We start from the raw sequence: 72089 nt of genomic DNA on the forward strand, positions 1-72089 counted from the left end.
CTCAAGAAATAGCATAAGAACTAATTTGATTCCTAAAAATCTGAGTTAGAGTCCTGGTTTTTCTACTTAGTATTTATTAGCTAAGTGATTTTCATCTCTGATTCTCAGTAAAATAGGGACAATAATGCCTACTTTTCAATGCAGCATTTACCTTTCTTCTGTATTTTAATGTTCAGATTAAAAATAGCAAAAAATCTTATTTATTGAACAAAAATACTACTCAAAAATAGCTGGACTACAAAAATGCTATAAATCTGTACCACCATCACTAGTACATGTACACATTTGAGTATGAGATAGACATGTATTAATATATGTAGTTCAGTTCAGTTCAGTTCAGTTCAGTCATTCAGTCGTGTCCAACTCTTTGTGACCCCATGAACCAAAGCACAACAGGCCTCCCTATCCATCACCAACTCTCGGAATCCACCCAAACCCATGTCCATCAAGTTGATGATACCATCCAACCATCTCATCCTCTGTTGTCCCCTTCTCCTCCTGCCCTCAACCTTTCCCAGCATCAGGGTCTTTTCACATGAGTCAGCTCTTCGCATCAAGTGGCCAAAGTATTGGAGTTTCAGCTTCAACATCAGTCCTTCCAATGAACACCCAGGACTGTTATCCTTTAGGATGGACTGGTTAGATCTCCTTGCAGTCTAAGGGACTCTCAAGAGTCTTCTCCAACACCACAGTTCAAAAGCATCAATTCTTCAGTGCTCAGCTTTCTTTATGATCCAACTCTCACATCCATACATGACCACTGGAAAAACCATAGCCTTGACTAGATGGAACTTTGTCAGCAGAGTAATGTCTCTGCTTTTTAATATGCTGTCTAGGCTGGTCATAACTTTCCTTCCAAGGAGTAAGCATCATTTAATTTCATGGCTGCAGTCACCATCTGCAGTGATTTTGGAGCCCCAGATAATAAAGTCTGACACTGTTTCTCCATCTATTTCCGATGAAGTGATGGGACCAGATGTCATGATCTTCGTTTTCTGAATGTTGAGCTTTAAGCCAACTTTTCCACTCTCCTCTTTCACTTTCATCAAGAGGCTTTTTAGTTCCTCTTCACCTTCTGCCATAAGGGTGGTGTCATCTGCATATCTGAGGTGATTGATATTTCTCCTGGCAATCTTGATTCCAGCTTGTGTTTCTTCCAGTCTAGCGTTTCTCATGATATACTCTGCATAGAAGTTCAATAAGCAGGGTGACAATATACAGCCTTGACGTACTCCTTTTCCTATTTGGAACCAGTCTGTTGTTCCATGTACAGTTCTAACTGTTGCTCCCTGACCTGCATACAGATTTCTAAAGAGGCAGGTTAGGTGGTCTGGTATTCCCATCTCTTTCAGAATTTTCCACAGTTTATTGTGATCCACACAGTCAAAGGCTTTGGCATAGTCAATAAAGCAGAAATAGATGTTTTTCTGGAACTCTCTTGCTTTTTCGATGATCCAGCAGATGTTGGCAATTTGATCTCTGGTTCCTCTGCCTTTTCTAAAACCAGCTTGAACATCAGGAAGTTCACGGTTCACGTATTGCTGAAGCCTGGCTTGGAGAATTTTGAGCATTACTTTACTAGCGTGTGAGATGAGTGCAATTGTGCGGTAGTTTGAGTGTTCTTTGGCATTGCCTTTCTTTGGGTTTGGCATGCAAAATGACCTTTTCCGGTCCTGTGGCCACTGCTGAGTTTTCCAAATTTGCTGGCATATTGAGTGCAGCACTTTCACAGCATCATCCTTTAGGATTTGAAATAGCTCAACTGGAATTCCAGAACCCCCACTAGCTTTGTTTATAGTGATGCTTCCGAAAGCCCACTTGACTTCACATTCTAGGGTATAGGTATATTCATTTATATATTATATGAACATATATAAAATGAATATATATGTTCACATATATGTATATTCATGAATATATGTATATTCATATGTATATGATAGGGACAGAATAAAGGGACAAAGTAGGTGATTAAATAATTAATCCCACTAGAAGATTGTAAATAGAAAAATATGGGAGACTCCTGTAAATTAACAATTACCCAAGATAGCAGGTTTTTAAAACACAGACCCAAGCAGTCTTGCTTAGCAGCAAAACCATGTGCCAAAGGAAGGTGACATGCCCCAAAAGAATAAAAATATATTGGCATGAGACTCACATATTGCCTAGTGAGCTCAGTAAGTTAGGACACACTCTCTGTAAACATAAAAACATAATTTTTTTTTTATAGTGGACCTAGCTTGACCATGTAGGGACACGAAAACTCCCCTGCTCAACCTGGAGGAGGAGCTGATGATGGAAGCATGAAGTCTATTCAAGAAAGACGAAGACCTTCTTCTCCCACTCTCCACTTTTCATTTGATTATAAAACTGTAGCCCAGTAAGTGTTCAGGGGATGGCATTTCTCACCTGCCCACTTGTAAACCTCACATGCATTCTATTCTAATAAATCACTTCTTATCTATCACTTTGTCTCTCGCTGAATTCTTTTCTACGCTGAGATATAAAGGACTATAGTACTGGGGCTCTTCAGCGCCCCCTGCCCAGATGACACCCAAAAGGGTTTCATATACATACATACATATCCACAGAATGATAATCAGTTGCATTGCATGGAGCATAATTTGCATTTTTATGGACAAGAATTATTTGCATTACTGTCATTTTTCTGCAGCTTTAGGGGTTGTAAAAATATCAGACAACAAAAGCTTGAAATAATTCAAATTTAGAAGCTAGTTTTAATTTCACTAAATTTAAATATTTCATAATATTTTCCTATACCTCGTGTTTTCTGAAGTAGAAGGCTATACTTGTCAATCCTTTATTTAAAAGGAGCCTTGAGTTAATTATTTTTTAAAAATATATGAATATAGAGCTTACTTAATGAGTTTTTGGATAGAATGTTTTCAGTTTAAAAGAGATTGAACAGAAAAGAATTTGAAGAAATTCATTATAGGAAGTTTTTTTAAGGTGATTTCATCTTCTATTCAAGTAAATATATGCTTCATAAGTACCTACCATGTGATTCAAAGAGGAGTAATAATGATACCTTGTGTCTTGTTGCTGTTGTTCAGTTGCTAAATCATGTCCAACTATTTGTGACCCCTTGGACTTCAGTATGCCAGGCTTCCCTGTCCTTCACCATCTCTGGGAGTTTACTCAAACTCATGTCCATTGAGTCAGTGATGCCATCCGACCATCTCATCCTCTGCTGCCCCCTACTCCTTTTGCCTTCAATCTTTCCCAGCACCAGGGTCTTTTCCAATGAGTTGACTCTTTGTATCAGATGGCCAAAGTATTGCAGGTTCAGCTTCAGCAGCAATTCTTTTAATGAATATTCAGAGTTGATTTCCTTTAGGATTGACTGGTTTGATCTCCCTGAAGTCCAAGGGACTCTCATATTGGCACCAGCAATGTTCCACTACCCACAGTGTTGGGTTTGGCCCCATGTTTGAGTAGAACCTTATGTCTGACACTTTATTTCTGGAAATCTGGATAATTCAGTCAAGAAAATAACTATATATGAGTTTCAATAATTCACATAGAACCCAGTTAAGTCCACTTTACTAGTGTAAATTGAAGGTATGTTCTTCTGTCCCTCCAGTTACTAGTTACTAGTTACATCTAGTCTCTGTGTTGTAGCCACGCGTTCCGGGAAACTAACTCACTCAGAAGGACAATGCAGATAGTGGAGAGCAGTTTATTACACCGGCGGGCTCAAGACAGAGTCTCCTCTTAGCCAAGGATCCCAATCAGTTTTTGTGAAAACCTTATATACCCTAAGTGTATGTGCCCAAACCCACCTCCCCAAATTCCCTGAAACTAGTCTGAGCAAAGGAAGAGAAAGATACAATCAGAGTTAACCCACGATTCATATGCCTTAAGCCTAGGTAGTTAACAGTGGACAATTATCAATAGGCCTGTGGTCATGCCCCAATAAGCATAATAGAATGTATGATTCTATTTGGTTACGCAGATAATTAGGGTATTTTAGGCAATGGAGAGTCTAGGTATGCGCCCTGGGGTTCTTCCATCTGGGGGGTCTGGTTTTCCAGTTGGTATGTCATTTCCATAGATACTGGGCATATATTTCAAAGTCCTCAGTCTGGCCCAAGATGGAGTCCTGTTTTCAAGATGGAGCCTGTTCTGTCTGTTTCCTCCTTCATCTGTATCCAAACTCCCCCTTGGTAGCTGATTGAAGAAAAACATGTACTTCTAAGAGCAAACAATAATTTTCCTAGAAAGGTGCATTCGGAATCCCTATTTTAGAAAGAGACATTAAAAAGTCTTTTCAAGAAATATATCCCTGGCTTGTTTAATGTTCTTTATTCTGACAAGGTATAAAACTGTGTTGAGAACCATGATTTTCTGGAGCAGTTTCTCAGACTAATCTGGGAAGTAGGCGTCTAGACAAGTCCTCAGTTTGGCTCAAATACAACTCTTTTCTATTAAAAAAAAATCTTTTCATTACTATAAAGAACTTAAAATCTTCGCCTCTCAATCTTCTTTTACTTAGAAAAAGACCTTTTACTTAGAAAAAGATCTTAGAAAAAAATTGCTGTTGTTGTTCAGTTGCTAAGTTGTGTCTGGCTCTTTGCTACCCCATGGATTGCAGCATGCCAGGGTGCTCTGTCCCCTCTGTCTTCTGGAGTTTGCTCACATTCATGTCCATTCAGTTGGTAACGCTATCTAATCATTTCACGGGCTTCCCTGGTGGCTCAACAGTAGAGAATCCACCTACAACGCAGGAGACTTGCAGAAGACACAGGTTTGATCCCTGGGTCAGGAAGATCCACTGGAGAAGGAAATGGCAACCCGCTCCAGTATTCTTGCCTGGAAAATCCCATGGACAGGAGTCTAAGCAATTGAACAACGAACAACAGTTTGCATAACTAAAAGTTACCGTCAAATGTGTTTTTCCCAAAACAAAAAACTCATTGTCCTCAAAGGTTAATTCAGGTTCTTGACTTAGAAAGCTCCTGGCAGGTGTTTTTTTCTAACTGAAGTCATCAAGATTTAATGATAAATAAGAATAATATAAGAAATGTTTTTCAGCATCAGCCGTCATATTACTACAAGACTGAACTGGGTCACTTATAAGAGTGTGTAGGGTTTTCACAAAACCGTGAGCTAAAGAGGTCCAAGTTGTGATTTTAAAATTCTTCTCTTTTTTTATGATTTTGTCTCCTCTTACTGGAAGTTATTCCTTCTCATTGTTTTTGATAGACTTGCCTCAAACCTTTTTTTCTTATAGTTTGTTGCCCATAAAGTTAGGATACTGCCATGGTCAGAGCTCATGAACTGGCCCAGAAGTATTCTATACAGGATTCCAGCAGACCTGATACTCCCTTCCCACAGCTAACAATATTGAGAAGTTCAGATGGAGGCAGTGGTCAAATGGTTCTCTTTGTGAGTGAATTTAGAAAGTGTGTGTGTGGTATGTAAATATGTACATCTGAATAGATATGGACTCACCAGTAGTACATAGCAGAGTTGGCAAACATTTGGCCCTATAAAGGGCCAAATAGTGAATATTTCAGGTTAGCAGGCCATAAAACCTCTCTTACCTCCTAGCTTAACTGAAACCAATTGGTGTCATTTCAGGGGCTCTGCAGACCTCTGGTACCATAGTCCTTTATGTCTCAGTGTAGAAAAGAATTCAGCAAGAGGCAAAGTGATAGATAAGAGTGACTTATTAGAATAGGACACTCCTGAGGTTTACAGGGCAGGTGAGAAATGCCACTTACTGCCATACACTTTTATAATCAAAAGAAAAGTGGAGAGGGGGAGAAGTTCTTTGTCTTTCTCGAGCAGGCTTCATGCTTGCATCATCAGCTCCTCCTCCAAGTTGAGCAGGGGAGTTTTCTTGTCCCTCATGTAGGGACAAGAATTATGGTTCACAAATTATTGTTTTTTCTTCTTCTTCTTTTTTTAAAATGTGTGCAGAGAGCACATCCTAGAGATCATGAACTTAGTGAGCTCCCTGGGCAGGATGTAGGTCTTATGCCACCATTGTTTTATTGTCTTGGGGCATGAGTCTTGGCTTCTGTTGCAGTTTTGTTGCTAAGCAAGCCTCTTTGGTTTTGTGATTAAACAAACCTGCTTCCTTGAGTAATCATTAATTTAAAGAGGTCTCCCATATTTTTAAAATCCCCTAGTGAGATTAACTGTTTAATCACCTACTTTGTCCATTTACTCTGTCCCTGTCATAACTACTCATTTTGTAATCATTGTAGTACAAAAGCAGTAATAGTAATAGACTGTATGTAAATAAGTGGACACAGCTGTTTTCCAATAAAACTTTATCTACAAAACATGCAACTGCCCCAAAGCTATTGTTTGCTGACCCCAATATAGTATAGTCTGGGTAAGAAATCAGAATACCAGGGGCCCCCTACTCTGCCTCTTACCAGCTGAGTGCATAAGTTAGTTCCCTCAACTGTGACTTGAAAGAGTGGTTTTGTAAACTCGAAAGCACTGTGCAGACATCTAAGATGGTATTCACCAAACCTTTCATTTATTCAACAAATATCTATCATATGCCCACTGTGTTTTAAGAACTCTCCTTGACTTTAGTAATGTGCATAAATCATCAATGTACAGCTCAGCAAAATTTTAAAGTGAATACATCCATGTATGCATCCCCTCCAGGTTGAAATACATGCATAATATATACAGAAATATTACCTTCACTAGTGTCTTCTCTCCAAAGGTTTAATAGCCTTTTGGATGCTCAAGTTGTTCTAGCTTCGGTTCTTTCCGATTGACTCCCATGTCTAATAAAAACTACTGACAAAATGAAAAAAAAAATCCTAGAACAACAAGGTGCTAGTAGATAAGGGTGAGTCACATAAACTTTGGCGGGGCTATTGATATTGAGCTGTTAGGTGACTGTCAGGTTGGGGTCACAGGGTAAGATGACAGCCTAGTAGGTGAGGGTGGGGTTTTCCCCTGAAGGGAATGGATGTCCAGAGAGTCATTCATTTTTGGGAAGTGGTTAGTTCTGGGCAGGAAATGAGTTGGCACTTTGGGTTGGGGGTGGTCACACTTTTCTCTGTCTCTCTCTGGGTCCAGGAAAAGTTGGGTTAGGATTCTCAGTCACGAAAAGGCCTGGATAATTCTGGTAGTGGGGAGTGAGATGTTGCCTGACTGCAGAGTGAGGCCTAGAGTGACTGATATCTTCAGGTTCATGGTTCTCCACTTAGCAATGACAGTGACCAAGAGGAGAAGCGGCCAGTTTCTAAAACAGCCAGAATGAAACATAAAGGTTCAGTGATATAGAGTAACAGGCTTCAAGAATCCAAAGTAGGGTGTGAATGGTGGAGGACCATGCCAAAATAATTTGGAAGCAAAAATCACTTTATTTTGTAGACATGGACAGGGGGCATGTACTCTGTTTAAGCCTTGTCTTATTAAGAAGACTACACGCTTGACGAGTGAAGCAAACACAGAATAGTACAGTTATGGTACAAGGTGATAAATGTTTTTGATGAAGATGAGATTACCAAGGCCCAGGTTGGAATGCCTAACTTAGCCTGGGCATGGTTCTTGAGAAATAACGCTTGGGTTGAGCTTGTATGAATGAGGTCAGCAAACCAAGATGAAAAGGAAGGGCACGGACCTTGTAGACAAAGAAATCGCAGGTGTGAAGCCAAGTGGCTTCATAGTAGAGCAGTGTCACTACAGTCCTTTGGGATGTGGTTCTCGAGTCAGACTTTGGGCATATACATCCTGACCTGCTTAAACCTGGACTTGCTGTTGCATTTTTTTGAGCCTCAGTCTCCTCATCTGTAACATGGGACTGGCAGTCTCTCATAAGATGGTGTGAGAATGTAAGAGTCTATAGCCTTTGAAGGCTTCAATACGACGTCCAGAACCTGGTAAAGAAGCATTCAGAAAGTGTTGTCAATTACATGCTGCTGCTGCTGCTGCTAAGTCGCTTCAGTCGTGTCCGACTCTGTGCCACCCTAGAGACAGCAGCCCACCAGGCTCCCCTGTCCCTGGGATTCTCCAGGCAAGAACACTGGAGGGGGTGGCCATTTCCTTCTCCAATGCATCAAAGTGAAAAGTGAAAGTGAAGTCGCTCAGTCGTGTCCGACTGTGACCCCATGGACTGCAGCCTACCAGGCTCCTCCGTCCACGGGATTTTCCAGGCAAGAGTACTGGAGTGGGGTGCCATTACCTTCTCCTGTCAATTACATAGATTCATATAATATTAAGCTAGGTGTGAACAAGGAGAATAGACAAATCAGGTCCAACTGAGACTGTGTTTTCAAGGGTAAGACTGTAACTTTGGCTGTAGAAATTAAGCCTCCTTCAGCATTTTCTTAATTTTCCTCATCTTGCTGGGTCAGCCCCATGACGGGTGCCCTTTCTTCCCTTGTCATCCTCCGTACCCAGTGCTGTGTGCATCAGGCCAGCTGGTACAAGGAAACTAACCATGAGAGCAGAAGGCAGAGTCAGGTCCCGGCAGTTCTGTCTCCAGTGCCCGTGCCCTTGGTAGAGGGAACGCAATGTTGAAATACTTGAGCTGGTTTTCCCTTGGAGCCTTCCAGTGGCAAGAAGAAGCTTCAATTCAGCATTTTCCTGCTTCAAACCAACTGCAATGATAGCCTCACCCATTGATTCCCTGTCTTGCTGCGGCTGAAATCTACTTTTCCGAGTGCTGGCTTTGTGCCAGACACAGATCTAGGTACTGGGGATTCAGAGAAGGATTCTTGCTTTCCAGATGCTCTATACTCAGTGGGGAAAAAGACACACCAACACCAGTAGTCCAGTGCTGCCATGAGGGAGACCAGGGAAGGGACCCCCAACACTCTGTCTCCAAGTATTCCTTTGGCTTATGCAGGCCAGTTTTCCCCGAAGCAGCAGTCCACAACATTTTAGGCACCAGGGACTGATTTCTTGAGAGACATTTTTCCATGGACGAGGGGTGGGAGGGAGGTTTGGGGATGATTCAAGTGCATCAGGTGTATTGTGGACTTTGAAAGACGCTTACTCCTTGGAGGAAAAGTTATGACCAACCTAGACAGCATACTCAAAAGCAGAAACATGACTTTGCCAACTAAGGTCCGTCTAGTCAAGGCTATGGTTTTTCCTGTGGTCATGTATGGATGTGAGAGTTGGACTGGGAAGAAGGCTGAGCGCTGAAGAATTGATGCTTTTGAACTGTGGTGCTGGAGAAGACTCTTGAGAGTCCCTTGGACTGCAAGGAGATCCAACCAGTCCATTCTGAAGGAGATCAGCCCTGGGATTTCCTTGGAAGGAATGATGCTAAAGCTGAAACTCCAGTACTTTGGCCACCTCATGCAAAGAGTTGACTCATTGGAAAAGACTCTGATGCTGGGAGGGATTGGGGGCAGGAGGAGAAGGGGACGACAGAGGATGAGATGGCTGGATGGCATCACTGACTCCATGGACGCGAGTCTGAGTGAACTCCGGGAGTTGGTGATGGACAGGGAGGCCTGGTGTGCTGCGATTCATGGGGTCGCAAAGAGTCGGACACGACTGAGCGACTGAACTGAACTGAACTGAATGCCGCTGCTGATCTGACAGGAGGTGCAGGTATGTAGCACCCCCCGGGTGTCTGTCTCACGGACACCTTTGCTGGTCAATGGCTAGTTTTTCTGGCCACAGATGAGAGATGGCTCCGGTGAGTTTGAGGAACCTTCATTCACCTTCATTCCCCTTAAGCATTTCCTCTCCCCACCGGCAGACGCCCCTGTGAATGTGAAATGCAATACAGTTCCTTCACGTTTCTGTGCTTTTCAAGCTTGTGGTGTGTTTGTTCTTCCACAGCCCTGGGAAGGATTATGCTTCTCATTTTTCAGCAGAAGAAATTTCAGTTTAAAGAGTGTTTGTAACTCATGAAGCTCCTCATGTCAATGATTGCCTGGCTCAGGATTCAAACTCAGGTTCTAAGCTGTCCTTTCTCACCTGCTGACCTCAGACTTGTTTTCTGTGTTTCCTGGCCACAGGGAAAGTACGGTACATCCCCGTCTCTCTACCATGGCCCGAGCTTTCGACATATTGGCCAGAACTCTGTCCTAGCTCTTGCCTAAGATTCTCAGGGGAGACAGCTGGGCCAGAAAAGCAAATGTGAAAAACTCAGTGATAGTCATTTCAAATAAATACCGTCATAGTGACTTAATGATGCCCTTGGCAGTGTCCAGACCTTCACATTTGTCTATACAGCAGAAGGGAAGGAAGAGTTAATTTCCCAAAATCAATTTGGGGGAAACTGGGAAGCATAATGGGTTCAGAGTATTCTCCACTTACCAGGGAAAGTCATGGAAACCAGTATTGCTCCAACCATTAGGTGCCTGTGAATCTCTTTTGGATCTTATTAAAATGCACATTTTGTTTTAATACGTCTGGTTGAGTGTGAAAGTCTGCATTTTAGTAACTATCTTGTGATGCTGAGGTTGCTAGTCCCAGGGCACAATATGGATACCATGGATTTAAACCACTGACTTTTAAACTTAGTTTACATTGTGGGAGCTCAATCCTGGGGCCTGGGGCCTAACCCTAGAGATTTTAATTTAACAGATATGAGATGTGGCTTGGGCATGAGGAGTTTAAGAAGTCTTTCGTTTGGCTCTAAGGTGCACTAAAATTTGATTTAAACTCTCTAGGGAGAGTGTCACCAGCTATGACAGGATTCCAATAGCATATAGTCTTATAGAGATAGTAAGAGAATAGCAAGAAGAGATAAGCAAGCCTTCCTCAGTGATCAGTGCAAAGAAATAGAGGAAAGCAATAGAATGGGAAAGACTAGAGATCTCTTCAAGAAAATTAGAGATAACAAGGGAACATTTCATGCAAAGATGGGTACAATAAAGGACAGAGATGGTATGGACCTAACAGAAGCCAAAGATATTAAGAAGAGGTGGCAAGAATACACAGAAGAACTGTACAAAAAAGATCTTCATGACCCAGATAACCACGGTGGTGTGATCACTCACCTAGAGCCAGACATCCTGGAATGCTAAGTCAAGTGGGCCTTACGAAGCATAACTACAAACAAAGCTGGTGGAGGTGATGGAATTCCAGCTGAGCTATTTCAAGTCCTAAAAGATGATACTGTGAAAGTCCTTCACTCAATATGCCAGCAAATTTGGAAAACTCAGCCGTGGCCACAGGACTGGAAAAGGTCAGTTTTCATTCCAATCCCAAAGAAAGGCAGTGCCCCAAATTTTCAAACTACCACACAATTGCGTCCATCTCACATGCTGGCAAAGTAATGCTTAAAATTCTCCAAGCCAGGCTTCAACAGTATGTGAACTGTGAACCTCCAGATGTTCAAGCTGGTTTTAGAAAAGGCAGAGGAACCAGAGATCAAATTGCCAACATCCACTGGATCATTGAAAAAGCAAGAGAGTTCCAGAAAAACATCTACTTCTGCTTAATTGACTATGCCAAAGCCTTTAATAAACTGTGGAAAATTCTTCAAGAGATGGGAATACCAGGCCACCTTGCCTGCCTTCTGAGACATCTGTATGCAGGTCAAGAAGCAACAGTGAGAACTGGACGTGGAACAGCAGACGGGTTCCAAATTGGGAAAGGAGTATATATTGTCATCCTGCTTATTTAACTTATACGCAGAGTACATCATGTGAAATGCCAGGCTAGATGAAGCACAAGCTGGAACCAACATTTCTGGGAGAAATATCAATAACCTCAGATATGCAGATGACACCACCCTTATGGCAGAAAGCAATGAAAAACTAAAGAGCCTCTTGATGAAAGTGAAAGAGGAGAGTGAAAAAGTTGGCTTAAAAGTTAACATTCAGAAAACTAAGATCATGGCATGTGGTCCCATCACTTCATGGCAACTAGATGGGGAAATAATGGAAACAGTGACAGACTTTATTTTGGGGAGCTCCAAAATCATTGGCAGGTGGTGATTGCAGCCGTGAAATTAAAAGACACTTGCTCCTTGGAAGAAAAACTATAACGGACCCAGAGAGCATATTAAGAAGCAGAGACATTACTTTGCTGACAAACATCCCTCTAGTCAAAGCTATGGCTTTTCCAGTGGTAATGTATGGATGTGAGAGCTGGACTATAAAGAGCGCTGAGTGCTGAAGAATTGATGGTTTTGAACTGTGGTACTGGAGAAGACTCTTGAGAGTCTCTTGGACAGCAAGGAGATCCAACCAGTCCATACTAAAGGAAATCAGTCCTGAATATTCACTGGAAGGACTGATGCTGAAGCTGAAACTCCAATACTTTGACCACCTGATGCAAAGAACTGACTCATTGTACAAGACCCCAATGCTGGGAAAGATTGAAGGTGGGAGAAGAAGGGGACAACAGAGGATGAGATGGTTGGATGGCATCACCGACTCCATGGACATGAGTTTGAGCAAGCTCTGGGAGTTGGTGATGGACAGGGAAGCCTGGCATGCTGCAGTCCATGGGGTTGCAAAGAGTCGGACACGACTGAGCAACTGAACTGAACTGAACTGAACTGAAGAGATGGATTATATAGCAAATATTACACCTGACTTATAGAAAAGGTTTAATGAAATAAGTCAAGGTTTGTCTTTTTCCAAGTTCTCTAATGGCAGGGGTGGATTTTGTCTTTTGAAAATTTGCCCTCTCTCTAATCAGCATTCTCGACCCTCTTGAGTGCTATATAACATTCGTAAGAGAGAAGATGGCTTTCAATCTTTTTAATTTTTTTTTTTGGTGGCTTATTTGGTATTTTTTCTCTAGAATAGGGCCCACATTCAAAGAGATTTTCTTTGGTTACTTATTTAAGAAATATTGCTATGGAACAGCTGTCTGATATATCAGGAACTGTGCTAGACTGTGAGGACTGAACACTGAATAAGACTGACGGGGTCCCTGCCGTTGAGGACTTCGGATGTTGGAGAGGAGCTCTAGGGAAAACCAGGGGTGGACAGTAAAGTGTCATGCAGTTAGGGATGGGGCAAGAACGAGAGTAGACAGCCCGGGATTAGGTGAGGCCAGAAGAGCCGGAAGGACTTTGTTGAGCTCAGAACAATGATAGGAGTTAATCAAGTAAAAGGGAGTGAAATGAGCATTCCAGGAAGAAGGGAAAAACATATGGAAATACTTGGTGGGAAGGCTGAACACAGAAGGTTTGAGGAATTGGGAGAAGTTCAGTGTCATTTGAGTGGAGGACGTAGGAGGTGGGAGGTGAGTATAAAAGTGTGGCACTGAAGAGAAAGGACGGCTCTAGAGAGAGACAGGGAGAAGGCAATGGCACCCCACTCCAGCACTCTTGCCTGGAAAATCCTGTGGACGGAGGAGCCTGGTGGGCTGCAGTCCATGGGGTCGCTAGGAGTTGGACACGACTGAGCGACTTCACATTCACTTTTCACTTTGATGCACTGGAGAAGGAAATGGCCACCCCCTCCAGTGTTCTTGCCTGGAGAATCCCAGGGACGGGGGAGCCTGGTGGGCTGCTGTCTCTAGGGTCGCACAGAGTCGGACACGACTGAAGCGACTTAGCAGCAGCAGCAGCAGAGAAAGACAGAGCTGGTTTGGAAAGCTTGGATTCTAGGTAGGCTGGGCTCATAGCAGCTGGTGCATGGATGTTGTGAAGTGAGTGTTCACAAGCCAGGGCTTGGATCCCAACTCTGCCACCCCTGGCCTGTGTGATGTTGACCACACCACTGTGTCTCGGAGTCTCAATGTCACTGTTGCCTGCAGTGTGGGGGTAATAATGCCTCCCTCCTAGGGCCGATTTGAGGATTGAATGAGTGAGTGCATGACAAGTGTATAACATATAAGAGCTTGATAAATGATAATTATTGCTGTCAGTTCCAAGAACAATGGAAAGCTGTTATGTCTGGAGGTGTAATTTGTAAAGAGTGAGACAGGGAGGTGAGTTAGGAGGGGAAGGGAATAGTGCACATGAGCTGGAACCAGAGGACCCACAGATATTGGACAGATATTGATTGGATGGCAGGTAGGAAACAAGGGTCATGGGAGTCTCGGGTAGTCCTTGGAATTTGGACATGGGGCTGGTGACAAGTGTGGCATGTGTATCACGAGGTCGGTGGCATACATGTTGAGTTTGTATCCATCAGGGATCAGTTGCAGGGAGCAGACTTCAGTCCAGCTTGTCTGGCAGGAAGGCACTTATCCCAGTGTATTAAATGGCTTCCCAGGTGGTGCTAGGGGTACAGAGCCTGCCTGTCAATGCAGGAGACTTAAGAGATGTGGGTTCGATCCCTGGATCAGGAAGATCCCCTGGAGGAGGTCATGGCAACCCACTCCAGTATTCTTGCCTGGCGAATTCCATGGACAGAGGAGCCTGGTGGGCTACAGTCCATTTGGTCGCAAAGAGTTGGACATGACTGAAGCAACTTAGCGTTCATGCATTAAATGGCTTATGGATTGTCAAGGGCTGAGGAAGCAGAATCCAGGTTGAGCTCTCAGGAGCAACCTCTAAGGCTGCTCCTAGGAACTGAGCCTCTGTGGTCCCTGCTGTCTCTTCAACAGTCTTTCAGTCATGAAGTTGCCCCCTCTACAGCCACAACATCACCATTTCAAACAGGAAACCACCCCCAGTAAGGAAGCCACCAGTACAGCCAGCTCTAGAACCAACGTGAATCTGCAACAGACCATGTCAGCAGAATGCATGCTCCTCTCCTTACAGCCAGGCTCGCCACACCTGCGAAGCTGGACACTGGAACCCCGGCAGACCCCTGCAGCTATAAGATAACCACAGCCCTCCACAGCTGTGCGTGCTGAGTGAGTGGATGAACATTCCAAAACCTAAGACCAAACCATTCTAAAGCCTGAGCTGCAAGGGAATAAGGAAAGTCTGTTTTTAACTTTCCCACCTGTGGGGCAGGGAAAAGCAAGCTTGAACAGCTTTGTGGAATGTGACTCACGAGAACATTATAAAATCAATTCAGGTGATCACAAGATTATTTCCTTAGTCACAAATAAGGGTAAGTTTACTTAATGAAATGTTTGTCTTTGGGGGGTGTGTGTGTGTTGTTTCTATGTACACACATACATGCAGTTGTTTGCAAAGGAAGGTTTTTTTTTTTCCCCCTGGGTCATGGTAAAAAAGTGAAACAAAGCTTGAGAGCCACTGCGCTAGTCATTGAGTTCAGCCTTCCACTGCAAGGTCTCAGAGAGATCTAGAGCGCAATAGCTACTGTATTGGACTGGATTTTCAGAAAAGAACCAAACTGAATGTAGAGATGATGCAGTCATTGGCAAGAAAATGTCATTTGAAGGCAAGGGGGTTGGTTTAGTCACCCAGAGAGACAGTGTGGAGTGTGAAGCGAAAAGGGACTTGAGCCCAAGGAACATGGACGTTTGGTCTCGGGAGAAATTTCCTTCTGGTGTTGTGCTTACCCCTCTTGCAGACTGGATTTTTCATTCAATCTCCAGAAAGAGAACCAGGTCCGGGGGAGCCCTGGAGTGCTTTGGCAAGACGTTCCAAGCACACGCTAACTAGAGCTGATTTTGCAGTAGCCTGGCAGAGCTGTGGCACACAGGCTGGCACATGGCCTGGGGCCTGACACCACACTGGCACTCCGGACTTTGTGTGGGATGGTAGTACAGAGCAGAGAGGTTCTTAGGAAATACAGAAATGGCTCTTTAGATTTCAAGGCTCCAGCTTGTGAGTTGTGACCACAGAGGAGTCTAAACCCTCACTGGTGAAGGCGAACTTAGTAGCTTTAGGGTACTGTTTCTAATTTTTAAAGAGAACTCTTTTGCTATATTGAAAAATGGCAACAAAGGATGGGAACTAGGCAGGAAGATCCTTACTGCAGCAAGATCAGAAGGCAAGCTACATCCTTATCCATAGGAGAATGAGCATACTCTGATGTATTCAAACAATGAAATGGTATAATAGCACTTAGATGAATGAGCTATTAATAGAGCTCTGTGTGTTAGCTTAGATAAATCTCAGAACCTTAATGTTATATGAAATTTCAAGTCACAAAATGCCATATAAAGTAGGATATCATTTATTGAAAATTTAAAAAACACACAGACTTGTACTATATATTTCTATGGGAAAACAAATATAAAACTATATAAGTGAAAGTATTAGTCACTCATTTCAGTCACGTCCAACTCTTTGTGACCCCATGGACTATAGCCCCCCCAAGCTCCTCTGTCCATGGAATTCTGCAGGCAAGAATACTGGAGTGGGTAGCCATTCCCTTCTCCAGGGAATCTTCCTGACCCAGGAATCGAACCCAGGTCTCCTGCAGAATAGCAGGTGGATTCTTTACCATCTGAGCCACCAAGTGAAGGGGACATGACTCCCAGGCTGTAGGGGAGGGCACAGGGATGTGAACAGAGTGGGGAGGCTTCAGCTCTACCTGTATTTTTTATTGTTTAAAAGAAGCAGAAGCAAATATAGTAAAATATTAATAGTTATTAAATATTGGTGAGTCATGGGAGAAATACTACTCTGTTCTTTTCATAATTAAAAATAAATACAAAAATATATAAATTTTGCAGTGCCCAGAGCAATAATCAGGCTTCTTCCCCTGACCCCAGGTTAAGCAGGTGTCCTGTAAAACAATTATTAGGGGAAAGTGTATATACACACACATACACATATGCATATATAGAGTATACATATATGTACATGCATACAAACATACCTACTCACACACACATATATATACACTCACCTATCTATGTAACCTCAAATAAAACAAAAAACTTTTAATTTTTTTACTGCAAAATATTATTCGTATCATGTATTTCTTCATTTTCTGAGAGATGAAACATTTACATCATGGGACCCTAAACTTTTTCCATGATTTGACCATGTACAAAAGTCTACAGACCACCCGTCTCACATTAGAATGATGACCCTGGATTGTTTTGAGAGAGTCAGGGAGAAACACAGGAATCCCTGAGGACTGAAGCCTGCTGCAGGGCAGAGCTCCTCTGCGCTCTCAACGGCCTTGTCCCCCAGTGCCAGGAGAGTCAGCGGTGTTCCAGGGATTCCGGAAGCCTCCTCCGTTCGGTGAATCCTGCCCAGTTTTTCCTGCACTCCTTTCTTTAGTGCCTGATCCTATCAGCAGCCCCCTGGACGTGCAGGGCCCTTCTCCCAGCCAAGAATTGTGTGATGCGGGGATTCTGAGAAGGAATTGGATGAGGAAGTCACAGAGGCATCCATGTGCGATGGAGAAATGGGGCGAGGAAGAAGTCAGCAAATGTGGAGAAAGACAGTCCTGTGAATTCTCCCAAGGGCAGAAATACATTTACACTCACTTGTTATTATTCATCAACTTGTCCGTCACCCTCCTCTGCAAGTTCTACAAGTATAGTCTGTGTGTGTGTGTGTGTGTGTGTGTGTGTGTGTGTGTGTGTGTGTTGGGGATGGGAGAGAGCAGAATGAGGGAGCACCAGAGGAGTTTTTACCAAAGAGGCATATGTTTAGGCAGCCTGGACTCCCAGTTTGAAAAATGACTTATTTTACTTGCGTAGATGGTGTCATTTGCACACAGCATTTCCAGGGGGTTGGTAACCCTCAGGGAGCCACAGTATTCCATTTTAAACTTTCTAGGCCATCTACTCCCTATGGGTAGCCGTTCCCTTCTCCGGGGGGTCTTCCCAACCCAAGGACTGAATCCAGGTCTCCTGCATTGCAGGCAAATTCTGTACCATCTGAGCCACCAGGGATTCTGTATTATCCCTACGTTGGGTTATTAATGATTATTACTATGATTATTCTCTTATAATTGTTTGTCTTGCTACTGGATTCTGTGTCTTCAGATGCTGGCTTTCAGGCCATTGCTCGACAGAGACTGAGATTAGGAACCCCTCAGGAGGTAAATATCAGGTACCACTGCTCTGGAGTGTTGGTTAAAAATGAAAATGGAAAGTTTCTTAAGTTAATTTATGAGACAGTAGAAAATTTATGTAGCTTCCACATCCTTAGGTTGCAGATACTTTTTCCAGAGCTGGTTTAAGCAGGATACGTTTGTCCTACAGAGTTAGGGTGTAAATGCCACGTGCCCCCTTATTCTGTGGCTTCAGGTCCTCAAAACCTATGTTTTTTTATCACAGACCACTTGACTTGCTGAATTCAACATCTCTTCCAATGCCCACTCCTCCCAAAGAATCTACTCCAGAAAGTGTTGAAGAGAAATGTAGACTTCACTGAACATTTCTCAGTGGAGACCTAGGAAGCAGTCAATGTAACACCTGGCTCAGCACGTTGCTTTAATCTTTCCCTTAGCCATTTTTATTCTCCGAAATCCCTCTCATCCATACCACCACTGCTGTTCTTTTATTTCCCTTCTTTTAAATCATTTCTAGCCCTTCTCTGACAAACTTTCCCGAGTTCCTACTCCTTTCTCTTCTTTCCTCCTAATTGAGAAAAATGGAAATTTTACTCCCTTCCTTTACATAGCAGTTAAGGCATTCCTTTTTCCTCTGAGGCATAACATCATGAGGGTATATTTCAAGTCAGTGGTCCTTCTCTCAAACAAACAAGGTGCTCCCTCGCAGACGGACAAACGTGAATGTAGCTTGAAATGTCCTGACCGTCCAGATCAGGAGAGGAGGCGGCCGTTCGTCAGAAGTCCTCACCATTTTCAGAGTCATCATTGTCTGTCAACAACACAGTGAGGCCTTAAAAACCCTCCACAGAATGGTTTCCTGTGAGCTGTTTGAAGTGGGGAAAGAGTTCATGTGGGAGACAGCAGCCGCTCTTACCAAACGGCTGATCACCTTGACGGCTGCGCGCTGAGTGCGTGCCGAACTCGCGGCACTTTCCTGACGGGAAACAAAAGCTGTCTGTTGCCTTATTGTCAGTCTCAGTTCTGGCAGAGTCAAGCCTGGCCGGGTGGTTTTCCAAATACCCACAAGGTATTGGATTCAGGATGGTCAGTTTTGCACACTTTAGATCCTACTGTTCACTCCATTTGCCAAGCAAGGTGCCCTGAACCTCGTCCCCACATCCCGACTCTGCTGAGGTGACATGGCAGCCAGTAAGTGCCATCAGTTTTATGCCAATGTGGGGGCCTTTCCTCTGGCTGGGGGCTTCGGGAACAGCGCCTGGAAGCTTAGTTCTCAGGTATGTGATGAGAGAGGCTTGGCTTTTCTGACATGAAATCCAAGTTCCAGGGAAGGGATAGGACTAGCTCCAGGTCACACAGTGAGTTAGTGATTGGGCTGGGCCTAAATCCATCCCTTCTGGTTCCCGTGTGTGGCTCTGTCCGCCAGGCCACATTGAGCCCCCGCCTTCTATCTGGAAGATACTTCACTCAGAAGTCTCTTTTTAACCCTGAGTTGGATCTTCCCAGGGGATGGAAGTGTACTATTTAATTCCCTTTGTGTTTTTCAGTCTTGGCCTAAACTTTTCTTTTTTTTTCCCAAGTGTCTGGAAGGATAAGTGCTGTGTGGTAGGGAGTTGCTTTCTTCCCAAAGGCCTGGAGGGGTGGTTCAGTCTGAACTACTGTATAAGAAGATGGACAACACATTCTCAAGGGGAAAGGTGTTTGTATCCACATACTGGAATTTATCCACCTTGACTGATATGGTGGTGTTGACCTGGAGGTGTTCCAACAAGAACTGGGAGAGGTTCTGGTATATGTTTTTGGCTTGTGCTCCAGATTCACACACTGTCACCAGGGTCTGCTTTTTAACGTCTTTGTTGATGAGGAGCTCCAGCTTCAGGTCGACAGAATGCTCTGGGCATTTCACAAGAAACTGCAGTTGGCAGATGATGAAGTACCAACCTGGGAACTGGATCACCAGGTTCTCATCCTGATATCTGACTCCATGGATGATGCCATCTTTGTTCCAAGACAACTTAGTTTTGTTTATATGCTTTGACACTGGAAGGAGAAAGACAAAAGGACCTCAGAGTCATTAGGCAAATTTCAGATGCAGATTGGAAAATTTGAAATCTTTATTCAAGGTTCCCCATTCAAGCCCCGTGTTTTCTGTAATATTTTCCGCTGGTTCAGCCATCTGGAATATCTTCCAGATATTATGTCACTGCTAGGCACTGCTGAGTGTTTAAGGTACAGGTACAAAACCATCCCTCTGCTTTTGTAAAGCATAAAGCTGGAGGGTCAGAAAACACACAGTCCTAGACCTTTACCCCCTGCAGAGGTAACTGTTTTCCACTTAATCATTTTATCATTCTGTTATTATTATTATAAGTTCTACTTTTCCCTTTTCAGACTATAAGTTCCTGGACTGTATTCCTTATAAGTTTTGGGCTATCATGGACATATATTCAATCAATCAATGAACAGTTGACCAACAGGGGACTGCTATTGGGTAAGCACTGCACAAAGTATCAGAGAAAAAGCATTCAGTTTGGTTCCGTTAGTAACCAATTCAGGCATCAAGAAGTCTAGGAGAACCTCAGCCTGTTCTATCACATTCAGATGCGCCCCTTAACTATTCATTTTCTGAAGTTTTAAATGTCTTCCTCTCTTTAAAAGGGCAGCCAGACATCATTGTGTAGAATAAGTTCACATTAAGGGATTCCTCCCAGCTAGGATTTATAGAGGAGCAGAGAATTAGCAGGCCCTCTAAGCAGACATGTTGGTGTCAGAAGCCAAGTCTCTGAGTCTTTTCACTGACAAGTTAAAATCAGCCCTGATGGGTCCAGGTGTCTTTCAGAATTGGGAAGCTGGTGTGTTCATTTCAATTGCTTCCCTTTAAACCTCGTTGCAATTCAACTGAAGAATGAGAACTAATCTAACTGCAAAATTGAATTTTGAAAATGAGCAGGATGGCTATTGCAGAGAATCTTGGCCATCTCCTCTGTACCTCATCTATCCTAGCATAAATGCCTCTTATTATTTTGTCTCTAAGGGACCTCTTACCTGAAGCATGCTGCAATATGCAAGTGGGGCCTGTGCCAACATGGTCATTAAGCTATCAATCTGGACACCAGGAAGTTTTGTGACTCTCTTGTGAATGACTTGATAGAGGCAGAGATTAAGAGCCTGCTTCCCACGTACGAGGGAAAGGACAGTACCCTTGGCCTGCAGCCAGTAGGTGAATGAAGAGGGGTGGGGGTGGAGCACCGATTCCCTCACAGGCCGGGGAGGCAAACTTAAAGGAGTGGATGAGGTTTAGGAAGCAGGAATCTTGCCGCTTTTGAGAGTAATGCTCTCCCCTCTCCCCCAAGCCATTTAAATTCAAATTATAAAAATTATCACACAGGTTAAACAAAATACACATGCAGGTCACATTTGCCCGTGAGCCTCTACTTGTGACCTCTGGCCACAGGAGTGACCCTCATATGGTTGGGGTTTCTGGTGTTGGTTACTGACCTTGGAGGTAGGCCCATGATTTCTTGAATGGAGCTCTTTTCAGGATACATGAGATGTCCTCTGAGCAATTCCCTAAAAGTAAGACCACATGTTAAATGCCTCTCTCTGCTCTGGGACCTGGAGACACCAGATCTTTTCCCATGATCCTTTGATGGAGACAATTACTATTCTGTTTCCATTTGGGGGATAAAAGGAAAACCTGTTTATTTCTCATTTTGCCATCAAGTACCTTAGGAGTTTTTTTTCTTTAAACTTGATTGCTTCCACATGGACTTTTACAAAAGATTGTGGAAGTTGGAGGAAGGAAACCAACAGGGCCTGAGTTCCTGTATGTACCTGCTTGTCGCTTCATATACTCCACCTCACTGGATCTCTGCAACAGCTCTGTGAGAGAGGGCTGACTAAGTCCCTTTGAGAGATGGAAAGAAAGCATGGGCACTAGACAAATTCAGTGCGTTGTCCTATGTCAGCCAGGCAGTGGTGGATAGCACACTGAGGCTGCTAGGAATTATTGCCATCCTTCCTTTAAGGGTGCACTTCTGTGTATTCCAGCTGACTGAATGCTCAGAATAGCTCTGCAAGGCTCACCCTGATGTCCAGACATGATCAGCAATACAAGGTCATTGCCAGTTGGAGGAAACCCTGATATCCACTCCCATGTCTATCTGATTTCAGAGACCAGGCTTCCTCCTCTAGGCCATTTTGCCAGACAGAGGAGGTAAACACATCCTAGTGTTCAATTTTAAAAGGATATAAGATCATAGAGACCTAAGCAGGGAGCCTGCTATATGGAGCTTCCTTGGCCGGGAGAAAAGACAACGTTTATGTCATTGTGGAATTTAAGAAATCAGAATATTTTAAATGCATTCACTGGTGATGGCAGCTTCATTTCTTAGTATAGTAATTATTTTGTATGCACAGAACCAAACCATACATTTCCTGCAACTACTCATGAATTCAGCTTATTCTGGGCATTTTTTTCTTCTCATTGAGTCTTGGTTTCCCTAATCTACAAAACTGGCAGATCTAGAATCTGACATTGACATCTTTTTGATGGTGTCACCAGAGATGACAAAGACGACCGATGATTCCATCTGTCAGAGACTAGGCAGCCATTCAGTCGAGGTGACCACATCCTAGCAGGCTTGCTCACCGGGATTTTAGAGTAGCATCTGTTGGACTCACAGTCTTCCCCATCGCCCTCTGTCCTGGCCTGGGAAAATCCCTGCTGGCATTCCTTACAGTGGGGGCTTGCAGTGGTAGAAAGTTAAGTGAAGAGTACCCCCTGCTGTCTGAACATGCTCACTGCTAGAGACACCCCCAGCAGAAGCAGGGGTCTGTTTTCATTCTTATCTCCCCTGGAGGCATGAAGAGGCTCTGGTCCACAGGTCTCTTGGGTGAGGAGGGCTGGAGGGCCAGCTGCCCTTGTTCTTTCGTTCCTTTGATTTCATCTCTCACTCATCCTCCAGCTAGGGAATCTTGTCCTGCCTGCAGCCCACACTCTTGGAGTGTGTACAGTCATAGCAAGGAGGCAATGAGGACTGCTCTTTTTTTTTTTTTTTGAGCCATGCCACACAGGGCTTGTGGAATTTCAGTTTCCTGACAAGGGATTGAACCTGGGCCAAGGCAGTGAAAGCCCGAATTCTAACCACTAGACCACCAGGGAACAGAGGGGTTCATTCTTAAATGTGCTGTGGCTATGAGTAGAAGGCCCAGCCTTCTCTTTTTGGGGCGTGGAACATCAGGTCCAGAGAATCGCAGAGAGACATGTCTGGCTGTGTCTCTTTGCTCGGAACCGCTTTCTGACCCACTGTGACTTCGGGATCGGGGCCAAGCTCCTCCCCATGGCATTTGTGTTCCATTGTGTTCTCATCCCTAATGAACTCTGCAGTCTCCCCGCTCGCCTTCCCTCTTCCCGCTGTTGCCTCTTGTACTTGTTCCAGCAGTAGCAGTGGTGGTGCTGGGAATAATAATGCTAGCTAGTACATAGTGACTAATGGCTATTTTCTTTTTACTCGGCTAAGCCTGTTACATGCATTATTTTATTTCAGTCTCACCATCATCCCACAAGAAAGGTGCTCTAGAAACTTCCCTCTTGTATATAAGGAAATTGAGTCTTTAAAAAGTTACGTGGCTTGTCACATTTTCAAAGCTAGTCAGTGGTAGAGGGGCAATTCAAGCTGAGGCTGTCTGACTCTAATGCCTGAGTGGATTTTTGACCATTCTACTGGAGGTTGGGCCCTTGGGATGTCCCTAGTTACACCATGCTGGTTTTCCATTTCATCTGGAATCCCCCTCTTCACTGGCAAGTTGTGCCTTGTTTAAAGCACTGCCTGGCAGCCACCTCCTCTGGGAGCCCTTCTCTGACCTCTCTTTCCATTTATTTGCCTTCTCCATTGGACCATGAATCCTCAGGGCAGTGACTGGGCAGATATGTTTCCACATCCCCACTGCCGGCCCAGAAGATACTCTGTAAATGTTTGTTGAGCTGAATCATGTAGTCTCTCTCTGCTCCTTCCCTCTGTGGATGTCAGCTCAGCTCTCAGGGCCTGAGGAAGGGAATGCGGATGCTTGGCCTGGCCTCCCCTTCCGGGCTGGATGACACCTGGCCTCATTCTGTCCTTGGTTCTGCAGGTCAGGTTAGATTCCATGGGAGGTTAAGGTTCAAGCCCTTGGCTCAGGCCAGCACGTCACACCATGAGCAGCTCTCCTCCTCGGCCAAGGACCCCCTCACACCTGTCACTCGTGGCAACTGTCAGATGAGCTTCTCTTGACAGGGGGATGTAGAAGTGCAAGCCTGGACTCGCCTCTCACACACGTAGGTTCTTTTTTTTTTTTTCTTTCCCCTTTGGTCTTTGTATGTTTGTTGGGTTGACCTCAGCTGTAATTCTGAGAAACCCCAGGATGGAAAAAAAAAAAAAAAACAAAACCTTATTTTGAAGCTTTTGCATTTCCTGAAGTCAAATGCCATGGTGTATCTCAGTTTTTCTTAAAGAATCTGTTAGATGTTTCGAAAAGAAATGAAAACAGAGGCAACTCTCTTGAAGAATGACATCACTGAATTGGCTAAGGGAAGGGACTGGGGGAGCAGGGCTCCAGAGGAGCTCTCGGTGGAATGGAACTGCTGAACGTGGAGGGGAGCCTGGAGAAGGCACGCTGCTGGTGCCTAGCGACTTTCAAGGCTGTTAGGAGGGCCAGGGCTGATGGGGGCTGGCTCTGTGGGCCCAAACAGCATAGCTCCTGGAAGTTTAAGGAGATGATGCACTCAGCTGACGGCGAATACCGCTCTTGTCCCCATTTCCCGGATGACGCAGTGGGAAGACTTTCATTAAGGACATACAACACACACTGCAAGTCACAGTTCTGGCAGCTCAAATATTGGACCAGTTAGTGCTGTTCAGAGATGTGTTGGGCTGGTGTGAGAGTCATGTGGCTCTTGTCAAGACCCAGATGAATATTCCATGGGTCATCAGCCATATGGCTTTGAGTCTCCTTATCACCCTGTGAGCCCATGATGTAATCATTTTTGGTTATGAGACAGGAATCCTATAGTATTCCTGGAAGTTTGAATTTGGGGAGCATTGGGAGCAAAACACATCTCTGTTTCATTTATTTCCCAACCAAATTAGCTACACCGAGGGGTTTGATTTGAAGAACTAAAGACTAGGGAGGGGAGGGGAGGGGAGAACAGTCCACACATCATGGCAAGTAGATCGCCTGGAGTTAAAATCTAGGACTTTTTGTCGGGTGGTTGTGTCTCAAGCTAGAGGAAGAGCAGGGTGGGCCAGATGATCCAGAAGGGCCCTTCTAGCTGATTTTAGATGGCTGGGTAGACTCAGCTGTACACTGCCAGGCCTGCTGCAGGGACACGACGAAGTCAGTCCCAGCTCCAACTATCTATCCTTTGAGCATGTTGCTCTACCCCAGCTAGGAGTCTGTCTACACGCATTAAAATTTCCGGACACCTGCAGCAGAACAGAGTGTTTTAGGTCTGGGACTAACCTAAGTTATGAACAACCTGGTTCTGTAAGGGTTTTCATGGTTCATAGAACTGGAAGTTCTCTGAGAAATCATTTGGCCCAGCCTTGGTAACTACATAACACATGTGCTCCCCAATGTTACCCCCACAGCAGGCTTGTCTGAGGTCACCCCACGAATCAGTGGTGGGGCCAGGCCACAGTCTGGGACCCCTTGCTTCTGTCAGGCATTCCATCTTTCAGACAACTCAGGTTCTCTGTGAGTACTCCTGAGAACCAAGGCCTTCAGCTGGGCAAGATTTGTAAGCCATCCTCTCAAGCTTTGGTCTCCTCTAGAAGGATCATTAAATTTTCTTGGGCTTTGTTAGGAAGCCTGGAGAGAAATATTTGCTAACAAAACCCTCCTGGTCAGGTGCATAGAAGACAGAGATAGGGAGAGAGATGTTGCTTTAGGTGGTTGGAAGGGTCATGTTCTAGATAGAAGTCAGAATAATGCAACATGAAGATGGGAACCCTCCTTGAGATCTCAAAATATTAGACCCCAAAGGACCATTGGATGCCAAGTTAACTGTGACCCTAGATTTAGGAGTGGAGAGGCTGAATCCAGAGGGACTAAGGGTCTGGCTCAAGACCCCACAGTAGGTTAAGTGGCAGAGCTGGGTTCAGAAAACAGAGTTCCTGACTCCTAGTCCTGGGCTCTGCCCTGGTTTTTAGTCTTCCCATGGAGCAGAGAAGCTTGAAATGTAGGAATAAGTGGGTTTGCAGCCACCATACACACTGGCCTGAAAACTGACTAGACAGCTATGGGTGCCTGGAAAACAAGCACTGGACTTCCTCTTCCCAGGGGAATGCCAGCAGGTGACTTCAGGTTCATGGGCTGAACCTTGCCAAGTAATAAGTCAGGGGCTCTCAGGCTTCCATTAAGATGCAACAATGCCCAATGGGGCAAAACAAGCCACACCTACCGTTCCAGCCAGAAAGTATGTGATCTGAGTGCCAGGTAGCTTCCAGGTTAATATCGGAGCAAAACAGACACAGTGCATCTCAAAGAAAGCACCTGGGTTTTGGTCAAGGCTTCTAACGTCAGACTTGTCACTCCCCGTTACTGACCCTCAATTACTGCATCTGTTAAGTGGGGATAGTAACAGGCAACCCCAGCGTGTGCATGTTGCGAAGACGCAGTGAGGTTATGGATGTCAAATGACCTGTATAGCACACGGCTTGGAGGAGATAACCCGGCACGCGGTAGCCCCCTCTTCCCCGACTCTTTCCTTGGTTCTTAAGTAGCACAGATTAGCAGCTTCTTAGCAGACTCATCTGGACAATGAGATGCTCATTAAGCCAGAGCTTGGTGGAGTGAAGTTTCTTAATTATGTATCTAAGTGTTTGAGGCCATTGGATGCTCTCAGGAAAGTGTGAATAGCCCTCGTCATCTGTTGAAAATATTTTAATCCTTCCAACAAGGAGAGGAATTATCCTCATGACTCTGCGTCTACCATGTCCTGGCTTCTGGGTTCCACCCTTTTGGCGCGATATCCAGGAGAGTCGCAATAGCGACATCTAGGGAAGAGCCTCGCCATTGTCAGTGGAATTCGGAATCACAGTGACTCCCTAACCTAAGGGTCATTTCAGTGTGATGGTTTCCTTGGCTAACTCGCCATGGAGAAACTCCAGAATAGGCCATTCGTTAAACAAAGGACTAGGCAGCCTTGGGTTTACAGATGGCATTTGAGGAGTAGCTATTCTGGCATGCTCAGTGTTAAACACATCGAAAGTCATTGGTAAATACAAGTTGAGATCAAGTGAAAATTCATTTGAATCCCTTGAAGGTTCCTTGGGATTTTGAGGGTGGTTTTTTTTTTTTTTTTTTTTGGCCACATGGCACAACTTGTGGGATCTTAGTTCCTGACCAGGTATTGAACAGGGCCCACAGCTGTGACGGCACAGAGGCCTATTCACTGGACCGCCAGGGAATTCCCTTGGGGTCTCTTCAATCCTGACCTGTTGCAGTATGTAAGATAAAGCTATCTGACTTGATGTGTAATTCCTTGAAATTCACTATACTAAGTGCAGATTGAATTGATATTATTGGAGGGTATTTAAGAAGGACCTTTAAAGTCTAATAGACAGCTCCCATTTCCTGGCCCGGGGCTTGCACAGTGGGGCTTGTAGAAATTTAAGACAACACGTGTGGCATCCAGAGAGCTTGGGTGAAACATGTAGTGAAGCCAGTTTGAGAAACAAACTTGCTTTCCTTCCCTCCTTCCCTTCTTCCTTCTGTCCTTCCCTCCTTTCCCCGCCTGTTTCTTTTTTTCTCCTCTTCCCCAAAGTGAAAGACGGGGATTTTTCTCCTGGATTTAAAGACTTGTGACATGTGTATGTGCAAAATTCAAGTATAAATGTTAATATGCGCCTTGATGATGGAATTCTTTTCCTTTTTCTTCCCCTTCTCCTGTCCCCCACCCCCCACACCGCCCCCTCCCTCTCCTCTCCTCTGGGTGACAAGGGGCAGGGATTAGACACAGATGGCTTTAGCACTCTGATGGCCTCTCCAGGACTCTGTCTCACCTTATTCTGTGTGGCCCATTTTCTAATTTATTTCTGTTAGAGAGAGTCCTGATCCTGGTTAGCTCTGCCTTAAGAAAAAGACACTTTCAGAGTGAGCTTTGAGTGAATAGGTTTAAAGTAAACATAGAGGCAAATAAGTTCTTTGAGGCCTGTGACTACATGAAAAGTAGTGACCGCTGAGCAGTTATATCCCCACTTAGTGTGTGGTGGGGGGGAACTACGACAACCAGCGGACCGGGCAGTTAGATCCAGCTCTGTCCACCTGACAGATGTGAGGTCTCTGCTGTTTTCAGCCCTTCTAGAGGAGGCTGCTGCTGCACCTCCACCTGCCTCTGTGCAGCCTGCATCCGGTCCCAGCTACACGACACCAGGCACAGCGGGCGATCGGTGAGCAACCAGCTCCTTCGTTTAGTTTCACTGCCTTCCATGGGCAGCTTGTATTGTTTCTTTGGGGGTGGGCTCACTAGCTGCAATTAGCCAACCTTATTTGATCTCTTTTAAATGCCCACGTTTTCTTTTTAGCAGAGGGAGTGGGGGAGGAGGGTAGCTTGCAAGCCAGGCAAACATGGGACATTGTTGGAATGGTATTAATAAAGTGGTGAGAGAATCCTAAGATACTTATTTGCGAGATGGGGAACACACAGAGGGGTTTAGGACTCCTCCAGGTGGTCTATCCACTATTTCCACCTCCTCAGGGCCCCCAGGAACCTCTGGATATTAGGGGGCCCGTGACACTCACAGGAAAGGCAGACTATCTTAACTGGCCCGCAGTGAGGGTGTGGGGAGGATCCTCCCAGTTCTCAGGATCCTCCACTGCGAAGCTGGGGCCTGAATTTGGCCTCCAGATCCCCTGCCGTGGGCTGTTCACGCTCCCCACAGCCCTGCCTCTTGTGCAGAGCCATGTGCGGAGGTGCCCTAGTGGCCCTCTCTGGCCCGGAGCTCAACACCAGAGAGCAGGTTCCAGTGACAGCAGGACAGACAGCCACAGGAGCAAGTGCGGGGGAAGGGACAGAGAGCCCTGGGGGGATTCCTGGCCTTGGAGCCCTGGTGGGGGGGACACTGAGGAAGCACGGTCATGTTGCACTCAGCATCTTGACCATGACATCCTGGGTAAGCCAAGGAACTCCCAGGCACGTCAACTTGGATTTTGAGGTCAGGCCCCACTCCTTGCTAATTGTGCAATCTTAGGCAAGTCGGTAAATCTCTCTGTTTCCCTACTTACAATTATCAAGGGGCCAATAATTATCCTGGGGTTTGCTGTGAGACTGCACGAGTGAATCACGAAGCCCTCAGCCCAAAGCAAAGGCCCCATCAGTGTTTATTATCTTCATCCCATCACATCCTCACACCTGCCTAGCTGGGGAATAAAAGAAAAACTGATTTACAAGTCATCTATGGAATTCCTCCAGCGCAGGTAAGAACTGATATTTGGTTGTTGGGATGTTGGAAATGCCTGGGGCTGAGGTGATCAAAATTATTTTGCAATGAAGTCAGGAGTTTGAATTTCTGCCGAGTTTCTGAGGGGAAATGATGGGTGGTGAAATTGGGAAGAAGGACATGGAAGCAGGTGGGGGTGGGGGGTGGGTCATTAGGTGTGCTAGAGGGCTGAACCCAAGGGAAGAGTGCTGTCTCCTAGAGCGCAGAGGCTTTGGGATCACGTAGGATCTGAAACTCCATTCTGCTTCCGTATTGGAAGGCACCACCCCACCAGCCTCTCCACATTCCCTAAATCCTGCTGTCAGCTTTGCTGCACACAAACGTGGGTGCTTCTGGAATCTGGGGAGATCAGGCATGGGGGCTTGTTCTGGGGTTGGGACAAATACGGCACGTACATGAGAACGCATGGGATTCAGAGTGTGGGAGAGGCAGGAGACAGGAACGAGGATGTCGAGAGGCAACACAGCTGCCCTCTCCTGGCCCGCCCGGCCCCCGTGCCCAGCCGCGTGGCGGGCGAGGCTTGTATTTGTGGTCCCATCCCACCCTCAGAGCAGCTCCGTGAGGGAGCGCTTAGTGACTCCGTTTGCTAGAGGAAGGGAGAAGGTCCTCCTCCTGGGGCCCTGCCTGGCTGCCCGCAGTCCCAGCTGAGCCGCCACCAGGCCACCGGGTCCTAAGCACGAGGGAGTGGTGGCTAGCTGGCAGTCTGCCGGTGACAAGTCTCCTGGCCAGGAGTGAGAGGTGAGTGCTGGGACTCAGACATCCTCTCCTTACAGAAAAGGCTTGGCGTTCTGTGGTTTCCCTGCAGCTAAGTGTTGTCCTGTGTTAACGTTACTTGGGTGTGTGTGCCTGGCCCTCTTTGCCAAGCTCTGGGCTGCTGCTGGCTTCCTGGTGGACAGTTTCCACCGGCCGGTGGCACAGGGCTCCCTGGTAAGAGTCCAGCTTCCGTTCTCATCCATCCGGGGGGCAAACCACAGGCTGCCCCCTAGAGCCTCCCTGCTGGGGCCTCTGGGAGACAGTGCCCCTCTGCCTGGAGTGTCTTGCCATGGCTTTTCCAAGGGGAGTTCACTGCCTCCGCCTGCTCACAGGGGGTTTGTTGGGGAGGAGGCTATGCCTCCTGCAGGAAGCCTGCAGACTTCCTCAAGATTATTAGGAATCATCTTTTTAGACTTTTTTTTTCCTGTATTTACATATATACAGGAAAGGCTAGAATATCATAAAGCATCGCAGCTGGAAGGACCCTTCCAGTTCATTCAGTGCACCGTCCTTTTATGTTACAGACTTGCCCTGAGAAACGCAGCCTGCTAGTGTGGAGGTCAACTCTGGAGCCCAGGTCTTGCTCCAGGGTGGTATTCTTTCCACCTCATCTGACCACTGTGTCTGTAGGTGGGCCAAGTTAAGACAGGTGGAGACTTTCATTAAAAAGCAAGAGAAAGTCAAGGACCACACACAGTAGGTCACTGACATTTTATGGCCGAAACACATCATGAAACTGTGTACAAGCCCCTGTGTCCTTGTCTTAAAATGCCGACTCAAGAGTCAGTGATTGGGAAACGTGAAGATGTAGAAGCAAGGAATAGCTGTTGGGCCAAGAAACTGGTAACAATCTATAGACTATAATGCAGCCACATGACAGAATCACTAAACTCCCAATTTCCTGAAAGATACAGATAAAGGCCTGACACACATTCCTAAGCTGCTTTTACAGGAAGCAGACCCCTTTCCAGATGAAAACTGCTGACCACAAGAACAGAGACCCTAAACTGCTTGAAACCAGAAGGTTGACGATGCTTGAAATTTCACCTTGTTGCCAACCAATCCAAGAATGAGCTGACCACGCCCTGCTCTTTGAACACAACTCCTCACTACCGCCTCCAGGGTGGGTCACATAGTCTTCAGGGCATGGACCCACTGTGGCCCGCTTTGCCCGGCAAAGCAGTAAAAGCTTTTCTCTTTTCTACTTCACCCAAAACTCTGTCCTCGTGTTTCTCTTCAGCACCAGCGAACAGAGGCTGAGTTTTGGCAACAATTATGTGGGGCGAGAGGGGAGCCCTGGATTCTGACTCCAGCTCTGCCATCGGTTCCCTAGACAACCTTCCAAAAGTCACCTTGATTCCCTGGGCCTCAGCTCACCACCTGCCAAACAGGACTATTAATCCCCAAGTTGTTTGCTTATAGGATGGAGGCTAAGATAAATCCACGGTAAGTGTGGGAAGGTCTTTAACTAGAGTTTCACGGCCCTAGGGAGAATTATTAGCATTTTTTAATCTGGTTGCAAAGACACTGAATTGGGAACTGCGGTTGGTTTTGAATTAGTCTGTGTTCTGATGTCCACAGTGACAGCCCATTTAAGAAGGGATCTGATGAGTGTTCTAGTCCGTGGTTGCCAAAATTTCAGATCTCTATGGACCAAAATAATTACTTCAAAACCAAAATTAAGGGCTCCAAAATGTAAAGTCAGTGACCAGAACAGAATGGTTAGCTTCTTATTTCGCCTGCTGTTGTTCAAACAAACAGACAAAATAACTCCGAGTAAAAAGCAAACCAACCTGATTCCCATCTGTATCAACCTTGTGTTGTAAAAGAAAGGACATTTTCACACAAAAGTAACATAGAAAAGGACATGCTCTCAGAGGAAAGTATAGTTGACTGCAGGAAGAGGGGATCACTTGTGAGACCCCCTGTAGCTGACAATCTACAATGATGGAAGTGCAGAAACCAAGTCCCAGAATGACTGAGGTCCCTTTGCCTGGTCAAAACTGTCCTTGTCATTGAGGTCATGCTTTCCTTAAAGAGCCACCCCTAACCTTGAAAAGTGAAGCTCTTGTCAAAGCTTGGAGAATCTGGATGGATGTGGAACAATGGGGCAGGGGAAGGGAAAATGACATTTACTCAGTGTGTTTGGTTTGTGCAAGGCTCCGTATTCTGATTCCAGAGCCGGTACTGTTTCCATGAAGGTGGGCGGCAAACCCTGACCTGTGGGTGAGATCCTGGCCACCACCTCACTTTGTGAATCAAGTTTGGTGGGACCGCAAATGTGCCTGCTCATTTGCACAGAGTCTGTGGCCTCTTCTGCTCTACACCAGTGGGCTCATTGTAACAGGGACCTCGTGGCCTGCAAAGCCTAAAATGTTTACTGTCTGGTCGTTTACAGAAGCAGCTTGCTAGCTTCTGCATTATGCCATGCTCCCTTCACCTTGATGTGACTGTCTACAAAGGCTTGGTGGAAATCATGGTCACATGCTAAGTAATTCCAGCCAAAGTTCAGCTATTGTTGACAAAGCTGTAATTATCAGTCTGCCTTGAAATATGCAGAGTGCCCCTCCATTTAGGGGATTCTGCCCTTGCTTTCCAAGTTTCTGGGTGACAAAAAAAAAGGAGAAGCAGAGCTCAGGGTGTCCTGAAGGAACTCCAGTGTGCTTGCTCTTGGTGTGAGGAACTGTATCCACACACGTGTGTCCTCTGGTCCCAAGCATGCCCTGGTGTGTCTGTCCAGGTGCCTATGATGACTCCCTCTTTCTCTCTTAGTTTTTCCCTCTGAGCTGGCTGGTCACCCAACTGTGCTTGCTATCTAAGTTCTAAAGGTGACAGGACTGAAGGTTAGTGTTCTGAAATGAGGACATCTGGGTTCTAAGTTTGACTCCATAATACCCTGAACAAGATCCCCTTCACTTGGTCTTCCTTTTCCTTTTCTGTGCAATGAAACATACATCAGATGGTCTCAAAGTTTTTCACTTTTCCATGTTAACCTAACTCTGCATCTCACCAATCTGGGGCTAGTAGAGACAACCCATTGTTTGGTGACTTTAGTGATAGAAAAATATGGGGCGTGGGAAGGTCTATTTGACAAATCCTGAACTTCATTGTGCATTTTCTTCTATGTTTGATTCAGTTATTTAATGATTACTATATGTTGGTCACCATGAAAAGCAGTTTCCAGAAGAGATCTAATAGTTTCTCCAATACCTTCGTGAGGTCGTTATTACTCTCACTTCATAGATAAGGAACTGAGTTTCTCAGGTGGGATGTAGAGCCAAGATTCAGCTCCACACCATCTGACTCTAGATTTTAAGCTCCTAACCCAATACCGCTTTGTGTTCCCCTCTGGGTCCGTGGGCCAGCCTGTCCAGAGCCAGACTTTTCACTAGTGGGAGAGCTGAGGGCGGGTGGGAGAACCTGGGGACGTGAGCACAGCTCAGAAGCCGCTCAGAGCAACGCAGATGCACCAGCTTGGCCTGACAGCCCACCTCCGCCCCCACCCTCTCGGTTGGACACTCATGATGTTTCTGGTGGTTAATCATCTGTGATGTGATATGGACTATCCCCTCCTGCACAGTTACTCCTAATTCCAAAGTCTTACCTCCTTTAAGGGGGAATTGGCCTGGCGGGTTGGGAATGGAGTCCTGAAAGAGAAGAAAGAGAAAAGTTAAAAAGAAAAAAAAGGATGAGGATGTCATCAGATTGAAACAGCTAGTCTTTTTCTTTTCCACTTTGGTTGCCCTCAAAGTATTGTGTAATTTAGAATTTCTGTTCCATCTGACTCTAAGATTTAAAAAAAAAAAAAAAAAGAATTCACTGACTTAGTTTACATGAGCTTTACAGCCTGTTTATCAGAAATAATATTGGAGGATTACTCTGCACGTTTCACAGGTGAGGAACTGGAAGCTGAGAGGTAGAAAGCTTATGGCCATCAGGGCAGGAATCTGCAACTCCTAACTTTCAGGCAGTGCCTTTTTCTTTTCACCACCTATTTTTTCTTACTTTGGTTAGCATAAGGCAAACAACTGTAATGTATAAATATATGTGGGCTCTTTTCTTCTATGTTTGATTCAGCAAACAGTGAGAGTGTGTTGTAAATATACCTGGGAAGGTACTATTTCTCCTGTGGTTGGAAATTCTGAATTGATAGAATGACTATGTGCCAAGCATTGTGAAGATACCATAAATGATTAAATTGGGTCCCTGTCGTTGTGGATTTATTGCAAATTTACATTTGACTCTAATATCTAAATACTTATATAACATAAATAAGCATAAATGTATATTATTTATGTTAACATTCAATATGTTTTATTTATTCTAGAATAAGCATAACTGTATATATAAATAATCACACAGTTAAGTAAGAGCTTGCTGGCAGACAGTCTGAGAGCAGAGTGGCTCCTGAAGGAGGACCTGCGGGGTTGGGGAATGGAGGGGAGGAAAGGAGGTCTTGTTCACATGTTCTGGGCAAGTAAGCAACAGAAGCAGACGGGCAGTTTTTCACCCCAATACATTTTTCAGAAGCTTTTCTCTATGTCTGCGTCTCTATGTCTTCCCTGTAAATAGGTTAATCAGTGCTATTTTTCTAGATTCCATATATATGCCTGAATATGTGATATATGCTTTTCTTTTTCTGACTTACCTCCCTCTGTATAACAGGCCCTATATTCATCCCCTTTGCTGCAACTGGCTCAAATGGGGAAAGGAGAGGGTAGGGCAAATTGAGAAAGTAGCACGGACATATATACAGACACACACAGACTCTCATGTGTAAAACAGATGGCGAGCAGGGGGCTCTGTGTAATAGAGGGAGCCCAGCCTGGCACACTGTGACTGACCTAGAGGGGTATAATAGGGAGCAGGGGAAGAAGGCTCAAGAAGGAGTGGGTATATATATATAGATATATACACATCCATGCATGCTAAGTTACTTTAGTTGTGTCTGACTCTTTGTGACCCTATGGACTGTTGTAGCACATCAGGCTCCTCTGTCCATGAGATTCTCCAGGCAAGAACACTGGAGTAGGTTGCCATGCCCTTTGCCAGGGGATCTTCCTGGCCCAGGGATCGAACCTGCATCTCTTACGTCTCCTGCATTGGCAGTTGTGTTCTTCACCACTAACGCCACTTGGGAAGCCTATATATATATATAGCATATATATATATATATATATAGCATATATATATATATAGCATATATATATATATAGCATATATATATATAGCATATATATATATATATATAGCATATATATATATAGCATATATATATATATATATATGACTGATTCTCATTGATATACAGCAGAGACCACCACAACATTGTAAAGCAATAATCCTCCAATTAAAAAAATAAAAATAAATGAAATTTAAAAAATTCTTCAGCGACTAGTTTTCCCACCTTGGGCTCTCTCCCCCTTTCCCCCACCTCAACCTTGGAGACACCCCTCATTGTCCTGCCAATAAAGAATGAAGTGTCTCATTTGTCTTACCCAGATTGAGGTCTCCTGTATTGTATTGGATTGAGATATTAATAAAGCCCTAAAGAAATGTAAGCATTTTCATGGATGAAAACAACTTCCCAGCATCTAATGGAGCAAGCAATTAGTTGCTGCCTGCATCTTATTTTCTTAGTGTTGTGTCAGAACACCTAGGACCACCTAGAGTTCTCTTTTTATTCTGCTACTGCTCCAAGGACCCTGTCCTTTTCCTTCCACTGACAGCTCTTCCGATCAGTGACTCTCCTCTCCAGCCCAAGTGGATGGTCCTGAGTCGAGGAGGTCTCCTGAGGCACAGCCCTGCAGAGCACTGATCTGGAGGAGGAAGTCAGTATAAACTCGGGGGGTTCAGCTTATCAGGGGAAAAGAAATGAACTTGGCTTGGAAGGTCCTTTCCTATTTGCTCCCATAGTCTATGATTTTATTGCCTTGGCCGAAAGCTCTTAACCTAATAAACAGTGCTGTACCTCTGTGATCTCTCAAGTACACACACAGTTCAAAGGAAAATCTGATGTCATAGAGTCCCCTCCTGGTTGCCTCCTGAGAAAACAAACAGCCTTTCATAAGTTAATAAACATCTGGCTTACTGCCAAGCACGACCATCGATTAGTACGATGTGCACACACATGAAGAAAAACATCTACATTTAAGTGTGGTGCTAAGATGGTGGACTTCATTGGCTGCCCTGGAACATATCCAGGGACAAGGAGAGAATGCCAGAGCAACAACCCCTGAGGAGCCATTGCCGTGGCTCCTGGCAATTGGGAAATACCAGAGAATTGTACATTCAGCACGTGTCAAATGGGCACACAGTGTGTGCTGAGCTCTAAGTCACTGGAAGACATCCTGCGGGTTTATGGCTCAATTGTAAAGCAGTTGTTCAGAACATATAGATAAATATAGACTAGAATTACAAGGCAAGAGCTGTGGGGGAGAGGGGCAGCATGTTTCCAGATAGCACTTGAACACGTATACGAATCACTTGGGGAGCTGTTAAAATGAAAATTCTGATTCAGCAGGTGTGGGTGGAGCCTGAGAGTCTATTTCTGATAAGCTCCCAAGTGACAGCAGAGCTCCTGGCCCACAGAACACAATTTGAGTAGCAAGGTTGTAAGAAATACTATCTGAGAAGAGATCTAATTTACATGGGGAGTCTGGATTGGTGAGGTGGGGGTGTGGTCATTTGAAGGCTTTCTGGTTTTCTAGCTTCAGACAGAGGATGTCAAAAACAAAGCATCATAGTACAGGGAAGAATCCTGTTGCTTAAACCTTAGCCCAGGACCCATGGCATCCAAGACAGAAGTGTGACTATTGCTGCCTTGAAGAGCTCCTGGCATGAGGGCATGAGAACAGGTCTCCATAGCTTTCCTTAGCTACCCGCAGTAGACAGAATCAAAGGATCAGGGCCGGAGGGGAGCCAAGGCATCCTTTAGTCCATCAAGCCAATTTTCACAGACAAGGAGACTGAGATACTCGTGAGTTGGTGGCAGATCCTAGAATGAAATTCTCTAGTGCTCTTTCTATGCCCCAAGAGAGATGCTGTCTTCAGAAGCCAAGGATAGACCTGCTCATTCTCCTCCCCTGCCACCCCATGCACCCTACTGTTGGCAGTCTTTGCATTTGGAGGTGGAGAAGTAGGGTATAAAGAGATGACAAATTAAACTTTGTTGAGGACCCTCTATGCCCTTGACACTATGCTGAGTGCTGTCCATTTATCTACTCCTCTTTAGTAAGGTACCTCCCAGTCTAAGAATTCTTTCCCAAACCTAGCCTGGGGATCTGGGTCTTGGCTGGAGAAATGTGAACCACCATGCTTAGCAACTTGACTTTGAGGTAAATAGTAAACAGGCTAGACACAGACAGAAGCAAATGGGCCCCCCCAGGTTTTCATTCTCAGCTCCATTGAGTAGCTCCCTCATAAGCTCAGTTGGTAAAGAATCCGCCTGCAATGCAGGAGACCCTGATTCCATTCTTGGGTTGGGAAGATCTGCTGGAGAAGGGACAGGCTACCCACTCCAGTATTCTTGGGCTTCCTTTGTGGTTCAGCTGGTAAAGAATCCTCTGGCAATGTGGGAGACCTGGGTTCGATCCCTGGGTTGGGAAGATCCCCTGGAGAAGGGAAAGGGTACCCACTCCAGTATTCTGGCCTGGAGAATTCCAAGGACTATACAGTCCATGGGGTCACAGAGTCAGCACGACTAAGCTACTTTCACTTACACTTGAGCTCAGGAAACTTGGTTTCCATGGATACCAACCAGCTACACTTCCTTAAGTATGCTTCTCTCTCTGTCTCTTTTTTTTTCAGACTCTGAGTATCTCATGGGTATCCTCCACAATGTTTCTGTGTATGGAGGGAGGAACCTTCCCTACATTTAACCTTTTTGTTCCCAGGTGAAATGAGCTGTTCCAGTCATCTTCTCTGCCTAGGACTCTTTGTTTTCCCATTTCCTTTAATCACTATGATTGCAAGGCTAATAATCCCTCCCTCTGCTGGATTATTGACATAATAAGATGTTATATATAAAGTTATGGACATTGTAAGATATTATGCATTAAGTGTTAGCAAGTGGTTGGAAATGGTGGCTATTTTGGTTACCCTCTTAATCCTAATGAAGTGTGTAATTTGTCTCAATACCTTGAAAGGTTTATTTCTTTTCACAGAGCAATCCTGTGCAGGGAAATCAGCTCCTAAATCTACTTTGACAAAAGATGCCCTCTCTTATAGAAAATGGTCAAAGACAACCGATGTTTGGACTATGCCAGGTGGTCTCACATCTTGTAAGGTGAGCCATGGAGATCTTTACCAGGAAAGCCTCTCTTATTTTTGAATGTGATTAAGCACTTAATGAGGGTACTTCAGAGGGGTCGACAGAGGATGAGACGGTTGGGTGGTATCACTGACTCAATGGCTATGAGTTTGAGCAAGCTCCAGGAGTTGATGATGGACAGGGAAGCCTGGCGTGCTGCAGTCCACGGGGTCGCAAAGAGTCAGACAAGACTGAGCAACTGAACTGACTGACTGAGGGTACTGAATCATCAGGGGCTAAATGCTTTACATGCATTATCTTATTTTATCTTTACCCCAAGAATTAGTGATTGACTGAGACTTAGAGAAATAGCTTAGTGACTATAGAAGGTCCCTTAGATGGTGAATAGAAGGGAAAGGATTCAACTGGGGCATACTGACTTCAAAGGCAATGCTCTTCAATCCCAAGCCATGTCGCCCCTCTAGGGTAGGGCAGGATGCAGCTGGGGCAGGAAATTCTCCTGAGACTCCATGAGAAAGTGGATTGCAGTCCTAGAAAATTTTCCTCGGTAGTCTTGGTTTTGCTAATGTTAGTGAAAGTGGTCACTGGAATAAGGGGCTTAAAGCAGTGCTTCTCTCACTAGGGGTCTTGTTAAAATGCTAATTATGATCTTGTAGGTTTTACATTTATAATGAAATGATGAAATCATCTTCCAGATGATGCCAATGTTTTGGGACCAGGGAGCACACTTTGAATAACAAGGGCTTAAAGACAAGTGAACTCCAGGAGTTGGTGATGGACAGGGAGGCCTGGCATGCTGCAGTTCATGGGGTTGCAAAGAGTTGGACACGACTGAGCGACTGAAATAAACTGAACTGAACTGAACTGAAAGACATTACTCAACAGACAGTCAGAACACTGAGGTCTCCCTGTCCACAGGAATGGGGGAAATGGCTACTGGAGGCTAGTGTGGAGCTGAGCTTATGGATGGGTTCGGAAAACCTTCCTAGTCTGTTGATGGGGTGGCTTCCTGTCATCTACTAACTGTGCTTCTTGCCACCTGGCTCCAAGTCCTGCCACTCTCTGGTGCAGTCTGGATTGATCTCTGTTTTGCACCTCGCCTTACTCCAGCCTCACCTAGAATGCCTGGCACCATCTCCTCTTGCTCCCATCCTTTCAATAGAGAGCTCTTCTCCACTGACGCATGCCAGCTAGCAAATACAGACGTGAAAGAATCACTGGGTCAGGAATATGTCCTGGAGAAGGAAATGGCAACCCACTCCAGTACTCTTGCCTAGAAAAATCCCATGGATGGAGGAGCCTGGTAGACTACAGTCCATGGGGTTGCAAAGAGACACGACTGAGTGACTTCACTTTCACTTTCACTATGAAGGCAGACAGTGGTCATGCCTTGAATCAACTGACTAAATGTTATTGCCAATAATGGAGCAACATGACATATGCTTCTAGCTCTGCTGTGAAAAGGAAGGATATAACATTGCTTATGTCCTTTCCTTGCCCAAAATGTTTCATCTGAATATTATTGTGAGTGGACACTGACAGTCCCAAAATGTGACCATAGAACTGTCCTGGATCCTTTTAAAAAGTCAGTGTCATGAAAAGCAACAGAGAGCAGAGGAGATTGTTAGATCATTGCTTCTCAAACTTTAATGAGCATATAGATCACCAAAAAAAAAGTGAAGTTGCTCAATCGTGTCTGACTCTTTGTGACCCCATGAACTGTAGCCTGCCCAGCTCCTCCATCCATGGGATTTTCCAGGCAAGAGTACTGGAGTGGGTTGCAATTTCCTTCTCCAATAACCTTATTAAAATGCAGATTTCGATTCATTATGTCTAAGGTGGGGCCCGAGAGTCTGCATTTCTAATAAGCTCCCAGAGCCACATTTTAAATAGTAACATTCCAAGTTAAAACAGGTGAAACCAACTCTGTATGTGACCTAAGAGTAGATTCTGGATCGAGAAACAAAAGGCACAACATCTATAAAAACATTTTAGAATAAGTGGAGGAAATTAAAATATGGACTATATATTATTATAAACTGATGTTGCCAAGATAACATTAACTTTCTTGGCCATGATAATGGCACACAGTAAGTAGGAGATGGGTGCTGAAATATGTGTGGGTGAAAGGTCACCCTGACCGAACCTTACTTTCATATATATAGAAAGAAGCAGAAATATGGCAAGATATTAACACTTATTGAATTTAGGTGAAAGATTATATGGGTATTTACCATTCTATTTTTCAGTAGGTTTAAATTTTTTCAAAACAAAACTTTGGGAATCAGACACGATCCTTTTCATTCTTGGAGGAGGTTCAGCTTCCCTTCTAACCTCTCTTGCAAACCCCTTCCACACCCCGAGCGGCAACTGTCTTCCTCTCTTCTAGTCTATGGCACTGAGTACAGAGCATGCATGCTAAGTCACTTCAGTCATGTCTGACTCTTTGTGACCTTATGGACTGTAGCCCACCAGGCTCCTCTGTCCCTGGGGATTCTCCAGGCAAAAATACTGGGGTGGGTTGCCATGCTCTCTTCCAGGGGATCTTCCCACCCAGGGATCAAACCTGCATCTCTTGCATCTGCTGCATTGGCAGGTGGGTTCTTTACCGCTAGAGCCACCTGGGAAGCCCACATTTAGTGCCATTCTGCCCCAAATTCAAGCACTTGAGGGTTTGGGCCTCACCTCTCCAACTTAGAGACTCCCAGAAAACAGGGCTCCCACCTTGTCCACTTGGGTTCTTCCCTTACAGCTTAGCCTAGGGCTTTCCCTGGAGAAGCTGCTCAGTGGACTTCTTTGGATAAATAATTGACTGTACTGGAGAGAGTAAGTTGGGTAGAGAGAAGTATCACCGGGCATTTCAGTTCACCCTATATTTTATCTGGAGTGAAAACAAACCTAAAACCTTACCACCATCACCACCAATCACTGCCCCTAAATTCAACTCTTGGTGGGGAAGTTGAGTGGTATTGGAAGGGTAATTTTTTTTGTTTTTAATAAAAGGAGTTTTCTTTGTTGATAACGGGAAAGAAGGCAGTTGCTTTCTCTTCTTTCTAGAATACATGAGCCCTTCTTTACTCTAACATTGTGAAATGTAAATAGATATCTCCAGGGGCTAAACAAGACCAGGCTTCTGGTTTATAACAGAAACATTTCTTAAGATTGAAGGCCTCCAAGCCACCTGAACTGTGAACACCTCTAGTGTCAAACTTATTGCTGTTGTTTAGTTGCTGAGTTCTGTCTAACTCTTTTATGACCCCATAGACTGTAGCTCGCTAGGCTTCTCTGTCCATGGGATTTCACAGGTAATAATACTGGAGTGGGTTGCCATTTCCAGGGGATCGTCCTAATCCAGGGATCAAACCCTCATCTCCCACTTGGCGGGTGGATTCTTTTATCACTGAACCATGTGGGAAGCCTGTCCACCTTATAGCCCATGTGCTCAGTCGGTCAGTCGCGTCCGACTCTTTGCGACCCCATGGATTGTACCCCTCCAGGCTCCTCTGTTCACGGGACTTTCCAGGCAAGAATACAGGAGTGGGTTGCCATTTCCTTCTCTTCCTTATTATAGCCTATATATGACCTATGTATAACCCTTTGTCTCTGGAGGAGATATGAGAAATTTTTTTCTTTGCTTTGCTGTATAAGTTGTGTGACATTTCACTGTGACACAAACGCATATACTCTGTTGTAATTACTTCATAAGAAATCAATTTTCTTTCTTTTCCATGGAGATCTGTCTCTTTGTTGGTAGGACTTCTACTTCTTCAAGAGTACTGAGTACAATCTCTTAAAAAATACACGTTGTATTCCCACTTCTAGGGATTTATCCCACAGATAGACTTGCAGATGTGTACAGTGAGCAAAACTTCTAGAGAAAAACTTGTGTCCTTCATGAGACACAGACGAAATATGAAGTACAATAAAGTGCTATGTGACTCTTCAAAAGAATGAGATAGACTTCCATGTATTGACATGGAAGGATTTCCAAGATATATCAAGTCAATAAAGCAAGCTGCACATTTATGGGTTTGCTATAATGACATGAGTGTACTATATATTTATAGAGCATAGATTTTTGGAAGGACATGAAAGAATCTGTCAATTGTCCTTATCTCAGGAAAGAGGGATTGGTGGTTGGGTGGAGAGGGTGTGAGAGATTTCTACTTTTTTCTTTGCCCTTGTTTACTATTTACTTTTCTTAAACCACGTGAATATAATATTTTAAATGAATATAATGGTTTAAAGGTAAGTAAAATACAGCCACTGCAGAGACTTAAGACATCAGTAGGCAATAAGTTCCATAAGTAACATGAAAACAGAGATATTTTTGGCTTTGATCAAGGTTCTATATCCATTACTTAGAACATTACTGTCCTGCACACAGTAGATGCTCAATAAATCTTTAAGGTTGAAACCTAAGTTCTTTGCTTCTCCCAAGGAATTTGACTTTGGAGTTATTTGGTTTTCAAACCAAAGCTCAAGGCGATCTTTGTTGATTTTCCTACATGTCCTACACTTTTCACTTTTCTCATTCTGATCCATTGGCCAGGAATACGCTCTCCTCTGATCTCAGGAGACCTGTTTGAAATTGTGCACCTTTCTCAAGCCAAACTGAGACTCCAGTCTCCAGTGAAGTTTTTCTCAGATCTGCCTGGGAAAATATTCCATCTCCTTAACTTGTGGTTTCGTGGCAGCCCTATGTGCCTACATTCCATCACTTATTCTATATTTTAAGTTAATTTTGATTTACATTTTGCCTGTACATGTGTCTTTTTATTTAGAACTGTGACTTCTGGGGGCTTCCCACATGGTTGAGTGGTTAAGAATCCACCTGTCAATGCAAGAGATTCAGGAGACCTGTGTTCAATCCCTGGGTCAGGAAGATTCCCCTGAAGGGGGAAATGGCAACTCACTCCAGTATTCTTGCCTGGAAAATTTCATGGACAGAGGAGCCTGGAGGGCTACTGTCTACGGGGATGCAAAGAGTCAGACAAGACCGAGCACACACACAGTAATGGTGGGGACTTCTTAGGCCAGTAGAACCAGCTCATGGTTCTCAGCCTTGCCCCCATCCACCCTCACAAGACTGCTGGGTGGCCATCAATCCATTTCACTTTTAATAATTGGGCTATGAGTTTAAGGTCCTTAGGTATCTCCCATTGATTCCTTTATCGGGGGTCCTGTTAAGAGTCGATTCATTTGTCTAACTTGAACCTGTACTAAAGCCTCTTCCCGCAGGAACCTGATAACTCAAGTTCAAGGAGATAACTCTCTCTTCTTAGCTTTTCTGACAGTTAATATCTGAATGAATTATTGGAAATGATATGTATAAAACACTTTACTTGTATATCAATACTTTTAAGCAAGTTACTGATATTTCTCAGGCTAAGAAATCATAGTACATCAAACCCTAGAGTCAGACTGTGAAGTGAATCTTTTCATCTCCCAGAGTGAGGGGAAGTCAAGGAACTGGACGCCAGGAAGGGCACACTCCCAAGAGAAGAGGAGGAAGGGAGATTTTTTAGTGCTGCTGTGGCTGTCTGTGTCCTCAAAGGGAAAAGTGGCCTCATTAAATAGCCAAGCAGTCTTGACTCCCACTTTCTCAGGACAACTTAGGTCAAGCCCTGTCCCCTTTCTGTTTCTCGTTTTCCACATTTACAAAAATGAGGCAGAAAGATCCACTCCAGTTCCTTCATGGAAAGAATCAATCCAACCAAATGTGGGACTTAGATTAGGAGAATTCTGGAGCTCTTCCTCGCTTCCTATGTCATCACCACACCATGTACCACGACCATATCTTTATCTCTCTTTTCCCCTCTTTCCTTCTTTCTTTCTCTCTCTCATACCAGTTCTAGCTACAATCTAACTGAAGACATTTTCGAAGGCCACTTTAATTTCCTTTCTTTGGCTCTTGCTGTAGAATGATACACCTCTGGTTTACTTCAGATTAGAATTACAGAAGTTATAGAGTCTGTACAGAATAAAAAGGGTCCTAGAATATTCTCAAGTGTGTTATTCCCAGTAGGTGTAGATGAGCCCAATAAATGATGAGTTTCATAAACTTTACAGTCTAAGTCTCAAATGCTAGCAATTCTGTTATCTTTCACTTTTATGGAGGTATGAGTTTCAAAGCTTCATTTAAATGTCAGTTCTTGAGGACACTTGAGAAGCAGATAACCAAGCCTTTTAAAGCCTGGTTCTTTTCAGCAATCAATAAGGTAAAGAGCATTCAACCTAAGACAACTGAAGGAAGCCAGAACAAATTCTGCAGGATTGCAATACTCTGAAAAATGAGAGCTTTGAAGGAATAAATAGAAATGTACGTACTTTGAAGGGGTAGTAGTATTGGGGGTACAGTTCTTTTTTTGGGGGGGTACAGTTCTTAAACTATCAAAATTACTTCATTAAAAAATTCATGAGCAATATATACTATTAGTACAGTATTTTCTCTAAAATACATCCTGGTGGATTTGCTGTAAACACCAATTTCCTAAAATATGAATAAGCTTTCTCCTTCACCTCCTCTGTTTTCATAGTAATTCTTACCATTTACTTAAAAAAAAAAGGTAAATTTCCTGAGACCACTCAACTTCACAGTGTGTACCCATAATTGCTTATAGTTTTAGGGTTCTGAGCAGTCTCAGAGGGAACAGGTGTGAAAAACATTTCTACCTTCTGCTTCTATGTGTTATGTTTTTGTGACACACCAAGCTCTTCAAAGCAGTGGCTCAGGAGGAAGCTTTGAACTTGTCTTGTGAGCTTTAACACTGACATGCCCAAGCTCTAAAGAGCCCTGGTCTTCTCTCTGGCTTCCTTTCCTTGCTCCCTTTCCTTGTTTTGGCCTCTGGAACTTAACTCCTGGCTAAAAAAAGTGCCTAGCACTGGCTGAGGCCTCTGAAATCTCAGGAACATCTGGACTGAGAGTATAGAATCCTGGAATCTGGTCTGAAGTCATCAAAGACAAGACACTGGCTGTACAAATGTGTTATTAAGTCTCCTTGTCTCTTCCATCTTTAATAGAAGTCTTTAAATCAGCAACAGTTATTATTTTTTTTATTGCAGTATAATTTCTTTAAAGTGTTGCGTTCATTTCTGTTGTACAACGAAGTGAATCAGCTATACGTGTATATACATATCCCCTTCCTCTAGGAAAATTTCTCAAGGCTAATAGCTCCTCTCCCTTCTTTGGCTCAGGTGTATATAGAAAGTTTGGAGGTGATGGCTCAAGAAAAATTTCCCTCAAAGAGCCAAATTATTTGAGAGGACTGAGTTTCCCGTTTCTTTGCTCCCTCTCTCTGTTGATGTCGGTTCTCTGCTTCGTTTATCCCCAAGTCTCTGTGGAGAAAACTGAACATAAATCAGAAAGGAAAGGCAAAGAAGAGAAGTCCACTCACCGTCTTCTGAACTACCAGCACCATAATGGTCGCCACAGCAAAGACGAGACACAGCGCCAGCGAGGCCGTGGTGAAGCAGAAGTACCCGCGGCCCGTGGTTCCCCAGTGGCTGGTGACAGAGCCTGCGGGCACATGCATGGCTGTGTCTTGAGACGGGGCCAGTGGGTTGAGTGCTCGCTGCAGCCCTGGGTCCATTCTTATATAGGCTTCCCCACATCACACCTTATCTCTCCTCATCTGATTCGGTTCTGGGCCCATCTCTGTTCCAAGAAGGATTCTTCCCCTGCATCCTGGATCATGTGACTTGGAAAAAAACCTTCACCGGCTGCCTCACGAAGAAACTCTTCTCTGGGGGCGTGAGGCGAAAGGCAGCGGGACGGGTGGGGGACAGGCTCATTTTTCATCGCCAGGGATCAGTTTGAGTGAAGAGAAACTGTAGCTATAGAGAAGGTGGCTGATGTCAGAGGGCGAGTAGGAAAATGACGGTTTCCCTACGCTGCTCTGTGTGTGTGTGTGTGTGTGTGTGTGCGCGTGCGCGCGCTCGCGCGAGCGTACACACAAAGCAACTGCTGTTTCAGTCAGACTCAGCCACAAAATGCCTTCCGGCTTGAGAAACTGCACATTCTCCTCAGCGGGGCCTGTGGCTCAAAAGTTCTCATCAGAAAATCTCTCTTTGCTGGGGCATGGCAACCCCTACTCCAGTATTCTTGCCTGGAGAATCCCATGGACAGAGGAGCCTGGCGGACTAGCGTCCCCGGGGTCACACAGAGTCAGACACGACTGAAGTGACTTAGCACACACAGGAAGGCTGGATCCCCTGGACCGTGGTAGAATGACTCAGAGGGGTTGATGATATTGGCTCCTCTTAAGAACTGGAAATGCTACCAGATCTCTGGCAAGGAAGAGCCCACAAATGTGGAAGTTCCTCCACAGGGAGGCAAGCTTAATGGCAGGATGAAATTGGGGGACAGGTTCAAAGGTACTGTCCGGGAGCAGCAAACTGGCAGCACCGATCTCCTGAACAAAAACATCCTCCAGAGTATATTGGGATCTGTTAAATTTGCATATAAAGTTGGGCCTGCAGTGAAACTCAGAAAAAGAGGAAGCAGTTGGCAGTGAGGGTGGGGGCAGGGAAGTGGTATGGTGAAGAGCATAGGGGCGTGTGTGTCCTGGGTGGTGTGTGCATGTGGGTGGTGGGTGTGTGGTATGTGTGTGCTGTGCATGTGCGGTGTATCTGCATGCAGTGTGTCGCGAGTTGTATATTGTATGTGCTGTGTGTGTGTGTGTGTGTGTGTGTGTGCGTGCGCATGCGTGTGACTACTACAGTTGAGCCTCTTCTGTCTCAGATTGACACAATGCCTCATTTCATCCTCACCTCTGGCCTCTGAGGCAGCTAAGATTTTATTTTTTTACAGATATGGGAAAATTGAGAATCAGAGAGGATAGACACTGTCTCAATCAAAGTTGCAAATGTTGATCAATGGAATCACTTGGGTAAATAGTTAAACCCTGCTGGCCCCGGAATCCCTGCTACTGTCATTGTACGTGAAGGTTGAAAACCTGAGGTCCTCTCTCAGCCCTCCCCCCCTCCCTTATGGTCTTCGGTCCTTGTACAAACCGTTATGCCCCTCTCTTTTTTTCCCTGTCTGCACTGACAGCCACCATACTGATCAAATGAGAGTGTGATATAAGAGTACTTCTTGAATGGGAATAGACTTGGCAGAGGGTATTGGACTATTCTAGTTAAATGTTCCAAATAGCCTGGAATTTAGACAGAGTGGATAGATTCTCAAGGCAGGTAAGAGCTGGCCACATCTGTGGCTACTAATCATCTCCATTTCAAAAGACGATTTAAAAAGTGAATTGCTGCATAACCGGTGCCTCCGGATGTAGCTCTTTGAAAAGTTCATTTGGAAGTACCCAGTCTTTGCAGCACCTCTCCCCTTTCTGCTCGCTTTTCAGCTGCTGGGTATCTGTGAGCCCACAGAAATCCCAGAGCTCCCCAAGGAACTGTTCTGTGTCCAGAGCCGAGCTTGGATTACTGCGACTTTGGCCTTTGCAGAGACCCCACTACTGAGCATCACCTGACTTGGGTCACTCTTAAGAACTGGATATTCCTTCCCAGTGAATCCATAAAATCATAGGGATCCTGGAGATGGAAGAGCCAAAAAGAGGTAAATTCGGCGGGGGGCGGGGGGGGGGGCGGCGGGGAGTGCTACGTAGAGTGGTATAAAATGTACCATCAGTTCAGGTCAGTTGCTCAGTTGGGTCCAACTCTTTGCGACCCATGGACTGCAGCATGCTAGGCTTCCCTATCCATCACCAACTCCTGGAGCTTATTCAAACTTATGTCCATCGAGTCGGTGATGCCGTCCAACCACTTCATCTTCTGTCATCCCCCTTTCCTCCCGCCTTCAAGTGTACCATAGACAAGGAAGATGAGGTCCCCTTGATCCCAAGTGGGACTTGGTTTGGGAAGAAGCGGGTGCCCACATCCATTGGATCTGTCACTGAGGTGGGAATAAAGCAAGCCAGTGTCTTCGGGGGTACGCACCTGGCTGATTCAGGGAGAAGACTGTGTCCTGTGGTGGGCCCGGGGCAGTGAGTGGGAAGCAGAGGGCTCTGTCGTCCGCCCAGAGCCGCTGAGAACTGGCTGCTCCCTCGGCCTTTCTCTGCAGCCTCTTTGATGAAAGTGGAAAACTTCTGATTGTTGAATGGAAGCTGTGGGTGTTGAAAAATAAAAAGACTTTGCTTGAAGTGCAGGTCTTCCTGAAAGCCTGTGGAAAAAAATGTTTGTCTTACAGTCACACGTTTTGCATACAGTATAATGTCCTGGGAGGGAAGGCTGACAAGGGGGAAAAAAAAATCTTTGTTTTTTATTCAAAGATTTTTATTTTGTTTTTATTCAAAACCTTCTGAGCAGTTGAGATTTTCACGCCAGTTCGGTTCCCTGTCAGGCTGTGGACCCAGTTTCACTCCTCTCCGTATGGCGCTCCTCTCCGTATGGCTCTCCTCTACTGTTGAACCACCCGTGGCTCCCTGTTCTCAGCCCCGCTGGTCTAAGCTCCCCTCTGCTGTCAAGCTGTGCCTGGAGCTAGCCCGGCCCACCTGGTGGTCCCATCTCTTGGGCTAACTGCCTTTTTTCTCCTCTCTATTCAGCCACCCAGTGCACAAATGGAAAGATTTTTTACAGAGCTTTGTGTTGAGTGATTTTCAAATCCTTTCTAGAAGCACCAGCTGTACAGTGAATGTAAAAACTCATGAAAATGGAGTTCTCCGGCTAGAGCAGAGTCAGAAGAAGGGCTGATTGCAGACTGCTCATTCATCGTTTAATAGCCAGAGGTCTCTCCAAGGTGGAACAACATTGGGAAACTTGTGATTTAGCTCAAAACCCTCAATCCTCAAACCAGGAAACTGAGCTAAAGGAATGGAAGTGACCGACATGGAGTGGGGTGGGGGAGTTTCCCTGGGGAGGGGTAGACAACTTAGAAGTCTCTGTGCTCGGTCTCATCCGCTTCCTTCTGATGTTCCAGGCACACTCAGGCTTCTTGTCACATTCTCCTCGTCCTTCCACAGCTTCATATGCTTCCTGTCCCTGGAGGCCCCTGCCAGCCTGTCTCCATCCTCTGGGAAAGTCTATCCAGACCTCTCGGGTCCAGCATCCTCACTCCAGAGCCCACTGTCTTCATGCCACGTGACACTGCATCTCATTATCTGCTTGTCTTGACGCCTGTCAAGTGTGTGAACATGTGTGAATTTTGCCTCCCCCGTAAGACTGAGAGTTGCTGGGACCAGTCTGCACCTTTCTAGGCTTCTGAGTCCTCGCATCCCACCCTGTATTACTTGATGCAGGGGTTAGCTATGGTCAATCTGCACTCAATGATTGAGTTGATTTTATGTTTATAGAAAGAGAAAATTCTAGAAGTTTGGCTTATGCAAAAGAACTGTGTGATGGCATAGGTATCCCTGACTTTTCAGTGGTCCCGCCTTTCCCTGTCCTGCTCCAGATGGCTCACCCATTGGCTTTTACCACAGCTGCATGAAAGTCACTACCAGCCTCCTTTCAGCCTGTAGTTGCTGAGGAGTGGCTGCAGCACCTGAGACTCAGTGAGCAAACAGACCTAATCTCTCATCCCTTCAAGAAGGAATCCCATTTAAAAACACAAATAGGAGCCAGCTGTAGGATTCCCCTACGCTTCATTGTTTCCCCATGAGAGAGACTGAGATTGTTACCATGTAGACACCTAGTTGTTCCCGAAGGATGGTCCCTGAACCAGTGATAGCAGAACTTAGTGGCTGGCACTGCAAATTTTGGGGTTCCACTCTACACCTACTGAGTTAGAAACTCAGGCTGGGGTATGGTAATCTGTGTTTTAACAAGCACCCAAGGGAATTCTGACTTCTGAAACCATTTGGAAATCACTGGTTTAGGGAAATAACTTCTCCAGCTTCTAGAAAGAACCTAGAAGAGATCATCTTGTCCAGACTCTGGCCTTTAGGCAGGTGAAATCCTGCCCCTATTTTGTAGATGAGAAAACTGAAGCTCATAAAGAGAAGAAGAGTGTTGCCATGAAGACTTATTTTTTTAAATCCCTTGATTGAACCCTCTTTCTAACCTCAAATATGGCTATACACTACAGAAATACTATTGCTTATGCAGATAGAGATATATTTGTAGTACTTATCTAAACTTCTCTTGTGATCACTGTATGTAGTAGAAACAGATCTTTAAAAAAAAAGAAGAACCCAAAACTCCTGGTGTAAAAATACCCCCAGGGTATTTTAAAGCAATAAAACTGGCAGTGAAACTACCTACTGAGGATAGTGGGTCCTGTCCTGTTAACCGGAGTGGCCTTTATCTTGCTTAAGGGAACTAACTTGAATACATCAGACGTTGGTGTTGGCCAGAGTGATTGTTCCCTAAGAGGATCCAGTGATGACAGAAATAGTCAGGGTAGGTTTAGGGCAGGGTCAGTTAACTGTGGTCACTGGCCAGTTTCAACCCACCACCTATTTTAACAAATGCAGTTTTATTAAAACAGTCATGCATGTTTGTTTATGCACCATCTGTGGCTCTGTTTGCATTGTAATGGCAGAATTAAGTAGCTGTAACAGAGAGCTCAGGGCCCATAAAGTCTAAATTATGGCTATCTAGCGCTTCACTGGGAAAGTTTAGTGATCCCTGGTTTAGTGTATTAAGCTCAGGGCAGAATAACCAAAGAAGGGATCTGGAGAAAGGAATAGAAATGTGTTTCCCAAGACTCCTCTATAAAATCTTCACTTATGTTTACATTATTAAGTCATGCTTGCATAAGAACTGAGCGTGAGGTGTGGCAGAAAACATCTAAGAAATACATAGATAGATATACTTTCAGTATTGGATATATCCACATGTGTGTGTTTATAAACACTAAATAATATACATGTATACAAGAATACACACATGTTACTTCTGCCTACTTTAAAAAGGGTTTGAGGCAACTTGAAATAAATGCACAAATATGTAAGAACTGAAGCCATTACAACAAGGCAAACAGTAGGAGCCAAGATATGAAGGTAGAGTGTAAAGTGAATGGATTAAGGAATCCTGGCTGATGACACTGTCATTGAGCACAACACACATACGCCTGAGCTTCCTGGTAACCAGGGCAAAGAAGAAAGCAAGCACATTGGGTTGCAGAACTCTTTGATTGTAAAAAGCAGATGAGTTCAAACGGAGACGTGGACCCTTTGCTGCTTGTATATGTGCTTTGAAATATACACTCTCTGACTTAGGATAATTCAACTGACAATTTTTTGACTTGACGATGATGTGAAAGTAATATGAATTTAGTAGAAACCTCCCTTTGAGTTTTGGATTTTGATCTTTTCTCGGGCTAGCAACACAGTCCTGATGCTGGGCAGTGGTGGCGGCAGCTCCCAGTCGGCCACAAGATCACCAGGGGAAACGACAATTCTGTCTGTACTTTCAGGGTAGTTTTCAATAAATTACCTGAGATACTCAGCACTTATTATAAAATAGGCTCTGTGTCAGGTGATTTTGTCCAACTATAGGCTAATATAAGAGTTCAAGCACGTTTAAGGTAGGCTTGTCTAAGCTATGATTCTTGTCAGGTTAGGTGTATTAAATACATTTTCGATTTTCAAATTATAAAAATTACTTTCAATTTACGATGGGTTTATCAGAGCATAATTCTACTCTAGTTCAGCAAATGATTGTAACCTGTGAATTGAAAGTATGACATGGCAGTGACTTAGGATAAAAGCATTTTAACAAGTGGAAAATACTGAAATATTTAAAAAGACATGTTGTTTTATGATTTTCAGTGACACAGAACTAATGATAGGTAAATGCTAGGGAAGCAAGAGATTCAAGGGAAAAAAAGAAGGAGAAGTAAATGGCAACCCACTTCAGTATTCTTGCCTCGAGAATTCTCTGGACAAAGAAGCCTTGCTGGCTACAGTCCATGGGATTGCAAAGAATCGGACACAACTGAATGACTAACGCTTTCACTTTTACTTTCCTAACCTCTAGGGTCTTCCAGTAGAGTTGAAGGACTAGAAAGCTCTTTAATTTACATGGTGCTTAAGGACTCAATTATGGGCTGATGTGCTGGAGTCCAAGGGGTCGAAAAGAGATGGGACTGGGCAACTGAACAACAACAATAAGGACTCAGTTGTCATTCAAAGAAGAGAGGTGGGTCTGTACTTTTTTGCAAAGCTGAGGAAAGGTCTTTCCATTATCAATAAAAAAGACACGAGAAGATGAAGAATGATGTATCCCACATCATCCATTGGGTGTACGGGAGCTTACTATGCTGCCCTCAGGAAGCTTATAGTTGGGTGAGATGGCAATTAAATAAGTGATTAAAATATAACATGGCTGATGTTAATAACAGATGATTCAGGGCGTTACACGTGCACAGTGGGAATACTCGAACTCACCTGTCCCTCTCTAGGACTTCCTTGAGGTGACCTCTTTGATGTCTGCATTAGTTTAATGAGCAAAAATCCACCCAAACTCTACTAGGTTGTCTTATTGCCTTTCTTTTCCAGTTTAAAATATTTTAGCATCCCTCCTGGCCTGTGGAACCCTTGTTGTGTTTCCTTTGCAAGGCATCCCTGGCCTTCCCCTAAGTTTCATTTTCAACCTCTGATCCCACATAAACCTTCCCACCACTCCAGGTGCAGTTTATGCTGATCCCCTGACCTGCTAATCTCTCTCCTGAATCCATTTCTCTGCAGGCAGCATCCTCACTTCAACATCAAATTCCCTGTCTTATATCTCTTGCTCCAACAATTCAACAGCTTTTTTTTTTTTTAAGTTGCTGTTCAAATGTTATCTCTTCTCTGAGCTTCCACTCCCAACTTCTAGTAAGAAATATTAATATATCCCTCTTTTCTCTGTAGGACTTCATAGCACACTTCTATCTCCAAGCAATAATGATGAGATTAATAATTATTTTATGATTACAACTACCACTTACACTTAATGAGTTCATATTGTATGCCACACACATTACATTGATAATGTCATATGTTAGTTTTTACAACTATCCCATAAATGGTGTTATTCCCATTTGGCAGATAAGGAAGCTTAGACTTGGAGCTGGCATTCTGACACAGGTTTGCCTGATGGCAGAGCAAGTTGCTGTAAGCACTGTGTGATTATATTGCCTGTACTCTAGGAAGGTAGGCTTCCCTGATGGCTCAGAGGCTTCCCTGATGGCTCAGTGGGTAAATAATCTGCCTGCAGTGCAGGAAACTCAAGGAGATGTGAGTTAGATCCCTGGGTCAGGAAGATCCCTGGAGGAGGAAATGGCAACCAGCTCCAGTATTCTTGCCTGAAAAATTCCGTGGACATAGTAGACTGGCAGGCTACAGTCCAAAACGGTCACAAAGAGTTGGACACGACTGAGCATCTGAGCACTCTAGGTAGCTACCGAGGGCTTCATTCCCCTAGATGGACTGTAATCACCTTGAGAACACAGCATGTCCCTGCAGGAAATGACTTACACGTGTCCGCAACTAGCAGGCACCCAATAAATGCTTAATCTATAATCTACCTACCCAACCCATTTAAAATACATAATACATTTAAAAAGTTTTTCGTAAATGAGTTCTAAACATGAACCTGTCTCAGAGAAGAGATCCGAGGCCTGGTCCCCTCCCCAGTTCTTGTTGCCTTCCGTCTTCCAAATTCCTGTCTCTCTCCCTACCCCAGTCCTTGCTTCTAAGCATATGTGTCTAGAAATGGAAGCAGAGAGAAACTCTGACATAGAGATGTCAAAGGACATTAGGGAGTTCTTGAAATGTACGCGGTGAATGAAGAATCAGATGAACAGATGTTATTTGGAGGAAAGGAGAAAGAGAAAGTGTGGAGAGGGAGCAGCGGAAGTCTGGAAACTTTTCAGAAGGTCAGGATCTGTTCTTTTGAAGAGAAGAATGCCTTGTTTCTGAGATATTCAAACTTTTTTCATGTAAATTCCAGCCCCTATTCTGATTGTGTTAGAGTTTCGGACTTCACTGAGGGTGGAGATTGACACTGAAAGATGTCCCAAAGTGTTGTTTCCTGATGTTAACAAAACCAGGAAATGACCTTTTCTTTTCTCTTTAAAGTGAGCTAACTTTTTTTTTTTTCAATTTCTACGAAATCTGCAGCTCAATTGGTCTTTGTTTTGAAGTAAAAATCGATTTATCCCTGGAATAAACAATTCAAATTAAATAGGCGCTTTAACCGGTGCAGTGCTGCATACTTTTAGTAGTAAAGGGCCAAGCAAAGGAGAGAAGATGTGGATCACAGCAGAACGCACCAATCCACTTTTTGTGGCTGTTATTTTTACTAGAAAGGAGAGCAAAGAAGTCCGAACCTAATCTAACTTCTCAACACCAACTTTTCAGTTGTGCAAAGAAAGAGGGTATTGGCAGATGAAAAATGCCAAAATGTGAGTGCTTGCACAGGGCATAATCCAGGAAGTGGGGCGATAAGGGTGTGAAAAAACAGAAAAGTGGGTAGTGGAGCACTCTCCGGGAAAGGCATTGGTGGTGAAGCTACAGAGGAGCGCAGATGTTTGGAGAGGGCTTAGAGAAGTGTCCTGAAGACACAGGCCCGACTTCGAATCCCTTCTCCTTCCCTCTACTCAAAAATGAACATCTGTTGAGCACTTGCAGTAAGATGCTTGTGATTTTTGAGAGGGAGCCTACTTAGTCACCCCGTCTCAGCTGTTTTTGTTGGTAATATGACAACAATCATTGTCACTTTTAGGGTAGTTAAAAGATAGATCTTGGAACACCTCCTGGTACACAGCGGGTACTTGATTTACATTTGTTGGAAAGATCTGAACTTTTCTTCTGTTGACTTGAAGTGTTAGATGCTAATTTAGTGAAATACACCACTGGGTGCATAGGCAGGCAACAGAACTCTTCCTCCATCGTCCCCCGTCCATCACCAAAGATGTCTATTCTCTTTCCTTTCTTCTGCTTTCTCTCCTCCCAAACTCTTTCCCTTTCTTTTCTCATCTGTCCTTGTGCCCTTCTTGGTTTAACTTCCCAGCTGCAATTTAACCAAGCATATTTATCTCTTTTATTTTCATGTTGCGTGTCTTTTTGTTGGTCCCTAATTGTTTATAATGAATACGTATTGCTTTTTGTAAAGAAGATACTGGAAACAACCTATAATCCACATCCATAGGGAGATAATTAGCAGTACTTGGGATTGTATTAAATATATATTGTACTGTTGTTTGCTCTCTAAATGTGTGTAGTTTCCCATAGGTCATAGGAAATATGTTATTTTCTTGTCTGAATATCATACTATCTTTCACTACCTCTTTCCAGGGAATGTGGAATATATAAAAAATAAAATTAAGTTTCTCCCTCTGAAACCAGCCTACAAGGTGGTTAGCATCTGCTCTGTGCCCTTTCCTTCCTGACTTGTAAAGTTGCTTTCTGGGATATCCCATTCTGTCCTTCAGGTCAAGAAATGTAGGCAGTAACTGACAAATAGCTGGACAAGCTGAAAATCTTCTATAGGAACTGAGAAAGCACAGTGCATCAGTATAAGGGGGCTTCCCAGGTGGCACTAGTGGTAAAGACTCTGCCTGCCAATGCAGGAGGCATAAGGGACTCTGGTTCAGTCCCTGGGACAGAAAAATCCCTTGGAGGAGGGCATGGCAACCTACTCCAGTATTCTTGCCTGGAGAATTCCATGGACAGAGGAGCCTGGCAAGCTACAGACCATAGCGTCACAAAGAATCAGACATGACTAAAGTGACTTAGCACACACACACACGTAGGTACAAGGGACTCATCTGCCAGTTTGGCAAAACTTTAGAACATGCCCTACATTTAAAGGACTGATACCCAGGTGTGGCTTGGTAAGGTGTACTTAATGGTAAGCTCCTCCCATGAGGTCCTGCCTTTGATTTCCCTGTGAATGCCCGTTGGAGCGTCCAGACTGAGCAAAATCAGCCCAGCTCTCCTGGACTTTCATGGGACCAGAGAGACCTGTACCCCAGAGGCCATATGGCTTTGCCTTTCTTTCTTTTTCTTCTTTGAAGTGATGGAACTTGATAAGCACTTTTGGGGGCAGAAAATAAAGCTCCGAATTGGATACATTTAAAACACTGTGGAAGCTGTAGTCCCTGTTGCATTGGGCAAAGAGTTACTTGATTAATTAGGTGAAAATAAAAGGACCTCATCATTCTTATAGGGTTATCTGGAAAACATCATAATGTTGTGATTAAAGAATTACAAATAAAAAGTGGAAACAACAAGGGGAAAATATGCACGGATACTGATTTGATCTGGGAATGTATAAGAGCTTCTTAGAAGCGGCAGCAATTGGCTATGACCGTGCTACCTGACCACTGGCTCTAGTCCTGGGCTCATCTGTACTACTGCTTCTCAAACTTTCATTATGCATAGGAATTGCCGGAGGATTTGTTAAAATGCTGATTCTAATTCAGGAGATCTGGACTAGGGCTGACTCTTAACGAGTTCTGGGTAATGTTGATGCTATCTCTCCAAGGGCCATGCTTTGAATAGCAAGGATAAATAACCGGATCTACACAACCACAGAGACATGCCTCACCTAGAATATAGCAGAGGAAATATAGCAGGCTGAGAGGCGGCACCAAGTGTGTCTCTTCACTAAGCCTTCATGGCAGCTGCCCAGCAACACCAGTGTTGGCCCTGTAATGACTGCACAGTTGGGTATAGGGGCCACTCTGGTTTAAAAGCCCAAAGCGCTACCAGAACCAGTGTCTGTACGTACAGCTTCCACGTCCCACATGGTGAGAAGCCTAAATCCATGGCTTTCCACCCAGTATTCATAGTTCGTTCACAGTTGCCCCAGTCTAGAGGCCGTTTATCATTTAAAGATCATTTTTCCCATTCACAGTGTCACTCCACCTTCATCGGGGAATAGCGCTTTGAAGTTAATGTGTAGTCACTTTCCTGTGGAGAAAACAAGGGCATTTTGTTAAACGTTTGCTCATGCTCCCCAAATTGTTTTTGTTTCTGAAGATCGTCATGAAGTCTATGACAGTCTGTTGCTCTTACAGAGAGAGTGGAGCCATGTGGCTAGTTTGAAGCGATGAAATATGATGAGTAGGTACGAGTTGGCATATTTCTCTGAGCTCCTTCTTAGCTACTGGGGTGGGGACAGAGGATACAGCAAAGGACCCCAGGGAAGATGTTGGGGGTGGGGTGGAAGATGGTGGAGTCTCAAGGTGAAAGGAGAATAAAAGTTTGAACAGAGAGATGTCTGGTAAGTGTTGCTTTATATTGTGTGAGATATAACCAGCTTACCCTGCAATGTATTGTTTAAACCAGGAAGCCTAAGAGGAAAAGGGGGTTCTTCTAATATTAATTTCACTGAAATACTCTGGGACAATAGGTCTAAAGGAGCACTGTCCTAGCTAAACCTCAATACATATGGTCTCTCTAGATATAATCCATTTTGTGATCAGCCAACAGATTTGTCAATAAAGCAGTATGGTTAAGCATTGCTTTTGGAGCTGTGTGTATGTGCAGGAGTGAGGAATTTAATGAAATGCTGAGTTCAGCTTCCAGGTAATATGCAAAGTCAAGGACCATCCATGGTAATCTGTTCATGTTTGAGAAAATGTAGAGCTAAACAGGGGAATTTCCCATGTCATCTCATAAGCTAAGGGTGGAGTTGGGCCTCAAACTCTTGTTGCCTTCATTTCTTTTCCTATTGTTCTACTCTGCCTCTCTGTATTAGCAGGATACTACTTGGATATGCAGCAGGAACAAGTTAGCCCCAAACTGTCAGAAACTTAACAAAATCAGACTTTCTCACTTATGTGAAGTCTTATGAGTGACAGATGGCCCTCGTGGCCTCCAAGCGCTGGAAGATTGCACATGGGATATTGATGGGTCAGGCCAGGGAGTGGCTTATGCCGCTGCTGCCTGCAATTCTGTCGGTCAGAACTCAGTCATAGGACCACAATCTAAATACAGAGGAGGCTGAAAAATGTAGCCTTTCTGTGTGTACAGGAAGTAGAGTGGCGAACAAAAAGCCTTTTCTCCACACACTCTCTCAGAACTATGCTTTAACAGTTGGTGTTAACAATTGCACAGGAAACTATATAAATGACACCGAAGGCCTCATGAGTATAGCCTGGTAACCCCTATTTCCACTCCTGCTCACCATAGAAGACTGCATTAGTCTGCTCCGGCTGCTAAAACAAAACACCACAGACTACGAGGCTTAAGCACCAGGCATCTATTTCTTACATCTCTGGAGACTGGGAAGTCCAAAATCAGGGTGCCACCAAGGTTGGGTCTGATGAGAGCACCCTTCCTGTACTGCTGATGGCTGCTTTTTTGCTGTGCCTCACATGGCAGAGAGAAAGAGAAAATCCTCTGTTCTTGTCTTAAAAGATCACTAATCCCATCATAAGGAACCTGCCCACATAATCTCACCTCAATCTACTTATCTCCAAAGTTCCCATCAGGTTAGGACTTCAACATATGAATTTTGGGAGGACATAAACATTCAGTCCAGGGCTTCCCAGGTGGCTCAGTGGTAAATAATCCACCTGCCAATGCAGGAGACACAGGTTCGATCCCTAGTCCAGGAAGATCCCCTGGAGAAGGAAATGGCAATCCACTCCAGTATTACTGCCTGGGAAATCCCATGGACAGAGGAGCCTGGCAGGCTAAGGTTCATGGGGTAGCAAAAGAGCTGGACACAGACTTAATCACTAAACAGCAACACAGCAAACATTCAGTCCATAACAGAGACCTTCTGCCAAGACCCAGGATATACAGTTGGAAATAGAGATATGTGGGTTCTGGCCCACTTGTGACTCTGGGAACTGGGATCTCTGGTCATGTGGCTACTCAATGCATCACCTTCCTCAAATACTTACTTTTAGAGCTCTGGAAATAATGAACGTGAAAAAGTGTAAGGAAAGGAGTGGTGATTACTGTGCCACAGAGGAGGCGAGATTGTTTGTTCATCTTTTCCTTTAACATGTCTTTTGACCACTAAGTGTGAAACAGTTTGCCTAGAAACTAGGAATACAATGGTGATTAACAATAAATTCGCTTGCTGCTCAAATTGTCACAGAATTTTTTTTGCCTATTTAGAGCACATGCATTGTTTTGTGATGACAGTTGACCCTTGAAAAACTCAGCTTTGAACTGCATGGTCCACTTACATGCAGAGTTTTAAATACTACAGTGCTACATGGTTTCTGGTTGGTTGACTCTGAGGATGCAGAACAGCAGATATGGAGGAACTGGATTCTAGAGGGTGCACCACAAGCTGTACTCGGATTTTCAGCTGCACATTGGATTGGCACCTCTATCCCTTCGCGTTGTTCAAGGGTTAATGATATTCGGATCATACAGATTGTAGTTAGTGCAGTGAGAGAAAGTTACCCAGTTACATGAATGGGCGTGCTTGGGTCACTTGATCTTGTTTAGGGGACATAAAATCTTCCTGGAGCAAGTGATATATGATTAGAGATCTGAAGGATAATTTGGAAGTAATCACTAATGATGATGATAATACTTCTTGAGCTTTTACTGTGTGTCAGGAGCTATTGTACGTGCCTTACATGTATGATATCAGTTATCTTACTGCCTTGATTCTTCCTCCAACCAATTTAAGATTCAGGTGTTAACTTTAGCCTATTTTTTACAGAACAAGTTGGAGAAAAGAGGGGTGCATCTTCCAGTAAAATGGGCCCCAAACACAAGAATCTTGTGGTTGCAGAGAATAGGCACATGAGTCATTTGAAGAGCTGAGAGAAAGATGAAGTGTTTGGAATCATATTGTGTAAAATGCTATCAGGAAAAAGACCTCTCCTTTTCTCATCAAAGTGTGAATGTGTTGGGGGATAGGGGAGAGAAGCAAATGTGAACATTTGTGTTTTGGTATCAGATTCAACTATCAGTAAAATACACTTACCAGGTAATATGTAGAACTCCATTTAAAAGCTTTGTCTGTGTTCTTCAGAATCGGACTGCAAGAGCTCAGAGAAATTGAGGCTTTTGGAAGATGCAGAAAACCCTTAGGCCAGGAGGAGGGAATTTAGAGTTTGCTACCACTTACCTTCTTTTGAAGCTATTAAGCTGGATATGGGAGCTACTGAGTTTTATCGAGAAGAAAGGGTGGCAGGGAGGAATTCTTCCACTTGATCTTATTTCAATCTGCAATGTGGATTGGGGGTGATAACAATTTTGAATAATACAGCGATAGCTTATCTAGTCTGGCTCAGCTTGTTTTCACAGCAAGTTAATAGGAAGGACATTTTTTCTTCTCTTCTTAGAAAATGATCAGCTCTTTTTGAAGTTAGAGTGATTTTTCTATGCTAGGCAGCATTTTGTTTTCATCGAATTGACTTTGATGTGAAATTTCCTGGCATTTCTTAATTCTGTAAAGAAGGTTTCTCCCTTTGAAATTGAAATGTGTACGTGCGTAATTATATGCGCTACCGTGTCTCTGGCTGATGAATGCGTTCACACATTCACTAGCAAGTATTTATTCAGCACCTCCTATATGTTAGATTTTGAGAGTGCTGCAGTGGGCACATGGGATTTCCGTGGCCATGGAGTTTACCATCTGAAAGTGCTTATAGACATTCAGCAAAAAGATATGAAAGTGAAAATTTTATCAAATACTAAAAAGGAAAAGAATGTATTTCTATGAGGCAGAAAAAAATAGGAGGGTCTACCTGAGAATGGATGGCATGCTGGTTAGTTTCTGCTCATCTCTGCCATCTTTTTTCCCACCTTTCTTCATCCTTCTGGGGAGGCTAGCCTTCAAGGACTGCCTTAAAAGGCTCCTTTGCTCCCAGTGGGAGACTGGCTATTTGGATGGTGGGAGAAGAATGAAGCTGGGGTATTTACTTCCTTAGTTGCTTTCTCTACAGACCGCCGCCCCCCCCCCCCCCCCCACCTGCTTAGTTGTGGCCCTCTACAGAGGGCCACCAAAACTTTAAGGTAACCTTCTCTTACCTCCTCTCTCCAGGTTCTGGTACATCCTCCCTTCCTGCGTCAGGCCTGAGAGAGGTAATGGACCCCTCCTGTTGGTGTCCCTAAAGCCTGTCCAGACCTCTGGATTGTTGTTGTTCAGTTGCTCAGTTGTGTTTGACTCTTTGCGGCTCCATGGACTGCAGCATGCCAGGCTTGCCTGTCCTTCACCATCTCCTGGAGCTTGCTCAAACTCATGTCCATGGAGTCAGTGATGCCATCCAACCATCTCATCCTCTGTTGTCCCCTTCTCCTCCTGCCTTCAATCTTTCCCAGCGTCAGGGTCTTTTCCAATAAGTTGACTCTTCGCATCAGGTAGCCAAAGTATTGGAGCTTCAGCTTCACCATCAGTTCTTCTAATGAATATTCAGGATTGATTTCCTTTAGGATTGACTGGTTTGATCTCCTTGCAGGCCAAGGGACTCTGTATAGAGCCCCTCTATCACCTTTTTAGCTGCCTTAACATGTGACACCTGCTTCCTGCCAGGGTCCAGACTGATAGGTATCCAAGAGGGTTTTTCTGAGGATGTGGCTTTTAAGTTGAAACCTGAAGTGCCAAAAATTGTGGACTAGGAAATTAATGGGAGGAAGTGGGTTTTAGAAGAGGGAAGAGTGTGTGTGAAAGCCCTGAAGCCAGACAGAGTTTTATATGCTCAGGGGACTTATCAGGGAGAGACACACATATAAGGCAAAGGGAAGGAAGCACCAAATGAGGCTGGAGAAGTGAACAGGGACAATCACTCCTGGCTTTATAGCTGCTATTAGGGAGTTTGGGTTTAATCTGAGTGCAGTGGAAGTCATTGATGGAGTTTAGTCAGGGATCAGATATGTCAAGGATCAGATATGGTATACCTGTCTGTTTGTTTGAGGCCATTAGTCGACACTAACACTAACTGTATGCCAGGACCTGTGCAGAGGGTGGGGGTGAGAGAGGCAGGTGTAGAGGCATAAAGACATAGCCCTTCCCTCAGGCAGGAAGAGGACTGGGAACACTGGCAGAGTTAGAATATGTACATGTTCGTGAGTGTGTGCTGAGTCGCTTCAGTTGTGTCTGACTCTTTAAAACCCCATGGACTGGAGCCAGCCAGGCTCCTCCGTCCATGGGATTCTCCAATCAAGAATATTGGAGTGGGTTGCCGTTTCCTCTTCCAGGGGTTCTTCTCAGCCCAGGAATTGAACCTGTGTCTCCTGTGGCTCCTGCCTTGCAGATGGACTCTTTACCGCTGGGCCACTGAGGAAACCCAGAGTATGTACGTACAGAATGATAATAAGAAGACATGATTTAAGTCGTGTAAGAGGGCACACCAGAGACAGTGGAGATGAATGGAGAAGAATTCCTGGGGATGGTAGCGTTTGAATGGGGCTTTAAAGAATAGATACATCTTAGATATTGATGATGGGGAGGCATTCCAGGGAAAGAGAGCTGTATTGGCAATACTGTTCAAAGTAGCTAGTATGTGTACCAGTGACAGAGAAACTTCTGTCTGAATGTAAACCAATCCTTTGCTTCTTTCATAAAGAGAGTTTTGCAATGGACTGCCTGAATCACAAGTTGGAATCAAGATTGCCAGGAGAAATATCAATAACCTCAGATATGCAGATGACACCACTCTATATAATGGTTGAAAGTAAAAAGGAACTGAAGAGCCTCTTGATGAGGGTAAAAGAGGAGAGTGAATGCTGGCTTGAAATTCAACATCAAAAAAGCAAAGATCATGTCATCCAATCCCATCCCTTCATGGCAAATAGAAGGTGAAAAAGTGGAAGCTGTGATAGATTTTATTTCCTTGGACTCCAAAATCTCTGCAGATGATGACTGCTGTCATGAAATTAAAAGACGCTCCTTAGAAGGACAAGCTATGACAAAGCTAGACAGTGTATTAAAAAACAGAAACATCACTTTGCTGAAAAAGTCCCTATAGTCAAAGCTATGATTTTTCCAGTTGTCATGTACAGATATGAGAGTTGGGCCATAAAGAAGACTGAAGACTGAAGAACTGATGTTTTTGAATTGTGGTGCTGGAGAAGACTCTTGAGAGTCCCTTGGACAGCAAGGAGATCAAAGTGGTCAATCCTAAAGAAAATCAACCCTGAATATGCATTGGAAGGACTGATGCTGAAGTGAAAGCTCCAATACTTTGGCAACCTGATGTGAAGAGTCATTAGATAGCATCGCAGACTCAATGGACGTGAATTTAAGCAAACTGAGAGATAGTGGAGGACAGAGTGGCCTGGTGTACTACAGTCCATGGGGTCACAAAGAGTCAGACACGACTTAGCGACTGAACAGCAACAACACCTCTGGCATTCGGAAGTAAAGGAGTTTGGTAAAGTGGGCTGTAGCCAGATCACAGAAAGACGCAAACAGCAGGGTAAAGAGTTGGGATTCTAGGCTGTGGACAGTGATGGGATGGACACTGGGCATTTTTGAGAAGAATGGCAAGTTTAGAGCTGTGTTTAGAAATGTAGTGAAGCAGAACAAGGCAGGATCACTCCAAGGGGAAAAGTGTGAGGCAGTGACTAGAGATCCAGTTCTCTCTTATGTGGTCTTATTAATTTTTTAATAGTTGATTTGCAAAATTCTGTGTTAGTTTCTGCTGTACAGCAAATTGATTCTGTTAATTTCAGAAATCACAGCAAATTGATTCATATAAATGCATTCTTTTCTATGTTCTTTTCCATTATTGTTTACGCCAGGACATTGAATGTAGTTCCCTGCGCTGTACAGTTCAGTTCAGTTCAGTTGCTCAGTCGTGTTCGACTCTTTGCGACCCCATGAATTGGAGCACGCCAGGCCTCCCTGTTCATCACCAGCTCCTGGAGTTCACTCAGACTCATGTCCATTGAGTCAGTGATGCCATCCAGCCATCTCATCCTCTTTCATCCTCTTCTCCTCCTGCCCCCAATCCCTCCCAGCATCAGAGTCTTTTCCAATGAGTCAACTCTTCGCATGAGGTGGCCAAAGTAATGGAGTTTCAGCTTTAGCATCATTCCCTCCAAAGAAATCCCAGGGCTGATCTCCTTCAGAATGGACTGGTTGGATCTCCTTGCAGTCCAAGGCACTCTCAAGAGTCTTCTCCAATATCACAGTTCAAAAGCATCAATTCTTTGGCGCTCTGCCTTCTTCACAGTCCAAGTCTCACATCCATACATGACCACAGGAAAAACCATAGCCTTGACTAGACGGACCTTAGTCGGCAAAGTAATGACTCTGCTTTTGAATATGCTGTCTAGGTTGATCATAACTTTTCTTCCAAGGAGTAAGCGTCTTTTAATTTCACAGCTGCAATCACCATCTGCAGTGATTTTGGAGCCCCCGAAAATAAAGTCTGACACTGTTTCCACTGTTTCCCCATCTATTTCCCATGAAATGATGGGACCAGATGCCATGATCTTTGTTTTCTGAATGTTGAGCTTTAGGTCAACTTTTTCACTCTCCACTTTCACTTTCATCAAGTGGCTTTTTAATTCCTCTTCACTTTCTGCCATAAGGGTGGTGTCATCTGCCTATCTGAGGTTATTGATATTTCTCCCGGCCATCTTGATTCCAGCTTGTGTTTCTTCCAGTCCAGCGTTTCTCATGATGTACTCTGCATAGAAGTTAAATAAGCAGGGTGACAATATACAGCCTTGACGTACTCCTTTTCCTATTTGGAACCAGTCTGTTCCGTGTCCAGTTCTAACTGCTGCTTCCTGACCCGCTGCACAGTAGCGCCTTGCTTTCCATCCATTCTATTGCGCATAACAGTTTGCGTTCACGAACCCCAAACTCCCAGTCTGCTCCTCTCCCAACCTCCTCCCCGCTGGCTACCACTCTGTTAGTCTGTTTCTCCTTTGTAGACCTGTTCATTTGTGTTGTATTTTAGGTTCCATATACATGTGATTTCATGCGGTATTTGTCTTTAGCTGACTTGCGTGATGACCTCTAGTTGCATGCATGTTGCTGCAGGTGGCATTATTCAGCTCTTCTTCGTGGCTGAGCAGTATTCCATTATACACATAGGCACCGCCTCTTTTTTATCCACCCACCTGTCGATGGACTTTAGGTTGTCTCCACGTCTTGGCTACTGTGAATAGTGCTGCCAGAAACATAGGTGGGAACGTGTCTTTTCAAATTATAGTTTCGTCTGGGTATATGCCTAGGAGTGGGATTGCTGGGTCATATGGTAATTCTATTTTTTGTCTTCTGAGGAACCTCCACACTATTTTACACAGTGGCGAGACCAAATTAAATTCTTATCAGTAGTGTCAGAGGGTTCCCTTTTCTCCACATCCTCTCCAGAGTGTGTTATTAATAGGCATTTTAATGATGGCCATTCTGACTGGTGTGAGGTGATACCTAACTGTAGTTTTGATTTATATTTATCTAATGATTATTGATGTTGACCGTCTTTTCATGTGCCTCTTGGCCATATGTATGTCTTCTTTGGAGAAATGTCTATTCAGGTATTCTGCCCAGTTTTTGATTGAGATGTTTGGGTTTTTTGGTAGTTGTGGACTTGTATGAGCTGTCTGTATATTTTGGAAGTTAAACCTTGGTCGGTCGCATCATTTGCACGTAATTTCTCTCATTCTGTAGGTTGTCTTTTCTTTGTTTATGGCTTCCTTTTCTGTACAGAAGTTTGTAAGTTTGATTATGTCCCACTTGTTAATTTTTGCTGTTATTTCTATTGCCTTTGGAGACTAACCTAAGAAAACATTGGTACAACTTATGTTTTGCCTATTATCTCTTCTAAGAATTTTAACATGTGATATATTTCGGTCTTTAAGCCATTTCGAGTTTATTTTTGTATACAGTGTGAGGATGTGTTCTAACTTCATTGATTTACATGCAGCTGGCTGACTTTCCCAACACCATTTGCTGAAGAAACTACCTTGTTCCCATTTTATATTCTTTCCTCCTCCAAGATTAATTGCCCAGAGGTCTGTGGGTATATTTCTGGGCTCTCTGCTCTATTCCAGTGATCCATGTGTCTATTTTTGTGCCAATACTATAATGTTTTGATTACTGTTGTTATTTTTTTTAATGACGTTAACATAATTTGTTCATCTCATATTTTCTGCAGCACAGTTTCTCACTAAGTCATGTCCAACTCTTTTGCGACCCCATGGACTATAGCCCACCAGGCTCCTCTGTCCATGGGATTTCACAGGGAAGGATACTTTAGATGCCCTTCTCCAGGGGATCTTCCTGACCCAGGGATCAAACTTGAGTTTCCTGCATTGGCAGGTGGATTCTTTACTGATGAACCATTCAGGAAGTCCCTTTGATTACTATAGCTTTGTAGTTTTATCTGAGGTCTGGGAAGGTTATGCCTCCTGCCTTATTCTTCTCCTCAGGATTGCCTTGACAATTTTGTGTTGTTTATGGTTCCATATAAATTTTAGGATTATCTGTTCTAGTTCTGTGAAAAATGTCATGAGTGATTTAATAGGGATCATGTTAAATCTGTAGATTGCTTCGGTATTATGGCCATTTTAACAATATTATTTCTTCCTATCCAAGATCATGGCATATCTTTCCATGTCTGAATCATCTTCAGTTTCCTCCATCACTGTTTCATAGTTCTCAGCCCATATGTCTTTCATCTCTTTGGTCAGATTTATTCCTAATTTTTAATTCCTAATTAAAAAATTTTTTTTCTTTATTTTTTATTAACATTCCCTTTCTAATATATCATTGTTAGTGTAAAAAATGCAACTGATTTCTGTATCCTGCTACCTTGCTGAATTAATTTATCAAGTTTTATTCATTTAACAACAGTTGTTTCTATCTTTGAAATGATGGCTGTGGCCTAAAATGTGGTATTTTCTCAGTCCTTTTTCCATGCTAATTTTTGATATTCTGGAACAAAGTGAGATATCTTCAATGAAATAAAACAATATTCTTGATGGCAAAAGTGAATTGTAGTCGCTAATTTTTGGCTTGTTAATTTGGTGGCGAGAAGGAGGGTATAGTGCTCTATTCTGTAACCTTTGTGAACTTTGGCACTTTACAGAATTTTACTAGAACCCATCACTTCCTAAGCAATGTCAGAGAATCATGCAGAGAAACTTGGTGGATTAACAGCACTGTGCTTATTTGTAGATAAAAGGGAGCAGTCATTTTAATTAACAAGGTCCAGAATAGGATTTATAGAAGAGAAGGAAGAGAGGGGGAGGGAAACAGAAGCAAGCAAAACTGCAGGCAGTCTAGGAAAGAGAACTCAGGGGCACATTTTCTGGGCAAACTGATTGGCTGGCATCAAGCAGATAGTCAGTGTGAACTGTATCCTTGAGAAGACTGGGTAGGGATGACCAAAAAATAACCCCAAAGACCAAACCAAAAACCCCTTCCAGTTGTTGACAGATTCTCTGGAAAACCTAAAGAGTTTAGCTGTGGAACATACACGACAGACCGGGTGCCTGTGCGTTTGGAGTGATTCAGAGTGCTTCTGAGCAGAGGCAATAGCATTTAGGAAAGCACTGAGGCTGGGATGAACCTGGCATGATTGAGGATCTGAAAAATGGCTCTTGTGGCTGGAATACAGGGAGAGGAGGAAGGCTGTAGCTTCAGCCTGGAGGCCCGTCTGTGGGTCCTGGAATCAACTGGCTGCCAACATCATCATTACTATGGTCCGCATCATCACGGCTGCCGTTTTTGGAGCTCTCAGTATATCAGGCTCAGTGGTAGTACTTTCCATATATTATCCTATATGAACTTCCCTCAAACCCACGGAGACTGCCATTGTCATCCCCATTTTGCCAGTGAAGATACTGAGGTTCACAGAAGATACTGAGATTCGCTCACTTGCCCAGGTTCCACAGTTAGTAAGTGGCAGAAAGGAACCAATTCCAACTTAATGTACAACCTCAGACTTTATACGCATTGCTTATTGCCATGGTCCTCTCTCTATTCCTCCTTGACTCCAGCTCTCAGCTAAGTGTAAATCCATGTTTATTCAGCTGATTATTGCTCTGATTATCACTTTGCTCAGTAGATGCCAGTTTTAGGTCAGTGCTTTCCCCAAAAGTGACACCCAAATAAGACACCCTGCTTCCTTAAATAGGAATCTATATTCTAGACAATGAAATAGAACTGAGATAAGCTATTGAATGAATGATGGATCCAAATGAATTGCTCACAAATGACTATTCAAGAACAGGGAGAACTACTTCCTTTTTTAAACTTTTTATTTTGTATTGGGATGTAGATAATTAACAATATTGTGAGAGTTTCCGGTGAACGTGTAGAGACTGGGCCGTACATATACATGTATCCCTTCTTCCTTCAAACTCCCCTCCCATCCAGGTTGCCACATAGCATTGACCAGGCTGCCACATAGCATTGACCAAGCTGTCACATAGCATTGACCAGGCTGCCACATAGCATTGACCAGGCTGCCACATAGCGTTAAGCAGAGCTCGCGAGAATAGGATGAGCCGCTTCTGAAGTCTAGCACCTTCCTTTGCAGCTCATCACTTTGGCCATTGGCTGTCCCATGAGTCCTGCAGACCCTGAGATATGGCTTATGCATCTACATGCTTTGAAACAAGTTTGCCAATGTCCTTACTTACTAACAAACACTTATTATGTGGAATAGGGTTTAAACATACCTTCTGCTTGCTTGATTGGTAATATTAAGACAAACCTCTCATGTGAAAACACTAGCATTTGAATAAATAAATATATTTTGCTTTTTAAATGTAATTAAGCTAGCAGTTCTCAAAGTGTGGTCCAGGACTGCTGAGGTCAGTAAGGTGCCTGTGAAGACAGAGCTCCTCTCATGACCATACCAAGATGACTTTGGCCTTTTCCCAGCTCTTTTTCTCATCAGTGTAAGTGGAGCGTTCCAGAGACCACATGATGCATTATATTCACATCCCAATGAAGAAACAGATGTGAGAATCCAACTGACATCTATTAATCCAGACACGAGAGAGATTTGCAAAAATGTAAAACCAATGTGACTCTTCTCAGTACTTTCTTTTTTACATATAGTTTTTTTTTTAATAAAAAATATCATTTATATTTGTATGGAGTGGGATTTACTGTTGGCATTTTAGAAGAAATTAATAAGATTCTTAAAGTTTCTCAGGTTTTACTTCTAAGAATGTTTATAAATAAATGCATACAAACACATACTTTGGGGTCTTTGGTTTTTGAAAACCTGAGGAGTTTTGAGATAAAGTGACTGAGAACCACAGACTAAATTAATGTTTCAGTTCATTTCAGCCGCTCAGTCGTGTCCAATTCTTTGTGATCCTATGAATTGCAGCATGCCAGGCCTCCCTGTCCATCACCAAATCCTGGAGTTCACTCAAACTCATGTCCATCCAGTCAGTGATGCCATCCACCATCTCATCCTCTGCCATCCCCTTCTCCTCCTGCCCCCAATCCCTCCCAGCATCAGAGTCTTTTCCAATGAGTCAGCTCTTCACATGAGGTGGCCAAAGTACTGGAGTTTCAGCTTTAACATCAGTCCTATCAAAGGACACCCAGGACTGATCTCCTTTAGAATGGACTGGTTGGATCTCCTTGCAGGAGACTCTCCTTGCAAGGGACTCTCAAGAGTCTTCTCCAACACCACAGTTCAAAAGCATCAATTCTTCAGTGCTCAGCTTTCTTCACAGTTCAACTCTCACATCCATACATGACCACTGGAAAAACCATAGCCTTCCCTAGATGAACCTTTGTTAGCAAAGTAATTGATTTTCAATATGCTATCTAGGTTGGTCATAACTTTCCTTCCAAGGAGTAAGTGTCTTTTAATTTCATGGGTGCAGTCACTGTCTGCAGTGATTTTGGAGCCCCCGAAAATAAAGTCTGACACTGTTTCCACTGTTTCCCCATTTATTTCCCATGAAGTGATGGGACCAGATGCCATGATCTTTGTTTTTTGAATGTTGAGCTTTTTCACTCTCCTCTTTCACTTTCATCAAGAGGCTCTTTAGCTCCTCTTCACTTTCTGCCATAAGGGTGGTGTCATCTGCATATCTGAGATCATTGATATTTCTCCCGGCAATCTTGATTCCAACTTGTGTTTCTTCCAGCCCAGCGTTTCTCATGATGTACTCTGCATAGAAGTTAAATAAGCAGGGTGACAATATACAGCCTTGACGTACTCCTTTTCCTATTTGAAACCAGTCTGTGGTTACATGTCCAGTTCTAACTGTTGCTTCCTGACCTGCATACAAATATCTCAAGAGGCAGGTCAGGTGGTCTGATATTCCCATCTCTTTCAGAATTTTCCACAGTTTATTGTGGTCTACACAGTCAAAGCCTTTGGCAGTCAATAAAGCAGAATTAGATGTTTTTCTGGAACTCTCTTTCTTTTTCCATGATCCAGCGGATGTTGGCAAATTGATCTCTGGTTCCTCTGCCTTTTCTAAAACCAGCTTGAACATCTGGAAGTTCACAGTTCACGTATTGCTGAAGCCTGGCTTGGAGAATTTTGAACATTACTTTACTAGTGTGTGAGATGAGTACAATTGTGTGGTAGTTTGAGCATTCTTTGGCATTGCCTTTCTTTGGGATTGGAATGAAAACTGACCTTTTCCAGTCCTGTGGCCACTGCTGAGTTTTCCACATTTGCTGGCATATTGAGTGCAGCACTTTCACTGCATCATCTTTCAGGATTTGAAACAGCTCAACTGGAATTCCATCACCTCCACTAGCTTTGTTCGTAGTGACTCTTTCTAAGGCCCACTTGACTTCACATTCCAGGATGTCTGGCTCTAGGTGAGTGATCACACCATCATGATTATCTGGGTCATGAAGATCTTTTTTGTACAGTTCTTCTGTGTATTCTTGCCACCTCTTCTTAATATCTTCTGCTTCTGTTAAGTCCATATCATTTCTGTCCCTTATCGAGCCCATTTTTGAATGAAATATTCCCTTGGCATCTGTAATTTTCTTGAAGAGATCTCTAGTCTTTCCCATTCTTTTGTTTTCCTCTATTTCTTTGCATTGATCGCTGAGGAAGGCTTTCTTATCTCTTCTTGCTATTCTTTGGAACTCTGCATTCAAATGTTTATATCTTTCCTTTTCTCTTTTGCTTTTCACTTCTCTTCTTTTCACAGCTATTTGTAAGGCCTCCTTAGACAGCCATTATGCTTTTTAGCATTTCTTTTCCATGGGGATGGTCTTTATCCCTGTCTCCTGTACAATGTCACGAACCGCTGCCCATAGTTCATCAGGCACTCTATCTATCAGATCTAGCCCCTAAATCTATTTCTCACTTCCACTGTATAATCATAAGGGATTTAATTTAGGTCATACCTGAATGGTCTAGTGGTTTTCTCTACAGTCCCAGCTGTGATGGATCGCGCAGAAGCCTGGCCGAGAGGAGCTACCCCCCACTCAAAGCTGGGGCAGTGGCTGGGAGGAGCTATCCCACGCCTGAGGTCAAGGGCGGCAACCGAGAGAAGCAACCCTGCATCCAAGCAGCGGTGGCTGCGTGGGCACAGGATGGCCAAGAGGAGCTATTCCACGTTTAAGGTCAGGAGGGGTGGCTGTGAGGAGATACCTCTCGTCCAAGGTAAGGAGCAGTGGCTGCGTTTTGGTGGAGCAGCTGTGAAGAGATACCCCATGTCCAAGATAAGAGAAACCCAATAAGACGGTAGGTGTTGTGAGAGGGCATCAGAGGGCAGACACACTGAAACCATAATCGCAGAAAAATAGTCAAGCTAATCACACTAGGACCACAGCCTTGTCTAACTCAATGAAACTAAGCCATGCCGTGTGGGACCACCCAAGATGGGAGGGTCATGGTGGAGAGGTGTGACAGAATGTGGTCCACTGGAGAAGGGAATGGCAAACCACTTCAGTATTCTTGCCTTGAGAACCCCATGAACAGTATGAAAAGGCAAAATGATAGGATACTGAAGGAGGAACTCCCCAGGTCAGCAGGTGCCCAATATGCTACTG

At 44.1% G+C, this 72089-nt stretch overlaps 1 protein-coding gene across 1 annotated transcript; it reads right to left on the minus strand.

The window, feature by feature from the left end:
- Positions 1-19413: 19413 nt before the first annotated feature.
- On the minus strand, positions 19414-45865 carry TNFSF8 (TNF superfamily member 8). Its single transcript, XM_068974743.1, has 4 exons — positions 45671-45865; positions 33606-33648; positions 21267-21338; positions 19414-19808 (listed from the first exon to the last, which is right to left on the minus strand). Exons 1-4 carry the CDS (start codon positions 45863-45865, stop codon positions 19414-19416), a joined length of 705 nt encoding a protein of 234 aa, XP_068830844.1.
- Between the last annotated feature and the right edge of the window lie 26224 nt (positions 45866-72089).

The sequence above is a fragment of the Capricornis sumatraensis genome, chromosome 6, assembly GCF_032405125.1.
Source record: "Capricornis sumatraensis isolate serow.1 chromosome 6, serow.2, whole genome shotgun sequence".
NCBI lineage: Eukaryota > Metazoa > Chordata > Mammalia > Artiodactyla > Bovidae > Capricornis > Capricornis sumatraensis.

Coding starts and splice junctions, on each gene's coding strand:
- TNFSF8 (XM_068974743.1), bottom strand. CDS start 45,865: ATGGACCCAGGGCTGCAGCGAGCACTCAACCCACTGGCCCCGTCTCAA. Junction 33,649..45,670: donor TGCTGGTAGTTCAGAAGACG/GTGAGTGGACTT, acceptor CTTCTCTTTCAG/GACTCCATTCCCAACCCGCC. Junction 19,809..21,266: donor ATCATGGGCCTACCTCCAAG/GTCAGTAACCAA, acceptor TTCTCCTTCCAG/TGTCAAAGCATATAAACAAA.